Source organism: Trichomycterus rosablanca, chromosome 1, assembly GCF_030014385.1.
Source record: "Trichomycterus rosablanca isolate fTriRos1 chromosome 1, fTriRos1.hap1, whole genome shotgun sequence".
Taxonomy (NCBI): Eukaryota; Metazoa; Chordata; class Actinopteri; order Siluriformes; family Trichomycteridae; genus Trichomycterus; species Trichomycterus rosablanca.
The window spans coordinates 77,701,714-77,773,802 of record NC_085988.1 but is presented as its reverse complement, the minus strand read 5'-3'; the positions used below and the strand labels follow the sequence as shown (position 1 = coordinate 77,773,802).

At 40.7% G+C, this 72,089-nt stretch overlaps 2 protein-coding genes across 6 annotated transcripts in view; one reads left to right on the top strand and one right to left on the bottom strand.

The window, feature by feature from the left end:
• Positions 1 to 20,662: 20,662 nt before the first annotated feature.
• Positions 20,663 to 62,974, bottom strand: brd1a (bromodomain containing 1a). Of its 5 annotated transcripts, none has more exons than XM_062996455.1 (13): positions 62,714 to 62,974; positions 56,099 to 57,461; positions 53,968 to 54,124; positions 53,736 to 53,867; positions 50,318 to 50,446; positions 46,870 to 47,182; positions 40,721 to 40,972; positions 37,671 to 38,117; positions 35,626 to 35,749; positions 32,992 to 33,116; positions 28,105 to 28,214; positions 23,424 to 23,578; positions 20,663 to 22,094 (listed from the first exon to the last, which is right to left on the bottom strand). In XM_062996455.1, exons 2-13 carry the CDS (start codon positions 57,442 to 57,444, stop codon positions 21,911 to 21,913), a joined length of 3,474 nt encoding a protein of 1,157 aa, XP_062852525.1. In that variant the 5' UTR covers positions 57,445 to 57,461; positions 62,714 to 62,974; the 3' UTR covers positions 20,663 to 21,910. The 5 variants fall into 5 exon arrangements, with proteins under 5 accessions (XP_062852525.1, XP_062852526.1, XP_062852527.1 ...); XM_062996456.1 differs by having other exon boundaries at positions 32,992 to 33,113; XM_062996457.1 differs by having other exon boundaries at positions 53,736 to 53,864.
• Positions 62,975 to 66,880: 3,906 nt separating this feature from the next.
• zbed4 (zinc finger, BED-type containing 4) overlaps positions 66,881 to 72,089 on the top strand; it is a 7,882-nt gene continuing 2,673 nt past the window's right edge. The window contains exons 1-2 of the mRNA XM_062996452.1: positions 66,881 to 66,926; positions 70,167 to 72,089. The exon at positions 70,167 to 72,089 is cut by the window's right edge and continues 2,673 nt beyond it. Of these exons, the coding sequence (XP_062852522.1) occupies positions 70,329 to 72,089 (1,761 nt within the window). The 5' untranslated portion in view covers positions 66,881 to 66,926; positions 70,167 to 70,328. The remainder of the gene's footprint in view (positions 66,927 to 70,166) is intronic.

The window sequence follows — 72,089 nt, the reverse complement described above, 5'->3', positions numbered from 1 at the left end:
AGAGCTCGATCTTGGTCTCATCAGACCAGAGAACCTTAAACCAGTCTGCCTCAGAGTCCTCCAAGTGATCATGAGCAAACTTTAGACGGGCCTTGACATTGAAAGATTGACGCTTTGAAAGTAAAGGTACCTTACGGGTTCGCCTGGAACGGAGACCATTGCGGTGTAGTACATTACTTATGGTATTTATTGAAACCAATGTCCCCACCATCATGAGATCTTCCCGGAGCTCCCTCCTTGTTGTCCTTGGGTCAGCCTTGACCTTTCGGACAAGCCTGGCTTCGGCACGGGAGGAAACTTTGAAAGGCTGTCCAGGTCGTGGAAGGTTAACAGTAGTTCCATGAGCCTTCCACTTCCGGATGATGCTCCCAACGGTGGAGACAGGTAGGCCCAACTCCTTGGAAAGGGTTTTGTATCCCTTGCCAGCCTTGTGACCCTCCACGATTTTGTCTCTGATGGCCTTGGAATGCTCCTTAGTCATTCCCATGTTGACCATGTATGAGTGCTGTTCACCTGTTTGGGGAGGGGCTTTTATAGTCAGAAGAGGCGGGGAAAAAAACATAATTAATCCAAGCATGTGAAGCTCATTGTTCTTAATATCTCAATTACTTCTTAATACTTGAGGGAACCAAACAGAATTCTGGTGGTTTGAGGGGTTGAATAATAATTGACCCTCTGGTAAACTTTGAAGATTTTTAAAAAATTAATAAACAGAGAAATAACATTATTTTTGGCTGCAGTGCATTTCACATGTCCAGGCCCATCTACAGTCCAAATTTCAAAATGCTAAGTTAACTCTAAATGTGTAAACCTGCTAAATCTGCAGGGGGTTGAATACTACTTGGAGGCACTGTATATACATACAGTAGACCCTTGACTTGCGAATGTAATTGGTTCCGAAGGGCTGTTCTTAAGTCAAAATGTTCGTTAGTTAACCCTATTTTTCCCATAAGAAATAATGTAAATGAAATTAATCCGTGCCAGACCTCTCAAACCACCCCCCCCCCTTTACCTAACCTTTCTAATGTCTTAAAAGGTCTTTTTTGTTATAAATACAAGTATATTTTTCCTTAAATCTTAAATTATAGAATAGACATTCCTGTAATAAACAATAATAAACAATAATACACAGTAGTACTGTACATAAAAAACACACATCACATTTCAGTACAGTACGTGTGCTGTACTATACACCATAATACATTTCCTTCTTTTTTTATAAAATGTATCTACCAGAAACAACAATAACTCTCATAGTTCTCTATTATTTCCTTCGTTATTTTAATAGTGTTGTATTTGTAGGTAATTTTGTAGGTAATTCCACGAAAGAATAACTTCCTTCTTCTCTCTCACTCACTGTCCCCTCTGTCTGATACACAGCTGCTAGCAGGAGTAATTATACAACACAACAAATAGTAATAGATTTGTTCATTTTCTCACCACTACGCTTCCTCTGCACATTCTTTGGGGCCATTTTAATATAGAATTTTACAAAATATAAAGTAAACACTGAAAAGACACCGTCTGCTGTCCGAATGTTCGCTCACAGTATATATATATACTGTATATATATATATATATATATATATATATATATATATATATATATATATATACTGTATATATATATATATATATATACATATATATATATATATAGAGAGAGAGAGAGAGAGAGACGCTCAGAGTCAACTTGTTCATGACGTCACGTGTTTCACGAATTTCGGTTTGTAATCCGAAATTTGTTCGCACGTTAAGTTGAAAAAGATCGTTCATAACACAAAATGTTCGTATGGTAAATGGTTCGTAACTCAAAGGTCTACTGTATATATTTATATACAGGGGTTGGACAAAATAACTGAAACACCTGTCATTTTAGTGTGGGAGGTTTCATGGCTAAATTGGACCAGTCTGGTGGCCAAGCTTCATTAATTGCGCATTGCACCAGTAAGAGCAGAGTGTGAAGGTTCAATTAGCAGGGTAAGAGCACAGTTTTGCTCAAAATATTGCAATGCACACAACATTATGGGTGACATACCAGAGTTCAAAAGAGGACAAATTGTTGGTGCACGTCTTGCTGGCGCATCTGTGACCAAGACAGCAAGTCTTTGTGATGTATCAAGAGCCAAGAGGTATCCAGGGTAATGTCAGCATACCACCAAGAAGGACAAACCACATCCAACAGGATTAACTGTGGTCGCAATAGGAAGCTGTCTGAAAGGGATGTTCGGGTGCTAACCTGGATTGTATCCAAAAAACATAAAACCACGGCTGCCCAAATCACGGCAGAATTAAATGTGCACCTCAACTCTCCTGTTTCCACCAGAACTGTCCGTCGGGAGCTCCACAGGGTCAATATACACGGCCGGGCTGCTATAGCCAAACCTTTGGTCACTCGTGCCAATGCCAAACGTCGGTTTCAATGGTGCAAGGAGCGCAAATCTTGGGCTGTGGACAATGTGAAACATGTATTGTTCTCTGATGAGTCCACCTTTACTGTTTTCCCCACATCCGGGAGAGTTACGGTGTGGAGAAGCCCCAAAGAAGCGTACCACCCAGACTGTTGCATGCCCAGAGTGAAGCATGGGGGTGGATCAGTGATGGTTTGGGCTGCCATATCATGGCATTCCCTTGGCCCAATACTTGTGCTAGATGGGCGCGTCACTGCCAAGGACTACCGAACCATTCTGGAGGACCATGTGCATCCAATGGCGGTGCCGTGTATCAGGATGACAATGCACCAATACACACAGCAAGACTGGTGAAAGATTGGTTTGATGAACATGAAAGTGAAGTTGAACATCTCCCATGGCCTGCACAGTCACCAGATCTAAATATTATTGAGCCACTTTGGGGTGTTTTGGAGAAGCGAGTCAGGAAACGTTTTCCTCCACCAGCATCACGTAGTGACCTGGCCACTATCCTGCAAGAAGAATGGCTTAAAATCCCTCTGACCACTGTGCAGGACTTGTATATGTCATTTCCAAGACGAATTGACGCTGTATTGGCCGCAAAAGGAGGCCCTACACCATACTAATAAATTATTGTGGTCTAAAATATTTTATCATATTTTATTGTATTTTTATCGTATTTTCTTTTCATTTTTATCTTTGTACATACTCATGTTATTGCTACCGCTCCTGTTGCTTTATTTCTTTTTCATCGGATAATCTCAGCGCCTGTTGGATACTAAAAGACTGTGGTGTGTGTGTGTTGGATCATTTTAAAAGACGCGGACGCTGGTACGTCTTCTTCACATCCTGAAACGGTCTGGATTACAATTTACAGTTACGTGGTGAACGGTGGGTGAGTTTTCCTGCGATCGGCACAATGTTGAACTATTCTGCTGACCAGCTGATGAAGTTCAACAATTACACTACTCCATCGTGTATTCTAGTCATCAAACAGCTTGGACTCCTTCACCGGCCTCGTTATATTCACAGGGGCTCCCGGAGAAAGCTCGTCCCAGTGAGAGTAAGGAACTGCTCGGATGGTAAAGTGGGGTTTTCTAGGCATGCGCCGTATACTCCCAATGGAGTATCTCCGTGTAGTCTCGAACCGCGTTACACCTGGCTGGTACCTGTGGTTCCTGATCAGCCCGCTACACACCTCCAGCCACGGCAGAGACTCCGAGCCAGAAACAGAGGAGTTAATACTGTCAATCTCAGAGCACTGGAACACACACCGTTACTGCAGTCTCACTCTGTGTCAGTCCATATGGCACTGATAAATGCGCGCTCTGTCCATAATAAGACGTTTATTTTAAATGACTTTTTCACTTCTCATGGTTTGGACCTGTTGTTTTTAACTGAGACATGGGCTACAGGTGGTGAATCGGCTAGCGACTCCGCTCCCTTCTTGGAACTTTGCCCAGTAGACTGCGGTTTCTTCAGTTTACCTCGGAATACGGGTAGAGGCGGAGGAGTTGCGGTGGTTTTTAAACAGCGTCTGAGATGCCAAATGCTGAATATTGGGACTTTTAAAAGTTTTGAAGCACTGGTTTTTAAATCTCACTCTGTTCTTCCATTACTCTGTGCAGTAGTATACAGACCTCCAAAACCAAACAGCGACTTTATCACTGAGTTTGCTGAATTCCTTGCTATGATTGTACCTATGTCTGACAGCATTCTGCTTCTTGGTGATTTTAATATTCATGTCTGCTGCCCTGATAAATATCAGGTGAATGATTTTAATCAGCTACTGGACTCTTTTGGTTTTATTCAACATATTCATAAGCCCACCCATATGCAAGGTCACACACTTGATTTAGTGTTTTCATCTGGTTTTGATATTGACAATCTAGATATTGAGGAGGCTAGTTTCTCTGATCATATGCCAGTAGTCTTTAGCTCAACTTTAACTGCGCATTTCCCTGCTCCTGTTTTAGGGCACTGGTCAAGGATTATCACTTCGTCCACATCTAACGATTTTTCCAGAGCCTTTTCTGACATGTTAAAATTGCCCAACTATGGTCAGACTCATGCTAATGTGGATGAGTTAGTTACTTCTTTTAATTATAACTGTTCAACTGTTCTGGATTCTCTTGCCCCTATGAAATTTAAACGCTTAAAACCAAAAGTTCAGCCCTGGTTAAATGCATCCACACAGGAAATTAGACAGGCTTGTAGAAGAGCGGAACGGAAATGGAGAAAGGACAGATTGCAAGTAAGTTTGGATATTTTTAAAGGTTGCCTGGAAGACTATCAGCTAGCTGTTAAGTCTGCTAGAGAGGCATACTTTTCAAGCATAATTGCCAAAAATTATAACAGACCTAAAGTACTGTTCAGTACAATAAATTCTTTACTTAAATCATCACCCGAAGTTGGAAATGTTCCTTCTTCTAGAGTATGTGAAGAGTTTTTAAACTTTTTTGTGGAAAAAACTGAAACAATTAGGTCTGGCATTACTTACTTGGGTATAGATTCTCCACTTCCACCGCCGTGCCCAGGTATGTTTGAAAAGTTTGAGGCTGTTTCAATCTCCGAATTAACAGATTTGGTGCTGAAAACAAAGCCAACAACCTCCCCACTTGATGTGATGCCCCCACAGATAGTTAGGGAGACATTTGATATATTAGGACCTTTTGTCCTGGATATCATTAATACTTCCCTTGCCACTGGTACTGTTCCAGCATGCTTTAAACATGCTGTAGTTACACCTCTGCTCAAAAAACATAATCTTGATGCTACAGTGGTTAGTAACTATAGGCCGATTTCTAAATTACCATTCTTGGCTAAATTGCTGGAAAAGGTTGTATATTCTCAGCTTTTACCATTTTTGAGTAGAGATGGTATTTTTGAGATTTTTCAATCTGGCTTTAAGTCTATGCACAGCACTGAATCTGCTCTTCTGAAGGTGACAAATGACTTGCTACTTACTGTTGATGAGGGAAATTGTGCCATCCTCATTTTATTGGACCTTAGTTCTGCTTTTGATACTGTTGACCATGACATACTTGTTGGTCGCCTGGAAAAGTGGGTGGGGTTACAGGGAGAGGCCCTGAATTGGTTCATATCTTATTTTAAGAATAGAGCCTTTTCAGTGAATATTAGCAGCTATTTCTCTTCTTCTGCTGATGTCTCTTGTGGTGTTCCACAAGGGTCCATACTAGGGCCCCTCCTTTTTTCTCTCTATATGCTGCCATTGGGTCAAATAATTAGGAAGCACAATGTCAGCTTTCACCTGTATGCTGATGACATACAGCTTTATCTTCCCATTAGACCGAATGACAATGGCTCGTTAACATCTCTTAGCAGTTGTCTTGAGGACATAAAGAGGTGGATGGCTGACAATTTTCTTCAGCTGAATGAAAGCAAGTCAGAGGTTATCGTTTTTGGGGGTCCTCATCACATCAATAGTGTCTCCAATAACCTTGGTCACTTGTCTACATGTGTCAAAACATCTGTGAGAAATCTTGGTGTTATCTTTGACTCTGACCTCCGATTTGATAAACAAATCAACTCTGTGGTAAGGAATAGCTTCTTCCAGCTCAGAAATATTGCGAAGATTAAGCCTTTTCTCTGCTATTCTGACCTGGAAAAAGTTATTCATGCATTCATTCCTGCAAGAATTGACTACTGTAATTCTCTGTATATTGGGATTAGTCAGTCTCTGTTGCGGCGCTTGCAGGTAGTCCAGAATGCAGCAGCAAGGTTACTGACTAATACCAAGAAAAGAAACCATATTACACCAGTCCTTGCCTCACTACATTGGCTGCCTGTTCAGCACAGGATTCATTTTAAAGTGCTTTTATTTGTTTTTAAAGCGCTTAATGGTCAAGCCCCGGCTTATCTCAGTGGTATGCTTTCTCCCGCAACCGCACAGCGATCTTTAAGATCAGCCACTCAGAATTTGTTGACTGTTCCTAGGGCTCGTTTGAAGCTAAAAGGTGATCGTGCATTTGCAGTTTATGCTCCGAGGCTATGGAACACTCTACCTCCTAATATTCGACAAGCACCTTCGGCCGCTGTTTTTAAATCACTCCTAAAAACATACCTTTATAAGCTGGCATTTGAACAGTGAGGAGCTGTGTTAATTTTAATTGTTTAGTCTATTTGTATTTGTTTTATTTTGTCTCTTACTCTGTATTTTTATTTGGTTCTTACTTTTTTAATATAATGTTGTGTTATGTATGCTTATTCGATGTACAGCACTTTGGTCAACGTAAGTTGTTTTAAGAGTGCTTTATAAATAAAATTTACTTACTTACTTACTTACTTACTAAAACCAGGTGTTTCAGTTATTTTGTCCAACCCCTGTATATATATATATATATATATATACTGGTGCTGGTCATAAAATTAGAATATCATGAAAAAGTTTATTTATTTCAGTAATTCCATGATTATAACTGACAACTAATGATATAAATATATATACCTGTATATATATATACAGTAAATATATATATTTACTGTATACACACCATTTTTGACCCATATATATGTGTGTGTGTGTGTGTGTGTGTGTGTTAAAATTTGTTTTTCTCCCAATTTTACATAGTGAATTTGTCTTCTGTTGCTGAGGATCCCTGATATTCTGCAGGTGAGGAGGGTATATTGCTGCTCACGCCTCCTCCAACCTATGCACAGCCCTTAATGGAACCCTTTTCCACCCATGCACTCTGCACAGGCACCTCTATACGGTCATCCCTCCCTGCAGGCACTGCCAATTATGCCCGTTAGATGGTGCCCAGCCGATCGGTGGCAACGCCGAGTTTAAAACCGAGGAGTTCAAAAACTCGGCATTGATATGCTAGCAGAATATCCTGATGTGTTTTTTTATTTCACACAAGCTTGCAACAGAACACAATTATTTACTAGGGATGCTAACAATCAACTCATAACCAATGACAGACAAATAAATAATTCTTCAATGTGAATTCTTCAGCTGAATTTAGTTCTAACTGCTAATGATTGATTACATACTTAATTATGTGTAGCTGCACATACACATCAGCCATGTAAAGAAAGTCACTCTTAATAACACGACTCAGTAGCATTCAAACCCCTCAATGTGCAAACACAATAGTCAAGTAAAGTCAAGTCAGATTTATTTGTATAGCGCTTTTTACAATGGACGTTGTCTCAAAGCAACTACAAAATCTAGGACTGACAGACCAAAACCTCTGTCCTTTTGTCCCATTTCTAGCTGTATGTTACACAGTATAACCCTCAATGACAAAGTAAAAATAATATTTCTACAAATCTAATCAATTATTAAAATCCAATTAGTAAAATACACTATATGGACAAAGATATTGGAACTACTACAGCTACTGCTAACAAGTTTAATGAATGAATTATATAAAGGACATTTTATGCCTCTGACTTTGATGCATTAGTTTTTCTGTTCCAGCATGATTGTGCCCCTGTGCACATGACACTTCAGTGTCCTGCACAGAGCCCTGATCCCACTTTGAAAGGAACTGGAACATCAACTGAGGCTTTTTTGACCAATGTTAAGTCAAGTCAAATTTATTTATATAGCGCTTTTTACAATGGACATTGTCTCAAAGCAACTTTACAGAATCCAGGACTAACAAACCAAAAACCACTATTGAGCAAGCCAAGGGCGACAGTGGCAAGGAAAAACTCCCTTAAAATTACAGGAAGAAACCTTGAGAGGAACCAGACTCAGCAGGGACCCATCCTCTTTGGGTGGCCTGGAAGATACTTTTAATAAAATAAATAGGATTTAAACAAATCATACAAACACAAAATTAAATTGAACTGAAAGTTATAACTAGCAAAAAATAATTGGAGTTCTTCATTGTTCAGTCCAGTCTGTGATGAAGTCCGTTGTAAGTTCTGGACATTTCTGGTGCAAACATGCTAGGTCCCCATTCCATCTAGTAGGAGCAGCATTGTTGGCACTGCAGTCTCGACTTGAAGTCTTTAACCTCGAGAGTGTAAACAGGTTTCCGTCAGAACCACCTCGGGGTAAAACAACAGAAGATGTAGTAACAATGTGAAATCGTTAAGAGTAAAATGTCAGTTTTATAGAGAGTAGTTTTAGACTCAGATTACAGCATAACTAAGTTTGCTTGTTTAGTTTGAAAAGACTAGTCAAAAGCCTGAGTAAACAAATATGTTTTCATTCTAGATTTGAACGTTGAGACTGTGTCCGAGTCCCGGCGCACCTAGCAATATTAGCACCTAGCTGACTGAATGGGGACAAATTAATACAGATAAACTTTTAAGTCTCAGAAGAGTGGCTGTTGTTCCAGTCCAGCTGAAAAGATCAGATAGATGTTGCTCTATTTTAATACCATTTGTTTTTGAAATGGGAATTTCGACATGCTCATTGTTAGGTGTCCAAATACTTGTGGTCATATATCACACCTGGTTTGTATAAGTGATAAGTCTCAACTTGTTCAGGTACAATCAATAAAGAGTGTATGGCAGCACCAACACCTTGCACAGAGCTGACCATGTCTACAAACTAGACGACCGAGTCAGGAATTCCATTTCAGGCTGTGAGACAAAGAAATGACAATAACAATACATCAAGATGTGATTTGTGTGTTATTTTCTCAAGTAAATTTTTGGGATATGTTACCCAGACATCCCAAGTCGCAAAAACTCATTTCAGGGAGGTACCCCCAAACCTCGACCCCGACCCCCCAAGCCCAAAAAATTAAATAAAAAAGCTAAAAAAAACTAGATAGTGTACTAGATAATAGACTTATGTTTCTTACATAATGCTTTAGGTAACATATTAGTTAACGGATTTAGGTTCCCTACATAGTGCACTAAATTGTATATCAGATAAGGGATTTATGTTCCCTACATAGCGCACTAGATAGTATTTTAGATATGAATTTATGTTCCCTACGTAGTGAATTAGATAACGCATTCATGTTCACTACATAGTGCACTAGAAAGTATAACTAGATGATGATTTGTGTTCCCTACATAGTGCACTAGATTGTATATCAGATAATGGATTTATGTTCCCTACATAGAGCACTAGACAGTATATTAGACAATTGATTTATGTTCCCTACACAGTGCGCTAGATTGTATATCAGAAAATGGATTTAATACGCGAATAAAGTCTGTGTCGCGTGTGTGTGCGCTCTTGGCCGCTCGTTCTAGATTCCGGGAGATTTTATCTGACTTGCGGGCATCAGGGAGCAGCTATGTATATGCAGGAGACTCCCAGAACTTCCAAGAGACTTGGGATGTCTGTGTTACCTCATGCCCCAGTATATAAGGCAGCACTCTTTTTACAATGATATTTCAAATATTGTTGTTAGGAAAAGCTTTGAGATAAGCCCTGTATTTCTATTACCTAATCAGCTTATTTTGTTTACAGTGGAAACTTGTAACTCGACGTCCCCTAAACTCGAAATATTTGAAACTCGACTCGACGTTTCTCTTGAACTTGACATGTTCTGCTTTTTTTTATTTTATTATTATTTTATTTCAAATTAACAATGAACAGCCGCTTTGTTCAGCGCTCTGCTTGAGCGGTGCGTTAAAACGTCAGCAAAGTGCAAATATGAGACAAAACTGCATTTGTGTGGAATAACCACACAAGATTCAGATTTATTCTGAAAGCTCCACATGTATCTGTGTTTATCTGGATTTTTCTCACTGTTTCACTTTTAAACTTGTGTCGAGGTCCTGAGAAATGGTAAGAATCAGCTTATCAGAGAGAGTCTAAAATGCTTATCACAAAAAAAGCTTAATGTGACTTAATGTATTAAAAGAATGACACAGGAACACTAAACCTCTCTTAATTATTACTGCTTCTAAGTTCTCTCCACTAATGAAATTTCTTGCTAGTTGTTTCAGTAAAATAAGTCACGTTAAGCTTTGTGCACCACCGCACTACATAGGAAATAACGGCACAGTCAGCGCAAAAGCTATTGTACCACTTGTAATGTGAATGCTCCCTTACTGAACAGAATACGGTATTCCAAGATCTCCACGATTAAGAAGCATAAGGAAACAATAAAGAAGTAAAGGTAAAGTGCAGGTTTTTATTGTTTTTTTTATTGATTTCAAACTGTTTTTCAATTGTATTTCAGTGTGTTTATATTATATTTGTGTTATTATCAGTGTACTGGTGTCAAAAACAACCTCATTATTTTACATTAGACTAAAATATAAGAAAGAAAGAAAGAAAGAAAGATATCCTTTATTTGTCATATATACATATACAGATGTACAGTACAATGAAATTCTTTCTTCGCATATCCCAGCTGGTAAGCAGTCCCACTAGACCATTACATGCATTAACAGGTTTCCTATACATCCTTATGAGTCAAAACTCAACCGCCTTAAAACTCGACGCCACTCCCAGAACCAATTTACGTTGAGTTTCAAGGTACCACTGTAGTCCTATACTGAAATATAGGGGTTAAGTTTACCCCATTATAATAGGTGGTCCGTCAATGACATCTATGTGCAGGGGTGGGCTCGGAGGTGACTATGGAGTCCAAGACAGGACTGGCAAAGACGTCCACATTGGGGGTAGGGAAACTGGCCTGGGGGTTTTAGTGCTGCTACTGCTGCTTTCTTTTTTGCACGTGCCTCAGAGATGCTGGCACGTCGTTTGTCCTCAAATATCTCTGTTGCTTTATGCGTCAGGGTGTGCCATCCAGTTCGGTCCTGTGTGCACTCCTCAAGCTGCTTGGAAGCTATTCCAGTGTGGGCGATGCTGGCCTTTATGCAGTCCTCAAAACCTTTCAACGGTCTGCCTCGCTTTCTCTTTCCTTTACAGAGCTCGCCAAAGAGGAGTTGCTTTGGGATTCTGTCACTGTCCATCCGGATGACATGCCCCATCCATCTGAGCTGGGCCTTCAGGATCATAGCTTCAATGCTGGTGGTCTCTGCTTGGTCTAGGACCTCAAGATTTGTGTTACCGCATTAGGGGTTAAGTTTACATACCACCATGCACCTTCTGTATTTATAAGCCCAGCCTGGAAATCAAACCCCTGAACTCCGGCACTGCTGGTACCAGCATCATGGCTCTTACCAGGACATCACAGCAGCTCACCATTATTAAAACAGAGTACTAGCTAAACTTTACAGTCTGGATGTTAAACTAGCTCTGCTCATGGGATTTAGGTTCATGTAACTATTCTACATTACTGCCATTTTAGCATTTATGAAAAGGTTTTTTTCTCCTGAGAATTATTCTAATAAAATAGAATAAAAACACATACCATTTTGTACCTCAAATGAGGTCCTAATGTTTTGACTTAACAGTGTATCAGCATTTTTAGCAATTTTGCTAAGCTAACTACATTTATTTATTTTCAAAAGGTGATTCATTAAGGGTCTGGTACAACCAAGAAACACTATCGGCTAGTTCACGCTAAACAGAGCGCCAAAACAGTAATGTCAGTCTTTTAAATCAATGACACAATTACAATAATTAACTCTTTTTTGCCGCTCAGGTGGTGCAGCGGTAAAATATGCTAGCACACCAGAGCTGGGATTTTAAATACATCATAATGAATCTCAGCTCTGTCATCCGGCTGGGCTGCGTGGCCACATGAACAACGATTGGCTGTCGTTCATCCAGGAAAGGATAGGGATAGGGACTGCCTAACTGAAGCAATTACAACCTCTGCTGGCTGACTGATGGTGTCTGCACAGAGTGAGGAATAATGCTGATCAGGGTGTGGCTCTCCGTGCACAAGGCTGACCGACATATGAACTTATTTTGTGCGGGTGAAAAGATGCAGTCAGTTCGCTCTCCTCAATCAGGGGCAGGGGGTCAGCATCAGTAGAGAGGAAGCACAATGCAATTAGGTAAAAATTGGACGTGCTAAAAATCGGGAGAAAAAGGGAGAAATAAATTAACTCTTTTTAAGAAACAACCCTAAAATGATCCATGTGAAAAAAATAATTATGTGATTTAAAATATTTAACGTCTTCACTGGTTTTCAAACTGAGACGTCACAGTGACATAGTCGCTCACAGTAAGAAGGGCCTGGGTTTGATTCTCCAGCTGACCGGCCAGGGTCCTTTATGTGTGGAGTTTTCATGTTCTCACTGTGTTAACTCCAGGTGCTCTGTTTTCCCTTCTCAAGTCCAAAGACCTGCAGTCAGGCCAATTTGAGCTACTAAAGTGTATGTGTGTGTGCACTGTGATGGACTGGCAATCTGCCCAGTGTGTTTCCTACCTTTCATTCAATGAATCGGTCACTGCAACACTGACCAGTATAACGTGGTGGTAAAGCAGACAATGAATAAATCTAAAATGAACAGTGAACTCTACACGTTTTTAATGAATCTGTTCTAAAGATTATGCAATTACAAAACAGAATGAACAAGCAAAATAAAAGAGCAAAATGCAAAAGGTTGGACATTATAACATTATACATTTGTTATATAAATACAAGATGAACACTGACAGAAGCAGATGTGCACTAGAGGTTGTGCTTATAAAGTGCAGTAAGTGTGAATGTGAAGGGGGGTTAACAGCTGTGGTAGCGACTATCATACACACAGTGCACAAAGCTTAGATGTTTAAATAGGAGCAGAAAATAATCTACATTATAGTCTATGTTTTTTTTTTTCTTGTATCATTTAATTTATTTTAGTCTACCACTTAATCTGGATCAGAGTTACGGCCGGTCTGGCTCCTTCGGGAAACATTGGGCACAAGACAGGAATACCCTGGACAGGGAGCCAATCTGGGCAGGGCTTCGGCCAACCACTCCTTCCTCAGATATAGCCAATCATGTTTGTGTGGACATTTGGCTGACCAGTAGCATGTATTAGCATGTAGAATGCTGAACTGGAGCACCTGGTTGTGTTCTAATATTGTATAATTTACTAAAAAAAATCACGACAAACGTGATTACACAGTACATTGAGTTTACTGTTTAAATATTTAGTTTTAAAGGATTGTATTAAATTGTACTAAATAAAATAATTGTTGCTACTGTTATTACTATTATTTCATTCTGTTTCATTCTATTTTCATTAATCGCTTCATCTTGGTCAGGGTTGTGGTGGGCTCGATTCCACTAGTACACACCAGGTGCCAGACTGGACTACACTGGACAGGGCACCAATCCATTGCAAGCCTTCAGCCCCTCACCCCTTTTCTCCTCCTTCCCCCAAGGACATGGCCAATCATGTCTGTGTAGACCCCGGCCTACACTTTATTAACTTTATTTAAATGATCTCTTTGTTAATAAAATGTAATTAAATATATTTTTGGTTATACATATATAATAAAATATAGCAAAATATAATTTATAGTATATATCATAGTATAGTATACTGTATATTGTATATATCATATACACCGATCAGCCATAACATTAAAACCACCTCCTTGTTTCAACAATCACTGTCTATTTTATCAGCTCCACTTACCATATAGAAGCACTTTGTAGTTCTACAATTACTGACTGTAGTCCATCTGTTTCTTTAAATGCTTTGTTAGCCCCATTTCATGCTGTTCTTCAAGAGTCAGGACTCTCACAGGACCACCAAAGCAGGTATTATTTAGGTGGTGGATCATTCTCAGCACTGCAGTGACACTGACATGGTGGTGGTGTGTTAATGTGTGTTGTGCTGGTATGAGTGGATCGGACACAGCAGCGCTGATGGAGTTTTTAAACACCTCACTGTCACTGCTGGACTAAGAATAGTCCACCAACCAAAAATATACCCAGCCAACAGTGCCCCATGGGCAGCGTCCTGTGACCACTGATGAAGGTCTAGAAGATGACCAACTCAAACAGCAGCAATAGATGAGCGATCGTCTCTGACTTTACATCTACAAGGTGGACCAACTAGGTAGGAGTGTCTAATAGAGTGGACAGTGAGTGGACACGGTATTTAAAAACTCCAGAAGCGCTGCTGTGTCTGATCCACTAATACCAGCACAACACACACTAACACACCACCACCATGTCAGTGTCACTGCAGTGCTGAGAATGATCCACCACCCAAATAATACCTGCTCTCTGGTGGTCCTGGGAGAGCAAAAATGGTGCTTTAAATTCATTTCTTTAAAATAATCTCCATGTAAATAAAGACTTTTTTCGGCTGCTCTTGTATTTTTAGGGGTCGCCACAGGGGATTGTTTGTTCCCATATTTGATTGAAACCTTGAAAAGGTTTACGAATCATCATACGCTTTCTGTATTTGTGTTCCCAGCATGGGATTCGAACCCCTGGATTATGCACAAGATCACCAAATAATCTCTCTTAAAATAAATAAATAAAATATATAAAATATAATAATCTGCACAATTTCTGTTAATTAATGTCCAAATGAAAGCAATTATAGAAAATAAATACAATTTCAACAGCTGAATTGTATATGGATTCAGAAAAACTCACACAGGCACAGAAAGAACATGCAAAACCCTTGAAAGACAGACCCATGTTAATGTGAAGCACTCGCTCCACCAGCTACACCACTATGCTCCCAACATTTAAAGAATTTATACTAAAATATGTCAGCAGGGGGGCATCAATATCAGGCGCTTCACAAAAGGTTCTTGCCTTTACTACGTTGTTGGTTAGACGCACTGTTCTGCTCACATGGAAACATAGTCTCCCACCTACGAATGATGGATGGGTCAGAGAAGTTTTGACTTGTTTTAAACTGGAAAAGATACGAATTTCCTTGAAGGGATCTCTTGACGTTTTTCATAAAATATCGGGGGCCATGCTTGACTATATTAAGAATAAGATAGACACACTAGATCCAGAGGATTAAAAATACACTGATCAGCCATAACATTAAAACCACCTACTTGTTTCTACATTCACTGTCCATTTTATCAGCTCCACTTACCATATAGAAGCACTTTGTAGTTCTACAATTACTGACTGTAGTCCATCTGTTTCTCTGCATACCTTTAAGTCTGCTTTCACCCTGTTCTTCAATGGTCAGAAACTTCAAAACTCTGGTCTTCAAAACTCAAAACCTCAAAATGGTCTTCAAAACTCCATCAGCACCACTGTGTCTGATCAACTCATACCAGCACAACACACACTAACACACCAGCACCATGTCATTGTCACTGCAGTGCTGAGAATGATCCACAAACCAAATAATCCATAATAATAGTCCTGGGAGAGTCCTGACTCTTGAAGAACAGCATGAAATGGGGCTAACAAAGCATGCAGAGAAACAGATAGACTACAGTCAGTAATTGTAGAATTACAAAGTGCTTCTATATGGTAAGTGGAGCTAATAAAATGGACAGTGAGTGTAGAAACCAGGAGGTGGTCATAATGTTATGGCTGATCGGTGTATACTATGGATATTTAATAAGTTGCTGTAATGGAGAGTATTCTCAGAATTTCTCAGAACCTCGAGCTGTAACACAAGTTTAAAAGTGAAACAGGAGGAAAATCCAGCTAAACACAGATACATGTGGAGCTTTCAGAGTGGATTTGACGGTTATTCCACACAAATGCAGATTCGTCTCATATTCGCACTTTGATGACATTTTACCACACCGCTCAAGTCGAGCGCTGAACAAAGCAGCAGTCTCACACACGTTGAGTTTAAGGGAAATGTTGAGTTTAAGGGTACACATTTCTCGACGAAGGGTGTTGTGTTTCAAATATTTTGAGTTTAGGGGACGTTGAGTTACAAGGTACCACTGTATGTTTTTTTTCCTGTATTGTTGCATCTCCTTGTTGCAAAACTAAAATATGTCAGCAGGTTTAGTTCTTCCTGGCCACTTTTCCAAAATGTTTTATACAAAAGCCTGTGACACATGGGTACAATTCATAAGGGATCATCCAGCATCACCCGCTGACTTAGATCAGCGAAGCTCCCAGGCCTCTCGGCACTACGCCGGGCCTCCTGAGCGGGCCAGGATAATTAGGGCACTTAGGCGTCGCCAAAGTCATTTCGCCGACACTGATGTGGGAGATTGATATTCATGCTCCACTTGCCACCTTCTCCACCTGAGCGTGCCGTTTACTTCCCCGTGCAATTAGTACCTGATGCTGAAGAGAGACAACCAAAGTGGAGCCGGGCCGCTATTAGCATTCTGCAGGGCGCGTTTTATAAGATCCAAGTGCTACAATCAACACCTATTTTGGCTTTCTGACACGGTCAATTTCATGCTTTCAATTTTCATTTACGTTCTCTTTTTTTCAGCAATATTACTATCGGTACAGATTTCAGATTCATCAAAAGTCAAACAGCCCAGTTGGATTTATGTGCGTTGTTTATTCAACCCATGGAAAACAAAACATGCCGCTGATACTAATCACAGTGCTCATACTTAAAATATGTAAAAATATTGGTCATATATTTTAAAGCAATAGTTTGGCACACACAGAGGTATTTAAATTTCCTTCGTTAAAGTATGCAAATGAAATGCAGGGAAGATATTTGCCTCTGCATTATGAAAGCCAAACGAGGACTAGAAGATATTTGAAGGAACCCACTTAAAAGCCTCCTGTTGAGAGGGACAGTTTAGAATTATAGTGTCACAGTGCCATCCAGTGGCCAATATGATTAAATCTGCTCAGTATTCTATGAATCAAAGTGAATAAAATCTTTCACGCATGTATCTTGAATAACACTTCATCATAACAGAAAGTCTTTTGTACCCCAGGCAGTCAGACTGTTTAACACCACACGATGATGGGGACGTTAAACCGAATCAACAAACTCAAACACACATTGTACCGCCATTTCCAAGACTATATTCCTCCCTGATATTTAAATTCTTGTATTCATACCTGTATGTATATATCGGTTATAATCTATATTATTTTATCTACACATATTGCTTTTATTATTATCAGTATATTACCACTATTAGGGTCATTCCTACAATTCGGTGCCTTTCATGTCCCCAGTACTGATCATTGTATTTATTAAGTAAATTTTAAACAATACAATTTCTAAACAGCTTATGCCAAGTTCACACTACACGACTTTCCAAGTCGTCAGGTCGCTGTACAGTTCACACTACACACCTGGATCTCTTGTAATCGGGAGTCTTTCAAGTCGGTGTGTATTTCACACTACACGACTGATTGGCGACGGGGTTTCACACTACAGATCGTTCACCAACTGGAATCGCAGACGAGCTTCTCTGGTCTCCCAAACTACGTTTTGTCACGAAAACACACGCGAGAAGTGAAGAAAGGTTTAATGATACCACGTCCAAAAAATGTCAACAATTAGCGAGCGATCAAAGTTCGTGCGCTGATGTGCAGCATAAAATCAAGGAGAAAATAAATGAATCTGAGTGGATTTGGCAACGCGAGCAGCAGGGATTGCTCTATAGTGAGTTGGAGGTTAATAAATATATTTTGCAATACAACGTTGGTGTTATGTTTTGTAGAGAACGGTAAGGTCAGAAATACTGTAAAACTTGTGTGTGTGTCGATGTATTCTGATTGAAACTATATTATGCCCCTGTTCCACCTTCTTACAGCTCTTCCCCTGCGTTTCCACTCATATCGTATCTTGCGTTCTCATAGGCTGTTCGACATAGCACTCATTGCCAGTCGGGCAACTCAGATTCAGATATCTGACATGCTAGAAATCTCGCTTCGGTCGGCGAGTGCTCGGATCGAGTTGTTGAGTAGTTCACACATAGCGATTGAGAGCCGAGTTTCGATCGCCAAGCGAACGCCGAGCTGCTCCCAAGCCGGCAAATCTAGCGCCGACCAGTCACCGAGCGAAAATCAGGGCAAAAGTTGTGTAGTGTGAACTAGGCATAACTGAAATAATTAACACTTTCAAATAATAAACACAATGCTTTCTATCCCCCCCCCCCCCCCCCCCCCAAAAGATACCAGAGGTTTTCCCATGTCCCCAGTGCTGTACATTCTGATTTAGTGATGGATATATGAGGTTTATTCATGAAAATATATCAGTCTTTCAATACTGTTTAAAAGCTTTGCTTAAGTCCCTCTAAACCTTGTTTTTTTCTTTTCTTTATGAGTTTCATTTTATTGCTGATGAAAAAGCAATACGATTTGATCATTTTAAAAATAATCATACTAAAAAGCAGAGAATTATTTGTCTGAATTCACTTTTATGCTAGCATGGTTTTGCTCACTCGCTATCTAATGGCAAATTTTATGTCAGAATGTCCACCCTGCTACAACCTAATACAATACTAAAAATTTTTTTACATACCATATATTGTACATATACACATTGTACATTCGCTACACCCTACTTACTACACTACTACTTTATTTGTATTTGTATTAGTTTCTCTTCTTGCTTGTTAAACTACTGAAGACCAATAATTTCCCTCGGGATAAATAAAGTATCTATCTATCTCTATCTATATATTGCCTGTATATAGTCTTATAGTTTGTATATTTTTGTGTTTAATGTTTAATTAAAAACATTAAATTAAAATGAAACACAACATGCTTGTGCATTGTCTGCAACTTATACTGTACATTGCTTGTATACTGGATTTATACTAGAGAGATACCATAAGCCGGAACCAAATTCCTTGTGTGTATCCACATACTTGGCCACAAATCTGATTCTGATTCTGATTAATGCTGAAAGCAAGATATTCAAGATATCCCTGCTTGTTTAAACACGGGGCAGTTTTTAATAGCATGGCTGTATAAGAAGAGATTAAACATGCTACATCGACCTGCCTGCAGTCGAAAAAGTGTGGCACATTATAAAGAGCAAAATATGACAGTAAAGCACCAGAGTTTGTGCAACTAAAAACTTGTGTAAAAAAGAGCAGAAAACCTGCATCCAAAATTGGATAAATTGTTACTTTTCATGTATTCTTCTATTATTAATTCAATTTTAACTGATTTTTGGTATTTATAAAGATAATAAATATTTTATACTGTCTTGAGCTGAATTTTATTTTTATGTTTTAGGATTTTAACGTCATGTTTAACACTTTGGTTACATTCATGACAGGACAGGTAGTTACTCGTTACACAGGATTTATTAGTTTCAGTCTTTAACACCAAACACAGTCCTGGACAATTTTGTATCTCCAATTCACCTCACTCGCATGTCTTTGGACTGTGGGAGAAAACCGGAGCTCCCGGAGGAAACCCACACAGACACGGGGAGAACATGCAAACTCCACACAGAAAGGACCCTGACCACCCCAACTGGCTAGTACATTTTCTATATAATTGTAACTATTATTTTAATTATAAAATAAGTGATTTCAGTTTTATTTCTTCTAAGATCAGTACTTTTCCTGTTGGTTTGTTGGTAAAAATTTCCCTAATGGTTGTTGTTGTGTAGTCTTGTATTGTTGTATATGGTGTACTCCAGTCATACATCGATCATCCATGACATTAAAACCACCTCCTTGTTTCTACACTTACTGTCCATTTTATCAGCTCCACTTACCATATAGAAGCGCTTTGTAGTTTACCATTACTGACTGTAGTCCATCTGTTTCTCTGCATGCTTTGTTAGCTCCCTTTCACCCTGTTCTTCAATGGTCAGGACTCTCCCAGGACCACCACAGAGCAGGTATTATTTGGGTGGTGGATGATTCTCAGCACTGCACTGACACTGACATGGTGGTGGTGTGTTAGTGTGTGTTGTGCTGGTATGAGTGGATCAGACCCAGCAGCGCTGATGGAGTTTTTAAACACCTCACTGTCACTGCTGGACTGAGAATAGTCCACCAACCAAAAATATCCAGCCAACAGCGCCCCGTGGGCATTGTCCCGTGACCACTGATGAAGGTCTAGAAGATGACCAACTCAAACAGCAGCAATAGATGAGCGATCGTCTCTGACTTTAGATCTACAAGGTGGACCAACTAAGTAGGAGTGTCTAATAGAGTGGACAGTGAGTGGACACGGTATTTAAAAACTCCAGCAGTGCTGCTGTCTGACCCACTCATACCAGCACAACACACACTAACACACCACCACCATGTCAGTGTCACTGCAGTGCTGAGTATGGTCCACCATCTAAATAATACCTGCTCCGTGGTGGTCCTGACCATTGAAGAACAGGGTGAAAGCAGGCTACAAAGGTATGTAGAGAAACAGATGGACTACAGTCAGTAATTGTAGAACTACAAAGTGCTTCTGTATGGTAAGTGGAGCTGATAAAATGGACAGTGAGTGTAGAAACAAGGAGGTGGTTTTAATGTTATGGCTGATTTATGGTTAGTGTGGGTGTTGCAAGTTTGTGCTGGGTAAAATAATTTAAAAAAAATAGATATAAAACATGCCTGTGGTGCACATCTTTGTCTGGTTTATTATCAGCATTTCTATTAAAAAAAAATAAAATAAAAAATAATAATAATAATAATAACCAGCAACCGTTTTATTATCAAAAAAATCTATATTGTATAAAAGTATCCAAAGATCTACCCTTCGCTACCCAGAGTACAACTAAACTGACAGAATGTATTTTCACTAAACAGTCTTAGCAGTAATTTCATATTAAACAAAAAACAAACAAAAAGGCAATCGATCAACGTAGAGTCACCGGAATGTGCCATACTGACTCGTTTTTTCACATAGTACAAAGTAATGCAGATACTTTATATCCAACAAATAAATAACACATTCACATCATTCAGTAATGATCATGAAGGTCCCAAATGCAAAACCAAACCGTCCATCGTAATCCATTTAAACAATACAGTGTCGCTGATACACAAATAAAGATAAAAACAAACACAAACAAACAAATAAAATGTAAAAAAAAAATATTAATAATATTAATAATAATAATAAGGAAATGTCTGGGCAGCATTTTTACTTTTGGTTTCATGAAAACAACTTTGAGCACTTTGAGTATCCAGAACAACACAACAGTGTGTGTGAGCATCTAAAGAATACAGATATATATTTATTTATATAAATATATCACAACAAAATAGGCTAAAACTGGTATAAAAAACATTATTGGTTACAAAAGACATTTAATACCAAAAAGAAAAAGTTTATGCTTATAAACTTCAATAATTTAAACCATAATAATGAAAACAGAAAATACTCTCACATTTTTTCAAGCCCTGATCGAGCGTCCGTTCCTTTTTTTTTCTGCATCAGTAAGGAAGACGCTGTGATGCTTCCGGAAATTCACCAACCAAAATATAAATACTAAAAAAAAAAAAATATTCAGTACCCAGTGCGGCAACTCGAATAAGTTAGCATGGGAACATTTACACTTATTTACATAGAGAGTCTGTTAAATACATGAACACTTGTAACTGGGTGGAGACGAGACGTTCGGGTGGAACGAAGGCCGTGCAGGGAGAAGGCGAGTGGTAAGCGAGTGGTAGGTGAGTTGGCAGCAGGATCTCGGCACAGTGAAGCTGCAGAACAGACGACTAAATGCGCTCCTATACACAGTCATCGAGGCTCCAGCCGGCAAGACGTAGCAGCAGGTTGATGACATCTGAGCGAGGCGTGATGATTACTAAGGCTTAACGATCCACTCTGGTCCGCAGAGACGGACGCGGAAGGGTTTCAGTCGACGTCGCTGAGGTCGCTGCTCGGCTCGTCCTGTACCCGGCTCAGGTGGTTCATGGCACGCGTGAATGCCGTCTGAACGGCTTTGCGGATAGATGAGGTGCGGCCCTCCATCAGTTTGATCTTGTCGATAGTCTTGTCGATGCCAAGAGGGACCATTTTGGATTTAGGAAGCCATTGCCTACACAGAGAGCGTGAGAACGTTAGTGTAAGAACATAAAAAAAAAGCCACATGGCATCAACTACATTTTATATTCATCTGGTTATTAAACAAATGCATATTATAAATAAAAAAAAACAGTCGCCCCCTTTAGTATAGTTTCATTCATATATTGGGCACAATAAGAGATTAATAACAGCAAGTAAACATTTTTTTATTTAATTTATTTAAATAAATTATTTAATTTATTTTTTATTTAATTTTATTTAATAAAAATAAAAAAGTAATAATTGAACAGAACTAAAATAACATTATGATGTTGCAACATATTAGCACCTACAGCATGTTATTTTTTTAGTACCACTATAAGAATTTTTTTAATAATTCTAAAAAAGTAAATCCATGATCTTTCCATCCGCAATATCCTGGGTTTTTTTTTCTTTTTTTTTTATGAAAGATCTTCAAAAAGTTTCCACACTTTTTTACTGTATTTATTAAGAATTTTAAAAACAAATTACATGCATTTTCCCCAGCATCAAACCAACTTAGCCACTGATGCACCGCTTCTTTCACATCATCACCACATGAAAATTCTCTTTGAGCGGTGCAAAAAGGTGGAAATCAGATGGGGCTAAATCAGGACTATAAGCTCTCTCAGTCACAACCAATTACTACTCCCTCCCACCCTCACCCCACCGTTTCCAACCCAAATATAAAAGTGTGGAAACTTTTTGAAGATCCCTTGTGTATTAGGCACAATAAGAGATTAATTAAGTGCTGAGATTAAAACACCACACAGTACTGACTGACAGTGCTGACAGTCTATGCACACATAGTTTTATATTTTTTTTAACAGTTCAGGGTTTTATAACACAGTGAGAATCAGTTTCTCTTTGCCATGTCAGTGCTTCGCTTCAGTGATACATATAAACAATTCGTTTCATTGGCGGCGCTCTGAAAAGGTCAGGGGCAAACTGGGTCAGAATTAAATCAGATTCAAGTCTGAGTGCAGCGACAAGTGGTACCAACTGTACATTTGTGTGGTGAGCGGTATGCGGCCTAGCCGTGTCCATCAAAAGCAATTGCACATCCGGTGTATCGTGTGATTGCAGCCTGACATGAGGACTTTCCATAACATTCAGGAGTATGTCTGTGGGGATCTGTACCCACCCAATAAAAAGTGGTGTCATTCAGCTTTTAGAAATGAGTGTGGCTAAAACAAGTAATTCAAAGGGTTGTCCACATACTTATGGCCAGATCATGTAAGAACTATCCTGCCACTTTGAATGATCACATCCACTATTATTTAAAATGCTTAGTCCTAGAAGAAACCCATTTTTAAACTCTCACCAGCTGCGTTTGTTGTCGAAGAACAGGACGAGGAAGAGCTTCTCCTCCGACTTGTACTGCATTTGCTCCCCAATCCGCAGCACGTCCAGAGGGGGGATTGGAATGGACACCCCGTTGTGATGGCAGCCCACCCGAGGCATGTGTGGGTCGATTATCTATGAGAAACAAAGATGCAGAGGTTACAAATCTAATGCTTCTGATCCAAACGGAAGACATTGAACATTTATCCACGCATGTCTAGTCTATTAAAGAACGAGGAATTGGTTCAGACTAAAGTGATCAGTGATTTAACACAACATATTTTAGTTTTAAAAGGGGAAACGTGGCCACAGCAGTGAAATTTCACTTTACACTCTACAAAGTACAATAATAATAAGAATAGCTGCACAAGTTGTGACAAACTTTACTCATACAAACAAAGCCATATCTTATTTGGGCACCTGACCTTGAGCTTGTTGGACATCCCATTTCAAAAACACATTATATTGAAACAGAGTGACCTGTATATGATTGTTTCAGCTATAAAAACAGCCACTTTTCTAAAAAGGCTTTTCACAAACTTAAGTTTGTTTGTGGGAATTTGTGCCCATTCAGTAAAATATACTTTTGTCTATATAGTGTATCAATGCACCAATTCCAATCAGTGAATCTTTGAACTACTACTGAGTTTGATTAAAAAATATTAAAAGACGTGAAATGCTGCCATCTAGTGGATACAAATATGCTTACTGTCCTTATAATAGGACTCGAGTTTACATTTTTACATTTACATTTTCAGCATTTAGCAGACGCCTGTATCCAAAGCGACTTACATTACAGTATACAATACAGTTTGAGCAATTGAGGGTTAAGGGCCTTGCTCAAGGGCCCAACAGCAGCAACCTGGCGTTGGTGGGCTTGAACCAGTGACCTTCTGATTACTAGTCCAGTTCCTTAACCACTATGCTACGGCTTGCTGAGTTTAAACTGTCCTGGTCAAATTTGCCGTTCCGTGAAAGCAATTAACAGGGCGTTCTGTTGGGCAGTGATCTACAGTGCTAGTCCACAACCTCTGAGATGCGGGTTCGAATCTGGGCAGTGTTATTAGCCAACCAGACATCTATGTCTATGTCTAATGGGAAGTTGAAGCCCTGCAATAGATTACTGTCCAGAATATTCCTGCTTTGTGCCCAGTGTTTACCTGTGGACCATCCTGGTCACGACCCTGACCAGGATGAAACGGTCGATGAGGACAATCGCATAATTGAGCATATTTCACAAAAGAAACTATTAAAAATAAATGCCACACTTTTCTAACAATCCCACAACATGTGAAATTTTGCAAACAATTACATTAATTAATTTAATTTAATTAAATTAATTATGCATTAAAATGTTCCGAAGTTTGATTTTGGAAAGGATGTTAACTTCTATTTACGTAGATTTATTTATTTATTAGGATTTTAACATCATGTTTTACACACTTTGTTTACATTCATGACAGAAACAGTAGTTACTGGTTATACAAGATTCATCAGTTTAAGTTAAATATCAAACACAGTCATGGACAATTTTGTATCTCCAATTCACCTCACTTCTATGTCTTTGTACTCCTGGAGGAAACCCACACAGACACAGGGAGAACATGCAAACTCCACACAGAAAGGACTCGGACTGCTCCACCTAAGAAGGACCTTCTTGCTGCTACCCCCGAGCCACCGTGCTGCCCTGAATTTATGTTAAAGACCAACAAAACATGAATGTATAGAAACCCTTGCATGAGAATATACTAAGCCAATAAAATGTTTACAAATATTAGCGTCAAATTTGCACCTGAACGGCCGCTCAGGTGGTGCGGCGGTAAAATACACTAGCACACCAAAGCTGGGATTTCCAATACATCGTATCGAATCTCAGCTCTGCCATCCGGCTGGGCTGGACGGCCACATGAACAACGTTCGGCTGTTGTTCATCCAGGGAAGGGAGCCGGATAGGGACCTCATAACTGATGCAATTACGACCTCTGCTGGCTGATTGATGGCGTCTGCACAGAGTAGAGGAATAATGCTGATCAGGGTGTGGCTCTCTGTGCACAAGGCTGATCGCATATGAATTCGCCTCGTGCAGGTGAAAAGATGCAGTTGGCTACTGCACGTGTCAGAGGGGGCGTGTGTCAGTTCGCTCTCCTCAATCAGGGTGGGGATCAGCACCAGTAGAGAGGAAGCATAATGCAAATGGGTAAAAATTTGACACGCTTAAAAAAAACGGGAGAAAAGGGGAGAAAATGCATTTATTAAAAAATATATAACTAAATCGGTGGGATGAAGAGATTCCTCATCACGTTTAATTAAGTATTAAAGGAAAAGACTCTAAGACTCTAGACTAGACTATGTTATTAGAAAATAACACTGCACAATGAAAAATGGGAAATTTGAATAAATAAAATAGAATAAAAAAAACTGTTGCTATAGGATCCACTGTGCCAGTTATCTTTATAGAATTAACATGTCTGAAAGAACCATATGGTAATTATCTTCAAAACACGCCGACCACTTCATTAGCTTTAATTACTTAGTACACACACTTAATGACTCATGAGCTTCACCTATCATAGATATGCAGTTTGTGAAAATACAATAATTGACTATAGCTCTGTACACCCTTCCACCTTCTGTCAACAGAAAGACACCATCGTAGGAACCCTCACTGACCAGATACAGTGAATCGAACACGGTTTGTTTGTTTATTAGGATTTTAACGTCATGTTTTACACTTTGGTTACATTCATGACAGGAACGGTAGTTACTCATTACACAAGATTCATCAGTTCACAAGGATATATCAAACACAGTCATGGACAGTTTAGTGAATCCAGTTCACCTCACTTGCACGTCTTTGGACTGTGGGAGGAAACCGGAGCCCCAGAGGAAACCCACGTGGACATGGGGAGAACATGCAAACTCCACACAGAAAGGACCTGGACCGCCCCACCTGGGGATCGAACCCAGGACCTTCTTGCTGTGAGGTGAAATTGCTACCCACTTAGCCACCGTGCCGCTCGAAACTAACATGATCGTGTGTTGTTTGGATGTTGCTTTATCAGATCCACCAAAAGTGCTTAAACCTACTTGTCGCTTTATTAGGAACACAAGGTGACTCTGCTAACCATGCAGTGGTTGATATATAACTCTATACATAAAGGAATCTATTATCTATTAGAATCTACAATCTATTATTTGGTGTACAACCATGTTTACTAATAACTAACACAATACCATCAGGGTGCAAGTACTGTCTGTGGAAAGTTTAACATGGACCAGCACGTCCAAGGTGTGATTCTACCAGTGCACTGGACCCATTGTGGCCCTGACTAAGGTGAAGCGATGCTTATATGTAAGGCCATACCTCATTCACGGCCATGAAAGTCACGGCATGGACCATGAAATGAGCCGTGTCCCGTGCAATATGCAATTTGCTGTGAAATTCAAAACGTAAGGTTTGTGTTTAGCGATGTAACATTTTTAATTAGCGTAGTGTTTGAAATATGAGGCACAATATGCAATATGAGGCGGTCCTAGCAATCATATGGCAATTAAGTTAGTGTAGGAGACTTTTCTGTGGAGTAGTGTACTGATAATGTTTGATGTATGTGTTTACGTATTGAGTGCATTTTGTCCAAGTGTGCTTTTCTACACACGTGATCATCTTTGTGATGCACCTCAAAAGAACCAACCAGTAAAGTATTATGCTTCTGACAGTTTGTCTATGTACAGTGTATGTCTTTCTTTATAAACTCAGCAAACTCTTTTTTATATATATATATTTATATTTTCTTTATGCATTTTCTCCCCTTTTTCTCCTTTTTAGCGCGTCCAATTGCCCGAATGCATCATGCTTCCTCTCCACCAATGCCGATCCCTGCTCTGATATAGGAAAACGAAGCTAACCCACGCCCCCGCCGACACGTGGGCAGCATGCCGTATGCATTTTATCACCTGCACTTTGACGAGTTCAGTGCAGCTCAGCACTGTATACGGAGAGACACACCCTGAGAGCACAATTTTCTCATCTCGGTGCAGGCGCCATCAATCAGCCAGCAGAGTAATTGCACCAGTCATGGGAGAGAGACCCCATCCAGCTTAGTCCCGCCCATATCTGAACAACAGGCCAATCGTTGTTCATGTGGCCGCTCAGCCTTAGCCGGTAGGCAGAGCTGAGGTTCGATACGATGTATTCGAGATCCCAGCTCTGGTTCCAGCATGTGTTTTTACCGCTGCGCTACCTGAGCGACCAACTTAGCGAACTCTAAACATGCTCAGTTACACTAACAATTGGTTTGACAAAATGTCCAAGAAGTCAAAGTCTAAAGCAGCTAAAACACTAGTTGGGTAACTGAGTTTGGAAAACTCCCAACAAATGATGTGCACGGGGGTGGTGGGACACGGACATCATCTAATTTATGAGTGTAATTAATGACTGCTATGAAATTAATCACATTTTTCTGTGAATTTAGTACAGCCCCACTTATTTGTTTTAATAAAGTCATTAATTTATTAACAGATGTTTTGTATCCCACATGTGCACTTGGACAGAAGCAAAATCGCTTTAATTTCATTAAAAAACATTGGCAGGAACCACTAGTGCGTTATTTTTCCAAGGGTGTTAATAAGGAACACACACACAAACACACATTCACACTCACCAAGGCGGGGTAGGAGGGGTATCCGCTACATTTTGCCCAAACTAGCTTTAAAGGTTCCAACACAACTTTTGCAGCCTTAGCTGGCATCCAAAAATTGCTGCTGCCAACATCTATGAAAACAGAAAATATTGACAATGTGGTTATGAGGGTTGCAAGTGGAGCACAACACTACTAAAGTGGTGGTTATACAGAGTGTCACGGGCACACTGGGCATTTAGGTATCGGTAGCTTTACGCTGGTATTCAGAACAACTTACAAGTGACCAAATACAACACAAGCAATTGAACTGAAAATTAAGGACATTGCTCCAGGTCCCAAAAGTGGCAATGTGGTAGTAATGGGGCTTGAACCAGCAATCTGATCACTAATCTGATCTCCTAACCACCAAGCTACTACTGACAAAAAGTTCACAGATTGAATAGACATATTAAGACCAGCGCTCTGAAGTTTACACCATACAGCTGGTAATACCAGCATACATAATACAGAGGGTGGCTCTTTACTTTTTTGCTGCGCCCTCTTTTTTGCTGTGGTGTGCTGGGGTGGTGGCATCAAGGCTGGAGATGCCAACAAACTAAATAAGCTGGTCAGGAAAGCCAGTTCTGTTGTGGGTCTACAGCTGGACAGTCTGGAGGTAGTATGTGAGATGAGAACTAAGGACAAAATCAGGGCCATCCTGGATAATCCTTCTCACCCTCTCAATGGGGAACTATGGCGGCTGGGCAGTTCTTTCAGTCATAGACTAATTCCACCGAAGAGCAAGACGGAGCGCTTCAGACGTTCTTTTGTGCCAACTGCCATCAGACTGCATAACAACAGCAGAATACACAGGCTGTCCTCACACTGATGAGCCAGCTCCCCCCCTACAATAACTCAAGATCCCCCCACCCTTCTTCCCAGCACTGGACTCTACATTTCATTATACACACATATGGATATATTTACATATAGAATATATAGTGTTTTATTATATTGTTGTAATTACCACACTGTATAATAGTAATTGCATGGCATAGCTATTTTTTTCTATAATGTCCTTATTTTTGTATTTTATTCTACTCTTATTTTACTTATTCTATGTACTGTATTTACACTGTACTGGAGCTGCTGTTACACTCGAATTTCCCCCATGGGGATCAATAAAGGAATCTTATCTTATGTTATCTTTTGAAATCAGTGCAAATATTTAAAAAAGACATACACTGATCAGCCATAATATTAAAACCACCTGCCTAATTGGTAGATGTATAGGCCCCCCTTAGCCACCAAAACAGACCTGACCAATCGATATGTGGACACAACAAAATTCTCTGTGGTAATTCTCTATCTGGCACCAGTACGTTAGCAGCAGATCCTTCAATTCCGGTGATTTGAGAGGTGGAGCATTACGGGTCTGACTTGTGCATGTTCCGAATATCCAACAGATGCTTGACTGGATTGAGATCTGAGGAATCTGGAGGCCAAGTTCAACACCTTAAACTCTTTATCATTTCTCAAACCATTCCTGAACCATTTTTGAAGAGTAGCAGGGAGTATTATCAGCTGCCATTATGGAATACCTCTGCCATGAATAGGTACTTGGTTTGCAACGATGTTTAGGTAGATGGTACGTGGCAACTTAATATCCACTATTATTAATAATACAGTGGGGTCAAAAAGTATTTAGTCAGCCACTGATTGTGCAAGTTCTCCTACTTAGAAAGATGAGAGAGGTCTGTAATTTTCATCATAGCTACACTTCAACTATGAGAGACAAAATGAGAAAAAAAAAATCCAGGAAATCACATTGTAGGATTTTTAAAGAATTTATTTGTAAATTATGGTGGAAAATAAGTATTTGGTCAATAACAAAAGTTCAGCTCAATACTTTGTAACATAACCTTTGTTGGCAATGACAGAGGTCAAATGTTTCCTGTAAGTCTTCACCAGGTTTGCACACACTGTAGCTGGTATTTTGGCCCATTCCTCCATGCAGATCTCCTCTAGAGCAGTGATGTTTTGGGGCTGTCGCTGGGCAACACGGACTTTCAACTCCCTCCACAAATTTTCTCTGGGGTTGAGGTCTGGAGACTGGCTAGGCCACTCCAGGACCTTGAAATGCTTTTTACGGAGCCACTCCTTCGTTGCCCGAGCGGTGTGTTTGGGATCATTGTCATGCTGGAAGACCCAGCCACGTTCAATCTTCAATGCTCTCACTGATGGAAGGAGGTTTTGGCTTAAAATCTCACGATACATGGCCACGTTCATTCTTCCCTTAACACGGATCAGTCGTCCTGTCCCCTTCGCAGAAAAACAGCCCCAAAGCATGATGTTTCCACCCCCATGCTTCACAGTAGGTATGGTGTTCTTTGGTTTTTCTTCTTCCTCCAAACACGACGAGTTGAGTTTTTACCAAAAAGTTCCATTTTGGTTTCATCTGACCACATGATATTCTCCCAATCCTCTTCTGGATCATCCATATGCTCTCTGACAAACTTCAGATGGGCCTGGACATGTACTGGCTTAAGCAGGGGGACACGCCTGGCACTGCAGGATTTGAGTCCCTCTCGGCGTAGTGTGTTACTGATGGTAGCCTTTGTTACTTTGGTCCCAGCTCTCTGCAGGTCATTCATCAGGTCCCTCCGTGTAGTTCTGGGATTTTTGCTCACCGTTCTCATGATCATTTTGACCCCACGGGATGAGATCTTGACCCCAAGGAAGATTATCAATGGTCTTGTATGTCTTCCATTTTCTTACAATTGCTCCCACAGTTGATTTATTCACACCAACCCGCTTGCCTATTGTAGATTCACTCTTCCCAGCCTGGTGCAGGTCTACAATTTTCTTCCTGGTGTCCTTCGACAGCTCTTTGGTCTTGGCCATGGTTGACTGTTTGAGGCTGTGGACAGGTGTCTTTTATACAGATAACGAGGTCAAACAGGTGCCATTAATACAGGTAACGAGTGGAGGACAGAAGAGCTTCTTAAAGAAGAAGTTACAGGTCTATGAGAGCCAGAAATCTTGCTTGTTTGTTATTGACCAAATACTTATTTTCCACCATAATTTACAGATAAATTCTTTAAAAATCCTACAATGTGATTTCCTGGATTTTTTTTTTTCACATTTTGTCTCTCATAGACAAATTTTGTCTCTCATGTTTATGAAAATTACAGACCTCTCTCATCTTTCTAAGTAGGAGAACTTGCACAATCAGTGGCTGACTAAATACTTTTTGGCCCCACTGTATAATGTTCTTTAATATATAAAGTTCTTTATATATGCAGATCCCTGCTCTGACTGAGGAGAACGAAGCTTACCCACGCCCCCTCCGACACGTGAGCAGCATGCATCTTATCACCTACACTTTCGACGAGTGCAGTGCAGCTCAGCACTGTGTATGGAGAGACACACCCTGACAGCACTCTTTTCTCATCTCTGTGCAGGAACCATCAATCAGCCAGCAGAGGTCGTAATTGCACCAGTCATGAGAGAGAGACCTCATCCGGCTTAGTCCCGCCCATATCTGAACAACAGGCCAATCGTTGTTCATGTGGCCGCTCAGCCTAGCCAGTAGAGCTCAGATTCGATACGACGTATTCGAGATCCCAGCTCTGGTTCCAGAGTGTGTTTTACCGCTTCGCCACCTGAGCGGCCTGCTCCATGGTCCAGTTCTGATGCTCAGTGTATAGGGGACACCATGGTCAATCTGACCAGTCTGTTTGTGTTCATTCACCTTTATATCAAAGCAAGCGTGAAGGTTTAAAGAAATTTGTGCTACAAGCTGTTGAGTGGGACTGGACCAGACAGGATAGCCTTGGGTGCTCATAACCCTGCCACTGTCCTTCATTGGGCCACATTTGGTAGGTACTAACACTGCATACCATGAACGCCACACACGGGCTACCGATTTGGAAATGCTCGGCCCCAGTAATCTAGCCATTCTGTCATTACCCTTGTCTAATCAGTCATTATCCCTGCTTCCAAGACATCATCTTATTGCTTTTAGTGCGCTGGTCACACGTTCCCAACGATATTTAAAAGTTTAGTGGTGGCGCAGTGGTCTAACGTGCTAGCTCACCATTGCGGAGTGTTCAAACTAGACAATTTGAATCTTACCACCATTCGCAGCAACAGGAAGAGACCTCGTTCGACCTTCTCTGCCGTTTGAGGCAGAGAAGGTCGGACGAGGTCTCTTCCTGTTGCTCCCGCTATACGAGATCTCCTGGGATGTATTGGGGGGAGCATAGCTCTCTGTACGCGATACAGCTCTGTGTGGGGACCCAACACTGGCAGGTGATAAAAAAAGTCACAAATTGGGCATGTGCAGTTTCACAATTGGCAATCGGAAATAACTAGATTGGGAGACCTAGTGGCATTGATATTACTATCAAATAAAGTCAAACACCCTATAAAGTCAATACTAATCCATTTGGATTTCATAAACACCCTAATCTACACTCCTAAATCCTATCCATACAGTATTTAAAGATTGTATAATAAATAATGTATAAATATAAACCATAGGCTGGTTTATCAAGTAATACTAATGTAATATTAGTATTACAATAGACAACCAAATGAAACAGCACTGATGCTACTTGCATTATTCTCAGAGAGTTTATCACAATACTGATACACTTTCTATGACCCAATCCTACTAACAAGGAATGATTACAATTTTGTGGCTGTTTTCCCAGTCTGAAACAACTAAAGGTTATTAAATATACCAGCAAACCAGCCACCAGCACTGACGAAAACGTTTGTGTAGGTGTACGGCACGCACTAAGACCTTAAACTGTGCAGAGTATAAGAAAAATCCACTATGTGAATGATTGAGCCTAATATTTAATAATATAAACACATTCAGAACTGCGGTTGCTGGACCGAGGCTGATAGCTTCCTACTCACCAGCAGCGAGTCTAGCAGCTTTGGCGAAGTTCCCATTCTCAATGCAAGTGATTAGCTCGCTTTTGTCGTCCACAGTGTTCCTCCTCACCAGAGCCGGCTTTCCTTTCCCACACGTTACAAAACTGCTAATAGAAAAAAAGAGAAATATTAATATTAATATTGTGGGGCTCTTTGATCTGTCATGTGTAATGCAGACATACACAAAATGCCAGACTATAAATCACTGATTCATTGATGGACCAGCTGACCAACAATCCCATTTAAAAAACAAATGTGATCCTTATAGTTATATCAGCAGTAGGGCTGCCACTAACGACTATTTTTCTTTCGATTAATCTATAGACTATTTTGTCGATTAATCTAAACGATTAATTTCCTCCAAATAATTTCATTCAGAATCTCATTTAAGCATCTTTTATTTTAACAATAAACTGTATGGCATAATAATATGGTACAAAACTAAATGTACACAGGGTTTATGTCCACATTATCAAATTCTCAAGTGCTCCATATTAAACAAAGTGCAGCACGTGTTTATGGCATTCTGTACACAAAGCAATGTGCTTAAACTTATAACAGAAATAAAATAGTTAGAGGTGGGCACGTCTCATTAAGTACAATGTACAGTAACAACAGAATGAGCCCCAATTCTAACTTACACATTCACTCAAAACTTACTTCAAATTATAAGCGATGTAAACAAAGTGGTAAGTGTTTCACATGAGAAGCTTTTTGCGCTCTAAGTGACGCGGCAACCGCAAAAAACGTAAGCCCAATGGAGCAAAAGTGTGCAGTGCGTGTTTCTTGTCACGTGAATGCGCCCTAAGAAATACGATATTCCAAGACCTCAAAATGAAGAAGCTTAATGAAACAATATAAACGTGTAAAATTGTGCTAGTGCTGCTGTGTAGTACGCAACAAGTAGTGCTGAGAGAAATCAATCGTTATATGAACAGGGGAGTTGTAGAAATTAAAAGGGATAATTTATAAACAGTTTTAAAAACGATGCATCAATGTAAAATATTAATGTCGATGCATTTTTAGCGTTGACATCATTGATTAGGTCGACCAATTGTGGCAGCCCTAAACAGCAGCCACTCTTCTAGGAAGACATCTCACATGGCTTAGAAGTAAAATTCCTCAAATAAAAAAAAGCAAATTCCTCGTATGTGTAACATACCTGGCGAAATAAAGTGATTCTGATTCTGAAGTATGTCTGTGGGAATTTGTGCCCACTTGGTCAAAAGAGCATTTGTATGGCTGGGCACTGATGTTTCTCAAGAAAATCTCAATTGATGTTCCAGTTCTTTCTGGGGTAAGGTCAGGGCTCTGGAGTTTCTTTAAACCTTTAAGCTTTCTTCATGTCTTTTTAGAGCTTGCTTTGCGCACAAGGGCACGGGCATGCTGGAACAGGACAGGGTCTTCCCTAAACTGCTGACTTATTGACCAACAATTAGTACTGAAGTCAAAGTCATTTGTCCCCAAGTTCAACCTGTAAACAAGTCAGCTCAGACTAACATCTACGCTGAATCGCTATGCTACTTCAAATACCTCTTTTTACCACATGGTACTGTACACTACGGTTTGTTTTTAAATCATGATGCCCCCTACTGTGACCCCTACTGTATTTAAATACACATGCTAAATTTGGCTACCTTTCTAGACCAGGTACCAAATTTACTGAACGGGCTGAATGGGTGAAAAGTAGCAATACACATTTTGATTGGTCAAATGTAAAAGTCACAGAACCATCACAAAAGTGAGACCATACAGGCACGGTATTTAAAACCCATTCATTTTCTTTCTAGTGCAGCAAACTTTAACAAATTTAGTGTTCTACATCAAAAATGGAAAACCTTAAGAACGGCTTTTGGTCGGCTGACAAGGTGCCAATTGTTATCACAGTGTGGTCTGAATATGAAGTGACAAAAAGAACCTTTAGTCTAACACTGGAAATTAATTGGGGTACCAGAGCTCAGCAAAACGGTGCTGTGGGAGGGAAAAACTCAAACAGGACAAAAGAACTAGAGGACTAAAGTACTTTTTAGTCTCCGAGCCTCTTGCTGTCTTGTCTTGAGTCTTCAAAAACCAGCTGTAACATTAGCCACTCTTTTGAAAACTCTTCTTCCAAGACTTTGAAATATTTAAGTGGGAATTTGTGCTTATTTAGTCAAAAAAGCATCTGTATGGCCGGGCACTGATGTTGGTCAGGAAAGCCTCGATTGATGTTCCAGTTCCAAAGCTGTTCAGTGGGGCTGAGGTCAGAGCTCTGTATAGGACATGGGACTATAGCTATAACATTATTAATAAGACAGTGCCCAGCCATACAAATGCTCTTTTGACAGCATGAGCACCAATTCCCACAGACATACTTCTGTGGCTGTTGTTATAGCTCACAAGAAAGATCACACAAAGGTCACGCTTTGTTAATACCATTTGTTTTTGAAATGGGATGTCCAACAAGCTTGTGGTCTGGTGTCCTAATACTTATGGTCATATAGTGTAGTTGTCTGAGATGTTTATGTTGCTTTGTAATAATCCACCGGATCAAAAGCTCTTTTAAAGGCCTCATTAAGTGAAATAGTGTCAGTTTGCATACTGTTGTGTACAGAATATTGATTTATGTGTTTGTACCTGGTGGTACCCAGCAGACTGCCGCTGGACGAGATGCTGGATTCAGAGACGCACCTACGGCGAGGCTCCTGCTGCCTACTGGGACTCAAATCCGGCTCCTGATCCAAAAAACCATTCGACAAGTCTGACAGGCAATGAGAAAGACAACGAGAGAAGAAAAAGAGGGTCAACTTGCATAATAAAATGTGCAGTAAGCATGGTGGGCCCTCTCTTTAACGTTTCCTCTTACTCTTATAGCTATGGCTTATACAGAAGGTAAAACATTTTTGCAAAGCAGAAATAGAGCAAAATAGAGCAAAAATAGAGCAAAAATAGAGCAAAAACCTCAGAAAAGCAAAATTAATAATGAAAATAAGAATTTGGTACCCATAGTACCCTAAAAACTCATCTTGTTATGCTTTTGAAAAGTGGCAATATACGATACAATAAAGTGTAAACTTAACAAAGTACAATGGCAGGCCACTGCTCGTATTTGGCAGAATCTCACAGTCACATACCCAGATCAACCACACAGCAGCATAAAATCATAACTGCTGCTTACCTGAGCTTTTCTTCTTCAAATTGTTTGTTTGTTTATTAGGATTTTAACGTCATGTTTTACACTTTGGTTACGTTCATGACAGGAACGGTAGTTACTCATCAGTTCACAAGGTTATATCAAACACAGTCATGTACAATTTGGTATCTCCAATTCACCTCACTTGCACATCTTTGGACTGTGGGAGGAAACCGGAGCACCTGGAGGAAACCCACTCGGACACAGGTTGAACATGCAAAATCCACACAGAAAGGACCCGGACCGCTCCACCTGGGGATCGAACACTCCTGATCGAACCTTCATGCTGTGAGGCGACAGTGCTACCCACTTAGCCACCGTGCAGCCAATATTTGCGATATACTGCCCAGCCCTAACCCATAGTACAATGAAGTAAGTCAATCAATCCATTTCTAAAAGCTCTAGGACTCCACCAACCTACAGTGAGAGTGAAAAATATATACAAGTGCTTAAAGACAACTCATTTAAGAAGACCCCAGAGAAAAAAATCTAAAGATCTGGAGACTTTTCAAGTATCAGCTACAGTAACTGTTCATGACAGTACAATTATTAAAAGACAGCATGAAGGAAACCACTGCTAAATAAGCCAAATATCAATGCTTGTCTTGTGTAGAATTAGCAAAAAACATCAAATAAAAAGCACCTGAATGATCCCCAAACATTTTAGAATAAGGGTCTAAGGATCGATGCCACAAAACTAGAATTTTTAAACTCCAAGGGTCTTACTGTATCCAGCAAAAGCAAGCAATGCATATTGATGCTCAAACATAATGATGGTGGTTTAATAGTGTACTTGGTTAAGATTCCGTCCATGAGCTGAAGCTGAGGTCTGACTGGCTTATAGTACAGGACAACAATCCAGAACACAAAAGCAGGTTTAACGCTCAGTGGAAAATAAAAGTTTTAGGGTTGCCTAGTCAGAAAAAGTGCAATCAATAGGGATGCGACGATGCACCACAAGACAGTTAAAAATCGATTCACATGTGTAACAATTCAAATCGGTTTACATGTATAATGAATCAATATTTACTTTAAACAGCAGAGGGCACTGGCGCTATTCACCTTGCCTGGTTGACGTCACTACAGGGTTGCCAGGTTCGGAATTTTTCAGCCAAATTTATTTATTTATTTGTATTATTAATTTATTTATTTAATGTGGGATTTATTTAATGTATTTCATGTTTTTTTTACACAAAAAGGGAAATATGCAGCATTGTTTTGCATAGTTTGTACCTACCTCAGAAATAAAAGGGCATTCATTATTTAGATAAATAAAGGATAAGCACAAATACAGCATTTTATTTTCTTTTTTAAAGAGAAATAATAAAAGGAAACTTCATACTGTCATAATTTGTCTTCAATTTCATTTTATTTATTGAAAAAAATCATATCGTGAACCCAGTATCGTGAATCGCATCGCATCGCGGGTAGAGTGTATCGTTACATCCCTAGCAATCAATGTAAAAGATGTGCTGCTATTTTTAAGTACCTGGCCGTTTGGTGGGCAGCTCCTCTTCCATGTCTATGTCCCGGCTGCCGCTGTGTGATCTCTTCCTGGTGTGGAGCAGCGTCTCTAGTCGAGGGATCACCACGGACAAGATGGTCTTCGCTCCCAACTGTGCTTCCTCGACCCCGGTGCCTTTCTGTGGGCTCGTGCTTTTGGACTTGCCAAACAGCACAGATGTGCGTCTGTTTACAGGGGTGGAGGGTTCGGCCAAGGTGGACGTGGCAACCACGCTCACATCCGCTTCGTCCAGCAGCAGCCGGTCTCGCGAGTGTCCGTTCAGTATCTCAGTGTGGTCGAGTTTTTCAGGCCACTGTTGATCAGAATTAAGTTCAACTGGCTTCAGCGTCGGTGGCTCTGATGGACCATCTGACTGAATGACAGGAGGGTGGGAATCTGAGGGCTCCAGCCTTGGAGGAACCGACTGGTCAACTGTGGAAAAAAAAGAGAATAAAGAATGGTTGTTTACACTGGCATATTTTGGGGCATTTAGTGGATGTTTTTTTACCAATATTGCTTTGTATGTTTAATATACACTGATCAGCCATTACATTAAAACCACCTCCTTGTTTCTACACTCACTGTCCATTTTATCAGCTCCACTTACCATATAGAAGCACTTTGTAGTTCTACAATTACTGACTGTAGTCCATCTGTTTCTCTGCATGCTTTGTTAGCCCCCTTTCATGCTGTTCTTCAATGGTCAGGACCCCCAAAGGACCAGCACAGAGCAGGTATTATTTGGGTGGTGGATAATTCTCAGCACTGCATTGACACTGACATGGTGGTGGTGTGTTAGTGTGTGCTGTGCTGGTATGAGTGGATCAGACACTGGAGTGTGCTGGTATGAGTGGATCAGACACAGCAGCGCTGCTGGAGTTTTTAAACACCTCACTGTAACTGCTGGACTGAGAATAGTCCACCAACCAAAAATATCCAAAAACAGCGCCCCATGGGCAGCGTCCTATGACCACTGATGAAGGTCTAGAAGATGACCAACTCAAACAGCAGCAATAGATGAGCGATCGTCTCTGACTTTACATCTACAAGGTGGACCAACTAGGTAGGAGTGTCTAATAGAGTGGACAGTAAGTGGACATGGTATTTAAAAACTCCAGCAGTGCTGCTGTGTCTGATCCACTCATACCAGCACAACACACACTAACACACCACCACCATGTCAGTGTCACTGCAGTGCTAAGAATGATCCAACACCCAAATAATACCTGCTCTGTGGTGGTCATGTAGGGGTCCTGACCATTGAAGAACAGGGTGAAAGCAGGCTTAAAAAAAAGTATGTAGAGAAACAGATGGACTACAGTCAGTAATTGTAGAACTACAAAGTGCTTCTATATGGTAAGTGGAGCTGATAAAATGGACAGTGAGTGTAGAAACCATGAGATGGTTTTAATGTTATGGCTGATCAGTGGATATATAATTGTAATATACATACTTTAATATAAAAGTATTATAATAATTCATTCATTTATAGTCTGTTTTGTAAAATTCACAGGACGAAAGTTGGAAACACTATGGGCTGTTCAACAGTCCATCACAGGGCAAACACACACACAGACACACACCCACGCACTCTTAGGCCGCATTCAATTAGAAGCAGCAAAACTGCTTTTTTTGCACCGGCTGTGCCATTGTTTTCTATGGAGTGTGGCGGTGCTGCTTAGCTTGCCACAGACTTCACCTGATTGAACTTTGACCCAGTTTGCTGCTGAACTTTTCAGAGCACCTCCAATGAGACGAACTGTTTGATATGACAAAGTAAAAGCGACTCAGGCAGTAAGAACAACACTTAACGTGAATAAACTGTCACTTATTGTATTACAACGATGACCAAGGAATTTAATCAGAGGAGAAAACATATGACCAGTAATAATCAGGATAAGTTTAGTGTCCTATTAAACCACATTAAGCTTTAACGATAAGCTTTTTAAACTGATTCAGAAAAGCTGATTCTCATAATTTCTCAGCACCTTGAGCTATAACATGTCTAAAAGTGAAACAGGAGGAAAATACAGCCAAACATGGATGTATGTGGACGCTTTCAGGATGGATTTGACGATTATTTTACACAAATGCAAATTTGTGTCGTGGTGCACTTTGATGACGTTTTACCACACCGCTCAAGCCAAGCACTGAACAAAGCGGCGATTGGCGCTGAGGTTCACAATTTTGCCGCTGTGGGCAAAAAACTCGACCCCAGGATCTTCTTGCTGTGAGGCAACAGTGCTACCCACCGAGCCATGATGACGCTCTTTATAACTATGTACGGACACACATTTTGTTTGTTGTGGATTGGATTAGACAGTCAGCCTCACTATGGACATTTAATAAACCCCCCAAAATTCCAAATCTTAAGTAGGTTGAGGTGGCAACTGGAGGTACAGAGTTCCTCTACTCCAAACACATGAATCCACATCATAATGGAACCTGCTTTGTCACGCTGGCACAAACTACTGTCAAAGCGCCAAGCATATAATTCATTTTTTTAAACTGATTTTAGAAATGAACGAGGCTGAAACCCCTGGACTCAATCATAAGGAATGGTGCTGACATACTTTTGATCATTGGAATAGATTAAATAACCAGAAAAATAGGTGCTGTGGGGTGGTGATCCAGGGTTCGTATCTAAGCACTGCTAACAGCCATGATTGCTACATAGACATGACTGGCTTTGTCTGCGCCAGACCAGAATGATCCACTGTGGCGACCCCCAAACATGGGAGCAGCCAAAAGAAAAGGGGGAAAAACAAAGAGAAAATAAAACGCAAATCTTTTAACAGTAACAGTACAGTGTACTTTTCATCATCAGCCTCTACATTTGCCAAATGATTCAGCACTTTTAGCAGGCACTGTAATGTCAGGCTCAAGAACCACTGGTAAATCAGACCACACAATAGAGCTGCTTTTAAAAGTCTCACTCGTAAACGTCTTGTGAGGCATTTTTCAACACAAAATGTAATGAACTGCATGACCAAGCATAAAGACTATGTAGAGTAAAGTGTTTAACCCAAACAAACCATCCTCAGCTGAAAAGGCTTCTGCTGTCCGCTCCTCTGCTAATCTTACAGACTCAAACGGTGTAGACTGGACGTTCTTCAAACTCATTTCCATCCTTACATCGTTGATGGTTTTCTTTAGCAGTTTTAAGCGTTTGCTACGTGACGGACTGGATTTCATGGCCGTGGTGAGATCCAGCTTCTCCAGAAGCTCTTTTAGGCTGCCTTCGAGCGGCATGTGCTGCCGGTTAGCTGGGTTCAATAAATGGTCCACTAGAAAAAAAAGAAAGAATTTGTTTGTAGTAACGCAAGTATGTTTGCAGGTACACTCACACACAAGTCTGATCATTGCTAATCCAATAGGTTTTTTGACCATTTAGGCTGAATTCTTTAGGTCCAATAATTAATGGGATATTACTGCACTAAACAGTATGTTCACATCCATAGTGTCATTACATATTTAACATTCTGTGTAGAAGAGCTACAACAAATAGATTTTGTAACACGAGGGATCTTCAAAAAGTTTCTACACTTTTATATTTTGGTTGGAAACGGTGAGGGTGGGAAGAGTAGTAATTAGTCATGTCTGAGAGACTGAGAGTTCACGGTTTGTTTCACGGTTTGTTTTACGGTTTGTTTGTTTGGGTTTATTGCCATATCAGCAACGTATTGGCTATTTTATTGCAAGGACAGGTATTTGAACTGTAAAATATTACATGTTCATATCATTTGTTTTAAATGTCCTAAAAAATTAACAATTTTAACTGGAAGAATCCTCTCAAACAGTACTTTTATATTCTCGACACTGTAAAAAATGTCTCTGATAGTAGAAACCGTAGCGCATTCTAATAAAATATGTTTAATTGTTAGGGGGTTAGCACAGAATTGACAAACTGGTGCCTGCTCGCCAACCATGAGGTGTAGGTGGGTGAGGGCAGTACGACCTATTCGGCAACGAGTTATAATCGTCTGGTCTTGTCTATTTAAAAAGTCTCGATTGTGTGAAATACCGATGTTGGGAGTTATTTCATGTAGTTTATTTTGCGCATTGCTGGACCACTCTCCTTGCCATTTCTCTCTGCAGTAAACTTTGATTTGTGGGTAGGCATCAGTTTTGGGAACGTATTTCCAAGCAATGTCTTGATTTTTTGCTTCCTTTGCCAGGCTGTCTGCTTTTTTTTTGTTTCCTTCTATGCCACTGTGACCTGGAATCCAGAAGTAGAAGATGGAAAAACCTTGGCTGTAAAGTTCTTTGTCCATATTGAGCAGTTCTCTGGTTATTGGGTGGTCTGTCTTCATGGATTTAAGAGCTTGTATGCAGGATTTTGAGTCTGAACAGATAACATATAGTTTATGGGGACTAATAGATATACAGGGGTTGGACAATGAAACTGAAACACCTGTCATTTTAGTGTGAGAGGTTTCATGGCTAAATTGAGCAAGAGGAAGCTGTCTGAAAGGGATGTTCGGGTGCTAACCCGGATTGTATCCAAAAAACATAAAACCACGGCTGCCCAAATCACGGCAGAATTAAATGTGCACCTCAACTCTCCTGTTTCCACCAGAACTGTCCGTCGGGAGCTCCACAGGGTCAATATACACGGCCGGGCTGCTATAGCCACACCTTTGGTCACTCGTGCCAATGCCAAACGTCGGTTTCAATGGTGCAAGGAGCGCAAATCTTGGGCTGTGGACAATGTGAAACATGTATTGTTCTCTGATGAGTCCACCTTTACTGTTTTCCCCACATCCGGGAGAGCTCCGGTGTGGAGAAGCCCCAAAGAAGCGTACCACCCAGACTGTTGCATGCCCAGAGTGAAGCATGGGGGTGGATCAGTGATGGTTTGGGCTGCCATATCATGGCATTCCCTTGGCCCAATACTTGTGCTAGATGGGCGCGTCACTGCCAAGGACTACCGAACCATTCTGGAGGACCATGTGCATCCAATGGTTCAAACATTGTATCCTGAAGGCGGTGCCGTGTATCAGGATGACAATGCACCAATACACACAGCAAGACTGGTGAAAGATTGGTTTGATGAACATGAAAGTGAAGTTGAACATCTCCCATGGCCTGCACAGTCACCAGATCTAAATATTATTGAGCCACTTTGGGGTGTTTTGGAAAAGCGAGTCAGGAAACGTTTTCCTCCACCAGCATCACGTAGTGACCTGGCCACTATCCTGCAAGAAGAATGGCTTAAAATCCCTCTGACCACTGTGCAGGACTTGTATATGTCATTTCCAAGACGAATTGATGCTGTATTGGCCGCAAAAGGAGGCCCTACACCATACTAATAAATTATTGTGGTCTAAAACCAGGTGTTTCAGTTTCATTGTCCAACCCCTGTATGTCTGACAGTCAAAAGGAGTGCATGAGCCTCTGCCGTAAATATTGAAGCATGACGTAAAGATAAATCTGTGTTTTGGGAAACTTAGTACGATTTTTTAAACTGAAATTGAAGACAAATTATGACAAAGTTTCCTTTTATTATTTCTCTTAAAAAAATCAAATAAAATACTGTATTTGTGATTATCCTTTATTTATCTAAATAATGAATGCCCTTTTATTTCTGAGGTAGGTACAAATTATGCAAAACAATTTTGAATTAAGCCCAACTTGGCTGAAAAACCCCAAATTTGGCAACCAGGCGTAAAGGCGCCAGTGACATCAACCAGGCAAGGTGTATAGCACCAGTGCCCTCTGCTGTGAATATCGAATATGTGAAGTGAATATCGATTCATTTTACATGTCAAATCGATTTGAATCATGGAATTTTTGAATATTCAGCATGCTAGATATCTCCCGCTCTGATCAAGTTTTTTTTTTTTTTTTTATATATACAGTGTATCACAAAAGTGAGTACACCCCTCACATTTCTGCAGATATTTAAGTATATCTTTTCATGGGACAACACTGACAAAATGACACTTTGACACAATGAAAAGTAGTCTGTGTGCAGCTTATATAACAGTGTAAATTTATTCTTCCCTCAAAATAACTCAATATACAGCCATTAATGTCTAAACCACCGGCAACAAAAGTGAGTACACCCCTAAGAGACTACACCCCTAAATGTCCAAATTGAGCACTGCTTGTCATTTTCCCTCCAAAATGTCATGTGACTCGTTAGTGTTACTAGGTCTCAGGTGTGCATAGGGAGCAGGTGTGTTCAATTTAGTAGTACAGCTCTCACACTCTCTCATACTGGTCACTGAAAGTTCCAACATGGCACCTCATGGCAAAGAACTCTCTGAGGATCTTAAAAGACGAATTGTTGCGCTACATGAAGATGGCCAAGGCTACAAGAAGATTGCCAACACCCTGAAACTGAGCTGCAGCACAGTGGCCAAGATCATCCAGCGTTTTAAAAGAGCAGGGTCCACTCAGAACAGATCTCGCGTTGGTCGTCCAAAGAAGCTGAGTGCACGTGCTCAGCGTCACATCCAACTGCTGTCTTTGAAAGATAGGCGCAGGAGTGCTGTCAGCATTGCTGCAGAGATTGAAAAGGAGGGGGGTCAGCCTGTCAGTGCTCAGACCATACGCCGCACACTACATCAAATTGGTCTGCATGGCTGTCACCCCAGAAGGAAGCCTCTTCTGAAGTCTCTACACAAGAAAGCCCGCAAACAGTTTGCTGAAGACATGTCAACAAAGGACATGGATTACTGGAACCATGTCCTATGGTCTGATGAGACCAAGATTAATTTGTTTGGTTCAGATGGTCTCAAGCATGTGTGGCGGCAATCAGGTGAGGAGTACAAAGATAAGTGTGTCATGCCTACAGTCAAGCATGGTGGTGGGAATGCCATGGTCTGGGGCTGCATGGGTGCAGCAGGTGTTGGGGAGTTACATTTCATTGAGGGACACATGAACTCCAATATGTACTGTGAAATACTGAAGCAGAGCATGATCCCCTCCCTCCGGAAACTGGGTCGCAGGGCAGTGTTCCAGCCTGATAATGACCCCAAACACACCTCTAAGACGACCACTGCTTTATTGAAGAGGCTGAGGGTAAAGGTGATGGACTGGCCAAGCATGTCTCCAGACCTAAACCCAATAGAACATCTTTGGGGCATCCTCAAGCGGAAGGTGGAGGAGCGCAAAGTCTCGAATATCCACCAGCTCCGTGATGTCGTCATGGAGGAGTGGAAAAGCATTCCAGTGGCAACCTGTGAAGCTCTGGTAAACTCCATGCCCAGGAGAGTTAAGGCAGTTCTGGGAAATAATGGTGGCCACACAAAATATTGACACTTCAGGAACTTTCACTAAGGGGTGTACTCACTTTTGTTGCCGGTGGTTTAGACATTAATGGCTGTATATTGAGTTATTTTGAGGGAAGAAAAAATTTACACTGTTATATAAGCTGCACACAGACTACTTTTCATTGTGTCAAAGTGTCATTTTGTCAGTGTTGTCCCATGAAAAGATATACTTAAATATCTGCAGAAATGTGAGGGGTGTACTCACTTTTGTGATACACTGTATATATATTTTTTTTTTTCCCCCAATTTTTTTTATCCCCCAGTCTAGTTGTGTCCAATTACCCTGAATGCGTCCTCTATACTGATTCGACCCTTCACCGCTGACTGATGCGCCTCTCAACTGACATATGCCCCCTCAGGCACGTACAGTCAGTACAGACTGCATTTTTCACCTGCACGAGTCGAGTTCATACACCGATGGGCACTGTGTATGGAGGGCCACACCCCCATCAGCATTATTCCTCAGCCCTGTGCAGGCGCCATCAGTCAGCCAGCAGGGGCCGCAGTCGGACCAGTTATGAGGACCTATGATCCGACTAACAACCCTGAACAACGTTGTTCATAGCCAGTGATAGCTCAGTGGTTAAGGTACTGGACTAGTAAACAGAAGGTTGCCGGTTCAAGCCCCGCCACCACCAAGTTGCCACTGTTGGGTCCCTGAGTCCCCTTAACCCTCAATTGCTCATCGTGTTCAGCTCATTGTGTAAGTCGCTTTGCATAAAAGCGTCTGCTAAATGCTGAAAATGTAAAAAATGTAAATACTGCCGCCCAGCCCAGTCGGAAAGGTAAAGCTGAGATTCGATACGATGTATTCGAAACCCCAACTCTGGTGAGCTAGCGTACTTTACCGCTGTGCCACCTGAGCGGCCGGATCCAGTTGTTGAGCAGTTCACACATAGTAATTGAGAGCCGAGTTTAGATCGGCGAGCAAACGCCGAGCTGCTCTTGAGCTGCCACATCTAGCAACGACTAAACGCCGAGCGAAAATCAGGGCAAAAATCGTGTAGTGTGAACTAGGCATTAGTGGTGAAGGCAATCCCAGAATTCAGTGCGGCACAGCTTTTCTCACAAAAAAATTATGAATGAATAAAATATGGCTGTAAGTTATTTTTCGAATGTAAATAATTTATCATTGGTTTTTAATTTGTATAAACTTGCACAAGTGTCATTTATTTGCAAACTTGGGCTTGTCAGCAAATGTAACCGTGTTTGGTACCCAAAGGGAGATGTCAGATGACATGCTAGAGCGTTGTGCCATCTCATCCCATAGGTTTGAATGGCATGAGGCTAACTGTGTTAGCTTAGTAAGCGAAATCTGACGGAATCACTGTAATCGCAGTCTAAGTAGCGTGTTGTAAGTCGATGACTTATTAGAATCCTCTCTACTTATGCAGCTGCCTGTGTTGGCAGTAAGACAGCAAGGCAGCTCACTAGGTTTTCAAACAGACCCTCAGTCTGTCTCTAGGTTCAGCCACACTCCTACGTTACTGTCCATGTTGTTGTGATGAGTGGCGGCTAGCAGCTTTTTATTCTGTTTCACTTCCAACCAAGTATAGAACCCTTATGATACCAGATGGTTCAGGCAATCAGATGTGATTAATTTCATAGCCACATATGTTAAGGTTGTTGGTGCATACTATAAAAATCATTCAAAAAATAATGAATACATAAATAAATACATAACCATGGTTGAATATGTGACAGCTGCTACAAAAACTAAAGCAACTGTGGCAAAAAATAACCAAATTACTGGGCTAAAATCTGTGTTTGCATTTCTGGGTATAATTTCCTTAAAATCTGATAAGAACAGTAATCTGATTAAAAAAATCATTTTAGCAGTTTAGGTAACTGCACGACTAGGAATCAGGTAACAGCTGAAAACATGACGACATGGTTGTGATTACCATTTGCCCAGGAGAACGGATGAGGCTCTTCGATCTTGGGTGGTTCAGACGTGTGCGTGCCACTGTTGGGGTCGAAGCCGATACTGTCGACATGGCGCCGTGCCTTCCTAAGCACAACCCCTCCCAGATCCCTCATTCTCACGGCTGCACGGTGGAAATAAGTATCCTTGGAATTGTACTTCAAACAGTTCGAAATGAGGAGGTTGAAATCAGCCTCAAACTGGTCCAGACTGCAGTACTCGTGCACCTGTATACGCTTCCTCATGGTGGAGAAGTCCATGGGGTGCTTAATGTGGTCCAGGTAATCAGGTACCTGAAAGAAACATGCATTCATCAGTTGGGTGCGTTCGGTTCCGGGGATATTTATGGAGGCATAAGGCGTCATCCTAAAAAAATCTGGATCTTTCTTTATCTCCTAATCTAATCATTTCCAACTGCTAGTCTGATCAAGGCGAGTCGGATCACCACATATCCTCTCCGGTGTGTTCAGCTCATTGTAGTGTTTCTTGGCCATATAGCAGAGATGGGGACTCGAGTCGACTTCAGACTTGACTCGTTTCAAATGACTCTGACTCGACTCATGACTCGCAATTGCCATGTGTGACAATTTTATATACATACATGAAGCATCGCTTCCTACTTCCTACACAGTTTGAAGTTCACTTCATTTGAACATTTTCGTTAACTTTGGATCGGAATCTCACTTAAAATGGTGGAATACCCTACGTAGTGCACTTCACAGGAACAACTGGGGTGAATGGAACGCTCCTACAGAATTGGCACTAATGGTTGAAAGCTGAACCAATCAGACCTTCTGATTTTAATTGTTAGTAAGAAATGCTGTTATTTGCATGTATTCAGTTTGCGTTACACAGATGACGTGTCAATGAAACGCTTGATTGGCTTTCTAATGAGTTTTTTACTTTACAACCGAGAAAAGTTTGGAGGTTTTTAATTATAAGCACATTTACAAACTAATGGATTATATTCCTAATGGGACACACGGTTATAAATTTAATAACATCTGGAAGAACAGAAGCTAAGGTAAGCAGTGGTTGTTTTTATTGCTGTGTTTTGGATTTTGGCCGCTGTGCCGTGATTTATCGAGCGCTTTTGTTTTGGAATGAAAACAAAACGTATTAGTTTAAGCTTTTAACTGGAACCTTCTTGTTACGGAAATTACATTCATTTGCACAATGACTAGGAAAGTAAATGAACTAAGTAACACAGCAAATTACAGTCACTAATCTGTTGTTGTTTTTTATCTGAACTTACATATTATTTCTTTATTTCTACGCTACATTTCCAATATATGTTTTGTGTATATTATATTGACTCGTGACTTGACTCAGACTCTAGTCTAAAGACTCGTGACTTCACTTGGACTCTAGTTCTTAAGACTTGTGACTTGACTCGGAATCTAGCCTAAAGACTTGACTTGGACTCTAGCCTAAAGACTCGTGACCTGACTTTGACTCTAGCCTAATGACTCGTGACCTGACTTGGAATCTAGCCTAAAGACTTCTGACTTGACTCGGAATCTAGCCTAAAGACTTGACTTGGACTCTAGCCTAAAGACTCGTGACTTGACTTGGACTCTAGCCTAACGACTCGTGACTTGACTTGGAATCTAGCCTAAAGACTTGACTTGGAATCTAGCCTAAAGACTTGACTTGGACTCTAGCCTAAAGACTCATGACTTGACTCGGACTCTAGCCTAAAGACGTGTGACTTGACTCGTACTCTAGCCTAAAGACTTGTGACTTGACTCGTACTCTAGCCTAAAGACTTGTGACTTGACTCAGACTCTAGCCTAAATACTTGTGACTTGACTCGGACTCTAGCCTAAAGACTCGTGACCTGACTTGGAATCTAGCCTAAAGACTTCTGACTTGACTCGGAATCTAGCCTAAAGACTTCTGACTTGACTCGGAATCTAGCCTAAAGACTTGACTTGGACTCTAGCCTAAAGACTCATGACTTGACTTGGACTCTAGCCTAAAGACGTGTGACTTGACTCGGAATCTAGCCTAAAGACTTGACTTGGACTCTAGCCTAAAGACTCATGACTTGACTTGGACTCTAGCCTAAAGACGTGTGACTTGACTCGTACTCTAGCCTAAAGACTCGTGACATGACTTGGACTCTAGCCTAAAGACGTGTGACTTGACTCGTACTCTAGCCTAAAGACTCGTGACATGACTTGGACTCTAGCCTAAAGACTTGTGACTTGACTCGGACTCTAGCCTAAAGACGTGTGACTTGACTCGGACTCTAGCCTAAAGACGTGTGACTTGACTCGTACTCTAGCCTAAAGACTTGTGACTTGACTCGGACTCTAGCCTAAAGAAGTGTGACTTGACTCGGACTCTAGCCTAAAGACTTGTGACTTGACTCGGACTCTAGCCTAAAGACGTGTGACTTGACTCGGACTCTAGCCTAAAGACGTGTGACTTGACTCGTACTCTAGCCTAAAGACTTGTGACTTGACTCAGACTCTAGCCTAAAGACGTGTGACTTGACTCGGACTCATGCCTAAAGACTTGTGACTTGACTCAGACTCTAGCCTAAAGACGTGTGACTTGACTCGGACTCATGCCTAAAGACTTGTGACTTGACTCGGACTCTAGCCTAAAGACGTGTGACTTGACTCGTACTCTAGCCTAAAGACTTGTGACTTGACTCAGACTCTAGCCTAAAGACGTGTGACTTGACTCGCACTCTAGCCTAAAGACGTGTGACTTGACTCGTACTCTAGCCTAAAGACGTGTGACTTGACTCGGACTCTAGCCTAAAGACTTGTGACTTGACTCAGACTCTAGCCTAAAGACGTGTGACTTGACTCGTACTCTAGCCTAAAGACTTGTGACTTGACTCGGACTCTAGCCTAAAGATGTGTGACTTGACTCGGACTCTAGCCTAAAGACTTGTGACTTGACTCGGACTCTAGCCTAAAGATGTGTGACTTGACTCGGACTCTAGCCTAAAGACTTGTGACTTGACTCAGACTCTAGCCTAAAGACGTGTGACTTGACTCGTACTCTAGCCTAAAGACTTGTGACTTGACTCGGACTCTAGCCTAAAGATGTGTGACTTGACTCGGACTCTAGCCTAAAGACATGTGACGTGACTCGTACTCTAGCCTAAAGACATGTGACGTGACTCGTACTCTAGCCTAAAGACTTGTGACTTGACTCGTACTCTAGCCTAAAGACTTGTGACTTGACTCGTACTCATGACTTGTGAACATCTTTGCCCCATAGTATAATTAACATTTCCGTTTTCTGTCTCTAAAAACCCTCATAACTTGATTTTTAAAGCTCCTTTAAGCTTTTTTTTTCCAGAGACCTTAGGAACAAAACACAAACCAGCCTTAAAACAGTGATGTGTGTTTTATATTCTGACACAACGTATTAGCATTACTGTCATATAGTATCTTCACACTTACCTCTTGAAGGTTAACAGGCTGTGCAAATATCTTGGCCTGGTCTTTCTCCTGTAGCTGGTCCAACACAGCCTCCAGCAAAATGCTTAATGGAGTAAGATGCAGCTCCACTATCGACTGCTGCAGTTTCATCTGCAAGAACAAACAGAAGAATTCATGATTTCTATGCAGACACTGTAAAAATGAATACAGTAGTGAACCTGTTCAAATACAATCTGCAAATCCACTCATGGGTCACTTTATTAGAAATATCTGTACACCTGCTCAGGCATGTAATCATACAATCGGCCAGCCAGGTGGAAGGAGCACAGTGCATAAAATCCCAGAGATATGGTTCAAGACCTCTTGAGCTCTCAGATTCGGGATCTCTTCCAGGCAGTGCTATCTACCTGGCCAAGCATCTAAAAGAGCCACTTGTCTGTGGAAGGGAGGTTAATGGGGTTACATAGCTGCTATACAATTGCAATCTCTATTGTGTGGTTAAAGTGCATAATTTGCCTCTGCATATAAAAAGATGCGGTCAGTGACTGCATGCTTATCAGAGAGAGTATGCTCAGGCTCAGGTCGACCTCAGCCTGAGCAGGGAGGTTCATGCAGCAAGAGAAATGCAGTAGGGCAATTTTCAGTGATTATTACATATAAAAAAATGGAAATATAAAAACATCTATGGAAAAACAATGTTGTCTACGAGGCTTTCGGTATGATTTAGTTTGAGTATGTCAGAACTCATTGATTTCTCTGGATTTTATGCACAGATGTCTTCAGAACATCCAGTGAGTGGAAGTTGAAGAAGTGGAAATATCTTGTTTGATAAATTAGAGGAGAATGAGCTGACTGGTTCAAGACAAAGTGGACAAGACAAAACAAAATACGGCTACAGTGGGCACTTCTGATGCTGGTCAGGTGTAATGAATCTGAAGTTCTGTGGCCACATGTACAGTGTATCACAAAAGTGAGTACACCCCTCACATTTCTGCAAATATTTCATTATATCTTTTCATGGGACAACACTATAGACATGAAACTTGGATATAACTTAGAGTAGTCAGTGTACAACTTGTATAGCAGTGTAGATTTACTGTCTTCTGAAAATAACTCAACACACAGCCATTAATGTCTAAATGGCTACATAAGTGAGTACACCCCACAGTGAACATGTCCAAATTGTGCCCAAAGTGTCAATATTTTGTGTGACCACCATTATTATCCAGCACTGCCTTAACCCTCCTGGGCATGGAATTCACCAGAGCTGCACAGGTTGCTACTGGAATCCTCTTCCACTCCTCCATGATGACATCACGGAGCTGGTGGATGTTAGACACCTTGAACTCCTCCACCTTCCACTTGAGGATGCGCCACAGGTGCTCAATTGGGTTTAGTCCATCACCTTTACCTTCAGCTTCCTCAGCAAGGCAGTTGTCATCTTGGAGGTTGTGTTTGGGGTCGTTATCCTGTTTGAAAACAGTTTTCGAAGGGAGGGGATCATGCTCTGTTTCAGAATGTCACAGTACATGGTGGAATTCATGTTCCCCTCAACGAACTGCAGCTCCCCAGTGCCGGCAACACTCATGCAGCCCAAGACCATGATGCTACCACCACCATGCTTGACTGTAGGCAAGATACAGTTGTCTTGGTACTTCTCACCAGGGCGCCGCCACACATGCTGGACACCATCTGAGCCAAACAAGTTTATCTTGGTCTCGTCAGACCACAGGGCATTCCAGTAATCCATGTTCTTGGACTGCTTGTCTTCAGCAAACTGTTTGCTGGCTTTCTTGTGCGTCAGCTTCCTTCTGGGATGAGGACCATGCAGACCGAGTTGATGCAGTGTGCGGCGTATGGTCTGAGCACTGACAGGCTGACCTCCCACGTCTTCAACCTCTGCAGCAATGCTGGCAGCACTCATGTGTCTATTTTTTAAAGCCAACCTCTGGATATGACGCCGAACACGTGGACTCAACTTCTTCGGTCGACCCTGGCGAAGCCTGTTCCGAGTGGAACCTGTCCTGGAAAACCGCTGTATGACCTTGGCCACCATGCTGTAGCTCAGTTTCAGGGTGTTAGCAATCTTCTTATAGCCCAGGCCATCTTTGTGGAGAGCAACAATTCTATTTCTCACATCCTCGGAGAGTTCTTTGCCATGAGGTGCCATGTTGAATATCCAGTGGCCAGTATGAGAGAATTGTACCCAAAACACCAAATTTAACAGCCCTGCTCCCCATTTACACCTGGGACCTTGACACATGACACCAGGGAGGGACAACGACACATTGAAGAGGATTCCAGTAGCAACCTGTGCAGCTCTAGTGAATTCCATGCCCAGGAGGGTTAAGGCAGTGCTGGATAATAATGGTGGTCACACAAAATATTGACACTTTGGGCACAATTTGGACATGTTCACTGTGGGGTGTACTCACTTATGTTGCCAGCCATTTAGACATTAATGGCTGTGTGTTGAGTTATTTTCAGAAGAGAGTAAATCTACACTGCTATACAAGTTGTACATTGACTACTCTAAGTTATATCCAAGTTTTATTTCTATAGTGTTGTCCCATGAAAAGATATAATGAAATATTTGCAGAAATGTGAGGGGTGTACTCACTTTTGTGATACACTGTAAGTACAAGTGGAACATGTTGAGGTCTTTTGTAGTCTATCCGCCTTAAGGTTCTATAATGTTTTTCTGCTCAATATGGTACTGAAAGTGGTTATTTACATGACAGTTGCCCTCCTGTTGGCTAGAACCAGTTGCGCCATTCTCCTCTAACCTCTATTAAATAAGTGTTTTACCTGCAGAACTGCTGCACACTTTATGTTTTTCACTGTTTATATATTTTTGTGTGATCATTGATGTAAACATTACCTTACATTTACATTTACATGTTTGGCATTTAGCAGACACTTTTATAAGTGACTTACAGTACCATGACAGTATATTAACTAAGCAATTGAGGGTTAAGGGCCTTGCTCAAGGGCCCAACAGTGGCAACCTAACAGTGGTGGGGCTTGAATCACTGACCTTTTGATTACTGGTCCAATACAGGCTACCCTTGCCCCTAAAACTCCCTTTTTGCACTGCTGTAACATGACTGTCTGACTGGACAATTACATTTAGAAGCAGGCTTACTGGTGTTCCTAATAAAATGACAAGCATATATTAGTGACCAGAGGAAAAAAAAAAAAACAAGCTCGCATCCTCGAGATTCATATCGCCCTGAAGCACCTGCACTACCAAATTTATGTAATTACAACCATGGAAGTATAGCTCACGTGTGCATTTTCTGAACATCCCTATGAGGTAGAAAATTAAAAGGTTCTTGTAATGGTGTCCCTCCAGCCAGGTAGGAGAGAACGGTGGCCTCATTCCAAGCTCCCCAGTTTCCCAAAAGCAGCTAAGTGAAGAACAGAACCAGGTCAGTACCTCCTCTCTCTTGAGCTTCTCTCTCTTCCTGATGAGCTCTAGCAGTAGGCGGGCTCTCTCTAGGTCGTGCCTCAAACGCTGCCACTCCTTCAGCTGCTCCTTCAGCGCCCGGGCCTCCTCCTCATCCGTCTTCTGCACAAGTCAATCCCAGTACCTTAGCTGACGTTTCAATCCACCTTAACCTTACTAAAGCACACACACAGAGCTGTTCCACACAGCATAACAAACTCACCGGCTGGACAGTTTTCTGAGTCTGTAGACTGGAATGAAGTCGTCTGATCAGTGGCTGTCCGTGTCGCGATTGTCTCTTCAGAGTCCAGTAGTTCAAGACCAGCTCGACGAATGCTTTCTTCCTCTGGAGAGACACTTGACTGAGGATGGAGTTTAACCTGTAAGAGATACAAATACTTTAAATACCAATATAAAAAAATTAAAAAAACATTCAGCATGGAGTGTCGATATTTTTTCCAACTTCATTGATTTTATAAGCTGTTCACTGTTTACACAATAAATGTGGGTTCCGAAGTGGGATGAATGCCCTCCTTTGTATTTTAGGTCCATGTTGACACGATGGCATTACGTAACTGATCCAGATTCTGCTTAACTGAAAGGTTAAGAGTTCGAATCCCAGCTCTGCCATGCAGCCACTGTTGGGCCCTTGAGCAAGGCCCTTAACCCTCCCTGCTCCAGAGGCGCCAAACGATGGGTGACCCTGCGCTCTGACCACAGCTCCCAAACAAGCTGGGATATGCAAAGGAAGTATTTCATTGTACTGTACGTCTGTATACGTATATATAACAAATAAAGGTGTTCTATTTCCAAGATGCCCTACTGGATTCAGATCTGGTGACTAGGGAGGCCACTAATCTATAATAACCATCATGTTACTTGACGTTTGACCTGTTTAGAATAAAAAACTTTTGAAGTTTGCTTTCGTTAACTTACAAATTAAATACAAATACTAATTTAACTGATTCCATAAGTTCTATTTTCTGTCGAGGAGTCATGGATGGTATTAGGTCTTCTGCGTGTGTAGCCTCTTCATCTGGGTTCTACAGTGTTTTTCTTCTCACTACGATACTAAAGTGGCTATGTAAAAGACTGTAGCTTTTCTGTCAAATAGAACCAGTTGTGCCATTCTCCTCTAACCCAGTGGTCCCCAACCACCGGGCCGCAGACCGGTCCGTGGGTCATTTATTACTGGGCCGCAGATAAAGAGTAAATAATTAGAGATTGCTACATCAGCAATGAAAACACTACTGTTTTACAGGTGGTATTGTCCCCAATCACCAATCACTACAGGTGGGAGTAGCATCTCCTTGCAGCATCCCCCCCCCCCCCCCCGCGCTCCTGCCGGTCCATGAAATTATATCTTATATGAAACTGGTCCATGGTGCAAAAAAAGGTTGGGGACCGCTGCTCTAACCTCTTTCATTTACAAGGTGTTATGCATGCAGAACTGCCACACAGTGGATGTTTTTGGTTGTAAACATTACCTAAAGCTTCGATTATATGTTTTGCACTGCTGTCACATGACTGGCTAGTATTCTTAATAAAATGATAAATAATAATAATTAATCTTAATGATGCTGAGAAAATCCACCTAAGGCTTGCGACCCAACTCTGGCCTAATCTCTGCTCACTGTTTTGAATAGAAGCAAAAGGTTGTTTGAGAACCATCTGGTTTAGTTCTTTTGCTTTCTGGTGCTCACTTATTTAGGGGCCACCACAGCGGCTCATTGGCACATTCATGCAAGATGCCCTTCCTAAAGCAACTTTTCTTATTTTTTATCTGGGTTAAAGACCAGAACAATGGCAAGTGCACCATCCTATGGCTAGACTAACTGTTTGTTTGTTCATTTATTAGGATTTTAACGGCATGATTTACACTTTGGTTACAATTATGACAGGAACGGTAGTTACTCATCACACAAGGTTCATCAGTTCACAAGGTTATGGATAATTTTGTATCTCCAATTCACATCACTTGCATGTCTTTGGACTGTGGGAGGAAACCGGAGCACCCGGAGGAAACCCTCGCGGACTAAGGGAGAACATGCAAACTCCACACAGAAGGGACCCGGACCGCCCCACCTGGGGATCAAACCCAGGACCTTCTTGCTGTGAGGTGACAGTGCTACCCACTGAGCCACCGTGCTGCTGGCTAGACTAACTAATGGTTCAGAGCAAACAGGTTTTATTTTCTTGGTACATGGAAATGTGTTGAAATGACTTTCCATGGTAACGGTATCCATTCCACAAGTGCAATGAGCTGTGACTCCTTGAACAAATGGCTCAATATCATAATATCAAAATTGTCTGTACATCCATGACTACATACAGTATGTCTCTCTAAAACCTACCTGTCAGATGAAATACTAGGAACAGACATGGCTGGAAGCACTGCGACCGACTCCGCTGTCTTTTTCTTTTTGCTCTTCTGCTTTTTCGTCTGACTTTTCTTTTTCGGAGTTTGACAGAGTCCGTTTTTGGTTTCGGTCTTGGGCTCGTCGTACACAGTGAGGGGTCTCCTGACACATCCGTTGGGAGTGTGCGCACCGCAGTAGGCTGTCTTCTTCACCGAAAAGTTCGTCTCCCCTGACTCTGTCACCTCCCTGACGGGCTCCATCTTCATGAACAGTCCTGCCTTTTGGGCGCAGCTGACGTGGAAGGCTGTGTAGCAGTTGGCTTTGTGGCACTGGATGCAGGCGCCGACGCCTTTCTCCTTGCAGAGGTAGCAGGTGAGCTTCCAGCGGGCAGCCGGAATGTTGTTAACCCCGTCGATGGGCTCGATGAAGACCGTATTGGAAAAGCCGACTTCAGGAATCCACATCGCGCAGGCCACGTGGCCCCAGCGCTCGTCCTCGGTCTTCTTTACAGCGCCCCCTTTATTGGGGCACAGGATGCAGTCAGGGGGCTGTGCGGGAGATTGTAAGCAATGCCGGCACAACCACTGACCCTCCGGAATGTAAGGGACTCCGTAACACTCCTGATGCACTGCGAGGTTGCACATGTCACAGAAAAGGATGGCATTGCTGTCCAACCACTCTCCGTCCATACAGATGCAGCACACAGCATCCTCGTCCACCAGAGACTGAGGATCCTGCTGACCCTGACTCTCCAAGAACGACTCCTTCTCGAACCGATCTACGAGGAACTCAAAGACGTTGGGCGAGACCTGGCTGAAACCCTCATTAAGTCGCTTCTTGTTAACCAGCTCCAGCCAGGCGAAGTCCTCCTCGTCCATGTCGTATTCGACCTCCTCGTCGAGCTCCTCCAGGGTCTTCTCCACGTACCTGTAATACTCCTGAGGTCTTCGTGGCACGCATGGCAGGTTATAATCCACAATGCGAAATTTGGGTTCAGGAAGGGTGCAAGATGACACCTGAGCTGCCTGTGCTTTCTGAGCCGCTTTCTTTTTCAGCTGGTTGATTTTGAGCCGGGCTGACCTCAGCGGCTCCGGCTGAGGTTTCTCTGTGTTCTCCTTGTTGCTGGTGCACTCCGTCATCTCTTGCGCCACAGGGTCGTCATCGGTGACGACCTCCAGCTTGTCGAAGATGCTCATCCGGTGTACACGGCCATCGACCTCCAGCTCTACTATGCGTTGTGCCTCTGCGTAGGTGAGGGTCTCTCTGTTTGCCGATGGTTTGATGGGAGACGGGGCCCGGTGTAGGGCAGGGACCCTGGGACTCCGTGCTTTCTTCCCCATCGTGGACCCTCACAAAGCTGCAGAGAGAAACAGATTGAGATCTATTAGGTATTTGGACAGATCAGTATGACAGTTCCATAAGCATTGAAGGAGTATTTAAGTGGCACATTTGATATTCATTCTGGAGAAGGAAAAAAACACTTCTACCTCCTAATGGACTGACTGGTGAAATCACCCCCAAAATATTATTGAGTTCAGGTGTTTCAGTCACAACCATGTATATCAGGTGTTGCTGCTTTTACTTACAAGCCACTTCTACCACATACATCTTATTTGTTCAGATGTTTATTGGCTTGTAGGTGTACAGTTACAAACCAAAGTGTAAGGTCGACGACCCTTGCTCATTATTTGTGCCAATTTCTGACCAAAGAATGTTGTTAGCTGGAGATTTTAAGTTGGTGGACTAGTCTTAATCCAACAATAGACACCTATATGATATGGCAACCTGTTAAACTAGACAGTCGGTGGAGATACAAGCTTGTTGCGATAATAAATTAATGACTGAATTAAACTCATTAAGTAAAAATCACAGCACAAGATGTCACGTGATTATTATTAACACTTTCCAGTAAAAAAAAAATGTCTAGCTGCTCTGATATTAATGGGTCACCACAGCGGCTCAATCTGGTCTGCATTATGTTGGATAGAATCTCAGGTGTGCTATTGACCAACATGGCGTCCACACAGACACGACTGGCTATAGGGGATGGTCGAGCCGGTTCCTCATTGAAAGTGCAATTGCAGCCTATGCTGGCTAGTTGAGGCGGCTGCACAAGGGATGGTCGATTCACGGATAGTATCGTATGTGATACTGCTATCTGTTGGAAACTGTCATTGACATTTAAAAAGAAGCAGACCACGGCTGCACTTGTGTCAGAACGGGGGTATGTGGTGGTGGAGGATGTTACATTTGGGAAACTGGATGAGGTTAGATCAAGGAGGAGATGCAACCATAAAAAAAATTAATCGGCATGACCTCAGATGCAACATATTGTTTGTGAACATGAGCAATGTTTAGAGTTGCTGGCACACAGAGCTTTAATATAATTGCCTGGTATTCAAAAATAAAAAGGTGATAATCCATCAAGAAATGAATGGATGCCAAATGAGCTACAATATAAGGCTGATCTGATTCAGTGCTGATCCAGCATTTTAGGCCAGTGATATGAGTCTCAGATTGTCTTAAATCATACTAACAAGTAATACTGAGGCTGAGACTGACCTGAAAACCCAATGTTACATTTTATACAGTAAACATCACTAATTAAATATGACTCAGATGAATGTAAACAGTAAACATGGCACAATTTGTCATCAGCTCACTTGTCATGTAAGGATATTGGTATCAGAATCAGGCAATTTTCAAAGCTTAGCTCATGGTATTTAATAAAAAAGGAAACTGTGATTGGCGGCGTACTTCCAAATGAACAGATGCTGAAAGACAGTCAGAAGCTAAATGATGCACTTCAGGACTGGCAACAAAGCTGATGAAAGGAAGCCAGTCAACTCTCTACAGGCAGATTCCTCTTAGCATTCAGGACATGATGGTTATGTCTTGATGGTATACGTACAGATATGATTACACTGAGTAGTTACCTGGAACTGCCAAGCTGTATTATACACTGATCAGCCATAACATTAAAACCACCTCCTTGTTTCTACACTCACTGTCCATTTTATCAGCTCCACTTACCATATAGAAGCACTTCCATCTGTGAAGTAGTCCATCTGTGTCTCTACATATCTTTTTAGCCTGCTTTCACCCTGTTCTTCAATGGTCAGAACCCCCACAGAGCAGGTATTATTTAGGTGGTGGATGATTCTCAGCACTGCAGTGACACTGACATGGTGGTGGTGTGTTAGTGTGTGTTGTGCTGGTATGAGTGGATCAGACACAGCAGCGCTGCTGGACACTCTATTAGACACTCCTACCTAGTTGGTCCACCTTGTAGATGTAAAGTCAGAGACGATCGCTCATCTATTGCTGCTGTTTGAGTTGGTCATCATCTTGACCTTCATCAGTGGTCACAGGACGCTGCCCACGGGGCGCTGTTGGCTGGATATATTTTTGGTTGGTGGACTATTAGTGAGGTGTTTAAAAACTTCATCAGCGCTGCTGTGTCTGATCCACTCATACCAGCACAACACACACTGACACACCACCATCATGTCAGTGTCACTGCAGTGCTGAGAATGATCCACCACCCAAATAATACCTGCTCTGTAGAGGTCCTGATCATTGAAGAATATCATGAAAGGGTGCTAACAAAGTATGCAGAGAAACAGACGGACTACAGTCAGTAATTGTAGAACTACAAAGTGCTTCTATAAGGTAAGTGGAGCTGATGAAATGGACTGTGAGTGTAGAAACAAGGGGGTGGTTTTAATGTTATGGCAGAGTGGTGTATCTACTGCTGTCCATCATACTATAACATGACGTGAACATACATAAAATAAATGATGCAGGCCGAATCTTGGACTATCTTGCTTACGATGTATCTGTGGTATCAAGTATCAGATCAGTCATGCTGATCCGGTGTCTTGCGATCAAATCCAATGGCATGATTCAGACCGTAAAACGTGAAATGCATGCAAACAGTAAACACAGGACAATCGGTCGACATCATGCCAGTGATGATATCAGCATCGGATGACAGTGCTGGAGAGCTGGATGAGACAAGAAATTATGCCAGCCAAGAGTCAGAGTTCATATAACAAATATGAGCTACTCAGAGATTTGTCATAATGTACTCTGTAACAGAGCTTTAATAGTGTGTTGTATCAAAGCCAGTAAATCGCAATGTTAATACATGGATGTTGAATGACTGTCAGATGACATCCTGACAGAAAATTAATAGATTCTCGGAAAGCAAAACATCAGGTGTGAAAGTCGCGACTCTTAGGTGTGTCTGATACCAATCTAGCATTTAAACCGGTGTTGACCAAGAAGCTAGTACTGTCCGATATAGATATAAGACTGTACTCCCTTGATGACCTGACATGCTCAGACCATACAGAGTAGTAGTGATACTGAGGCTAACATCGACTCTAGGTGCTAGACTAGTATCAGTTCTGATCTGGCATATTCTCAGACATCCAGAATTGTATTTCACATCGTAAACATAATGCCTAATGTTTATTGACATGAAACTGACCGTGCATGCAAACCACAAGGGTTCTCAGTCTACAGCCCGTGGGCCATTTGTGGCCTGCGACTCATGGAGGTGCTGCACACGTTTATATGCTATAGGTCTATTATTACTGTACATTAACATCCATGTGCTGGGAGTGTCTGTGTGATTGAGACTGGCTTTTAGCCTCTGTTCCAAAATGCACCAGCTCAGCCAATAAAAATGTAAACAGCAGACACAGGACACAATTTGTCTCCATTTATCTTGGGATGATAGATTACTGGTCGAAGATGTCAGTGTCAGACAGGTATGGATATTGGGTAATGCTCTGAGCTTTGAACAGGGGGTCAAATGAGATTGGTGCAGACCCAGAATGAATGGGAGTCACTGGCAGTTAGATGGCTCGTAGATGCACAAGCAGCTGAAACAGAATGCAAAACAGAAGTGATTATAAAAGTGTCATAAGCAACCTGTGTGAGGTAGAGGACAGGCCATGGGTGGGTAATTAATAATGACAGCTTTTGTTGCATATCAGTGCGGGTGTTGTTATTTACTAAATGCTAGACTAATATCAGTTCTAATCTGGCGTATTTTTATACATTCAGAACTGTATTTCACATCATAAACATAATGCGCAATGTTTATTGACATAAAACGGACCATGTATGCAAACCACAAGGGTTCTCAGTCTACAGCCTGTGGGCCATTTGTGGCCAGCGACACATGAAGGTGCGGCACACGTTTATATGCTATGGATCTATTACTACTGTCTGTTTACACGTGTGTACTGGCCTTGAGACTGGCTTTTAGCCACTGTTCCAAAACGGAACCACTGATGTAAACAGTAGACACAGGACACTTTTTTGTGCACACATTTGTCTCCATTTATCTTGGGATGATAGATTACCGGTCGAAGATGTCAGTGTCAGACAGGTATGGATATTGGGTAATGCCCTGAGCTTTGAATAGGGGTTCAAATGAGATTGGTGCAGACTTGGAATGAATGGGAGTCACTGGCAGTTAGATGGCTCATAGATGCACAAGCAGCTGAAACGGAACGCAAAACAGAAGTGTTTATAAAAGTGTCATAAGCAACCTGTGTGAGGTAGAGGACAGGCCATGGGTGGGTAATTAATAATGACAGCTTTTGTTGCATATCAGTGCGGGTGTTGTTATTTACTAAATGCTAGACTAATATCAGTTCTAATCTGGCGTATTTTTATACATTCAGAACTGTATTTCACATCATAAACATAATGCGCAATGTTTATTGACATAAAACGGACCATGTATGCAAACCACAAGGGTTCTCAGTCTACAGCCTGTGGGCCATTTGTGGCCAGCGACACATGAAGGTGCGGCACGCGTTTATATGCTATGGATCTATTACTACTGTCTGTTTACACGTGTGTACTGGCCTTGAGACTGGCTTTTAGCCACTGTTCCAAAACGGAACCACTGATGTAAACAGTAGACACAGGACACTTTTTTGTGCACACATTTGTCTCCATTTATCTTGGGATGATAGATTACTGGTCGAAGATGTCAGTATCAGACAGGTATGGATATTGGGTAATGCCCTGAGCTTTGAATAGGGGTTCAAATTAGATGGGTGCAGACCCAGAATGAATGGGAGTCACTGGCAGTTAGATGGCTCGTAGATGCACAAGCAGCTGAAACAGAATGCAAAACAGAAGTGATTATAAACAGTCATAAGCAACCTGTGTGAGGTAGAGGACAGGCCATGGGTGGCTAATTAATAATGACAGCTTTTGTTGCATATCAGTGTGGGTGTTGTAGTGGGGGCGGGGAAACACGACCCCAAACCTGGAATCTCATTCAATCATGTTTAGATAGCTGGACCTGAGTATTTTATAGAGAGAATTACAATAAAGAAAGCAGCAGAACCACCCAGACTGCGGGACTCGTTTAAATAATACAGTTATACAGCAAATGGCGCCTGGTAAGCAAACATGGAATTAGTGGCATTAGATTGTAACCCAGAGTCCCTTTAAATCCCCAACACCACCCGACCTCACGGTTTAACGTCTCCAGGCACATCACAACACCCAGAACTGATCCGATCGCAGGCGTTATGTACAGAACTGTTAGTAAGGAATGAAACACAGCCCGGTTACCTGGGAGGCGCTTTGCTCGTAGCTGGATGGAGACACAGAAACAGCCTCTGCTCACAGCAATGGCGATCCGGCCCGCACACAATGTTCTCATTCAAAAACACCCAACTCAGCTTCCTCTTCACCGCATTCACTCATATGAAACACGTATCCACATTAGCTATCGCTGCTGCGCCTTCAAAACCGCGTTAAATACTAATAAACGGGGTATAAATCCATACACAACCCCACCAAGATTCTCTCCCCGACCAGCTCGCCTTCCCCCCACAACAATGCGGACGGGTCGCTACATCGAAAACCCGCCCACCACGCACGACGTCATGACGTTTAACAAACCCCAAGACAGACGCAATTGCGTTTCAAATAACTCGTACCTCCCTACATAAACACACTACAGGTCTTGACACAACACGCGTCTAGCAACCCACCTAGTGCCCTTTAAAAAAAGAGAAAAGGTGTTTTGGATTGAACCTATGATACGGTTAAAGTTTCGCAACCGTTTTTTCTGCGCCCTTTGTGGAACTACATTTAGCCTCACAAACGGATACAGAAATTTTTATTTATAGGAAACGGGTGGCGCACTTACAACCGCTGGGTGAAAACCTATTTTTATTACAAAAATATACACAAACAATGAGGACTATATGGGGTGAATAAAAACTACTACTGCTATTACTGCTATTATTATTATTATTATTATTATTAATATTACTATTAATCACAACAAAAATTAATTAATAAATGTAATTTAAAAAATATTAAAATAATTACAATACTTTATTAGGTGTACTACTTTTTTTCATTTTTTAATAAATAAAAAAAAATATGTCAAGGATATGTCAGGAAGGGCATCCATTACATATATATATATACTGTATATATATAATGAATAATAATGGAGTATATATAAATAATGGATGCCCTTCCTGACATATTTTATATAATATAAATATATTTATATTTATAAATATATCTCTATATTTATATAAGATTATATGGGGTGAATAAAGACTACTACTATTATTATTATTATTATTATTATTATTATTATTATTATTATTAATCAAAAAAAATAACAAAATAATTACAATACTTTATGAGGTGTACTACTTTTTTATATGTCAGGAAGTGCATCCATTATTTATATATATATATATATATATATATATATATATATATATATATATATATATATATATATTATTTATATATCCTTGACATATTTTATATAATATATATATTTCTTTTCATTATTACTTTTTTTTTTCTTTAAATGGATGGCCTTCCTGACACAGCCTTCCTTATTTGAATCTGGGCTTTGGACCAGCTCTGAGAGCGCACTGATAACTGCAGCTGCCAATGGCTAGGTTTTTTGGCCCCTGAGGCATAGCCAATCATTTTTGTGTAAATAACCAGTCGACTGATATAGCACCAGTGAGATTCAGTGGACTAGTGTAATAGACCACTGTGCCACATGAACACCATTATTATTATTATTATTATTATTATTATTATTATTATTATCATTATTATTATTATTATATATTATTATTATTATTATTATTATTAATTAATTAATTAATAATAATAATAATAATAATAATGTTATATTTTTATAATTGTTTTTATAATAAAATATTTATTGGTATTTCTTTTTATGTTATTTATAAATTTATACATTTATTGATTAATTGTTACGTAATAACTAACATATTTTCTGTATGTTACTTTGGAATTGTTAACCTTACTAATTATCCTGGGTTCCATTCCCAGGTGGAGCACTCCGGGTTGTTTCTGTGTGGAGTTTGCATGTTCTCCGCAAGTCTGTGTGGGTTTCCTCTGGGTGCTCCGGTTTCCTTCCCCAGTACAGACATGCAGTCAGGTTAGCTGGAGATAGTGAAGTCCCCCTAAGTACGAGTGAGTGTGAATGTACGTATGTGTGTTTGCCCTGTGATGGACTGGCGACCTGTCCGGGGTGTTTCCTGCCTTTCGGCCAGTGAACCGGACCCACCGCTACCCTGAATAGAATAAAGTGATGATAAAACATACATTGAATGATTGAATTAAAATACATTACATTTACATTTTTGGCATTTAGCAGACACCTTTATCCAAAGCGACGTACATTACAGTATACAGTTTGAGCAATTGAGGGTTAAGGGCCTTGCTCAGGGGCCCAATAGCAGCAACCTGGCAGTGGTGGGGCTTGAACCAGCGACCCTCTGATCACTGGTCCAGTACCTTAACCACTAGGCTACAGCTGGTCCAGCATTGCTATATAATATGTATACATTTTGGGTTCATAATTATTATAACATTTTAACAATACGAACCTTATGTATATTTACTTATGTAATATAATATATGGTAAAATGTTTATTATCATATATAAGACATTATTTTAAATTATTATTACATTTAATAACCAATTATTATTAGTAGTAGTAGTAGTAGTAGTATAATTATTATTATTATTATTATCATTATGTTGTTGTTGTTGATGTTTTAATGCATGACATAACGTTTACCCAAATGAATAATGGGATAAAAGACTGAATTTAAATTTGGCAGAAGCAGATTTGTTGTTGCCACACCCCTACTGGCGCCTCTGTGCCCCTGAGTGAGACCCCAGGGTAAAGAGACCCCGTGTGTTTGCGTTTACTATAATAACATGATAAGGCTAGGATCTGGCTTATTTCGTCCATAATCATTGTACACATTATATGTTGTATAAACTGTATATTATTATTGTTATTATTAGTAGTAGTAATAGTAGTATACATTACTTAAGGTGTACGTCCTATCTATTCTGCCCCAGTGTGTCTATACGAACGAGTCGGTCTTACTGTTTAGACCTGCTGACAAGTTGTCTCAAACCATACCCTGTTCACTATTTAGTGCACTAGTTAGTGAGCTCTGATACCCTGTATACTAAATAGTGCACTGTTTACTATTAGTTGCAGTAGTAAATAGGCTGTACACTGTGTATTGAACTAGTCACTGACACTTTTTAAACTATGCCGTGTACTGTTTAGTGAGTTTTGACACCCTGTTCACTACGCAGTGCACTATTTAGTGGTTTGACACTGTGTAAATGATCTAGTGCACTGGTTAAGACGCTTTGACAACCTTGTTCACTAGTTTAGTCTGATTAACCAGTAGTACAACTCAACGCTGTACTACAGTGAACTGCGTCCGTGTAGCTTGGGGCATTCTGAGCACACATTACTCCTCTGCATTGGTTTGGGGGTAGGGGGCAGGGTGCCATTTCAAACACGGGGCATGTTGTCTTGTTTTATTGCCCTCTCATGGAGGCCATGTTGAAAGCCCTGATACCCCCCCTGTGACGTCCGGAGAGCACGTTTCTTCCGCCCGACGCTGAACGGTGCCAGTGAATGTAGCATTCGCGTGCTACCAAATTTGTTGTAGAATGAGTTTCGCACACCTTTGCATAATCTCAATTGAGGACAGTTTTTTGAAAAAAAAGTTTGATTTCCCATTTGTCATCATAGAGAAACAGAATTTTTTTAGGTAATTGGTAAGTAATTGTAATTTGTATTAATTGTTAGTGTTGTTATTTTTATCATTATTTTATTTATGTTAATTGTAACATAAATTTAGACGATTGTTTTGAAAAATTCCTAAATCACTTAATTATAAACGTGGCCCTTAACATAAACAAAAGATACAATCAGCTGAGAATAACCTGCTTTTTGTATTTTTAAATGCTATTCGCTTTTTTTTATACATATAAAAATAAAACTACCCCATCATACCTAAAACTAAACTACAACTGAAAACTCTGAATAGAAAATAGATAAAAACAAAAACCTAAATAAGAGTGTTTTAGTTTTATTTTGTAATAATGAATGAATAAACTAAATATTAAACGAACTAAATCTCTTCGTATAAATCATGCACAAATTAAAACTTAACTGAAACCAAAAGAAACAAACAAAAAAAAAAATTAAAGCTATTTACAGAAAAAATATACAGATATAATTAAACTTTAATTTAAATAACTTTAGTTAGTGGTGCACTTTATAGATAAACAAAAACTGCAAAGGAACGAAATAGGAGGAGCAAGTGAAGGTAGCATGAACGCACACTGGAGACAAAGCCACGGAAATAATCAGCCGCTGTCGGATCAATCAGACGCGTTTATTTACCTGTTTACATTATCCACATTGATTCTATTACACGCCTCACACTGCAGGTATGTGCTCTGATTTATTTCTTATAACATGGGCTTTATAGCGGCGCAGTAAAAGGCGCAGGTTTGGGGTTTCGGTTGGATCCAGTTCTCCGGCTGGTTCTACCACCACCAGGATCTGGTTCTGCTCCATAGGCAGGTTAATGCCCCCAGGCTACAGGCCTACACCACCAACCGCTTTCTGTCGTGTAAAACTCTTCTAAGTGTAATTATTTATTTAATAATAACACACTTTACTGTATTCTAACACTTCACATATTAGCAGAGTGCATAAAGTGCTGATTTATTTAGTTCCCTGTCAGTGGGCTCGATCCATGTGACAGTGGAGAGCACATTAACACCAAGCTCCATTACAAGTGCCCAAACCACCCAATGTTAAATGTAATCCTTATTATTCTATTTATTTACTTCGTTTTTAAACTAGATATTTATTTAAGACATTTATATAAGACATTTATAATTTAACTAGCTAGCTTGCTAATATAAACATTACTATTATTATTTCGACTTTTTGTTGTTGTTTGTTGTTGTTTGTTGTTGTTGTTTGTTGTTGTTTGTTGTTGTTTGTTGTTGTTGTTGTTGTAACAATATATAACAACAAGCTTACAGGTAGTGAAAACATCAGTCTTTAGTCAAGACTGCTAAGTTTGATCTGTCAAATGTATAAATCGTTCAACCGAAATCATTTTTTTAATTTGATAAATATATATTTTGTCTACACAAAGAACTAGCTAGCTTGTTAATAAAACATTAAATATAAAAGCATAAATATACCACTTATAATAATGTTTACTGGTGGTGGTGGTGTTGTTGTTAGCTTGCAAGTCGTGGAAATAACATTAAATAAGGCTTTAGTTTTGTACTTTTAAGTAACTAAAAAAAGTAGCTAAAAAATAATAATACTGTTTGTAATACTACATAATAATAATAATAATAATGTATATATTAACCAGCTATAATTTCAACATTGTTTATGTTTAAACACATTTAACTGGCTAGCTTGCTAATATAAACATTACTACTACGACTTATTGTTGTTATTATTATTATTATTATAACAATATATAACAACAAGCTTACAGGTAGTGAAAACATCAGTCTTTAGTCAAGACTGCTTAGTTTGATCTGTCTAATTTATAAATCTTTAGTAACTAATTTGCTATTTTGCTAAAAATAATACTGTTTGTAATAGCTACATAATAATAATAATAATAATGTATATATTAACCAGCTATAATTTCAACATTGTTTATGTTTATACACATTTAACTGGCTAGCTTGCTAATATAAACATTACTACTACGACTTATTGTTGTTATTATTATTATAACAATATATAACAACAAGCTTACAGGTAGTGAAAATATTAGTTTTTAGTCAAGACTGCTAAGTTTGATCTGTCTAATGTATAAATCGTTTAACGGAAATCGTTTTTTTTATTTTATAAATATTTTTTGTCTACACAAAGAACTAGCTAGCTTGTTAATAAAACATTAAATATAAAAGCATAAATATACCACTTATAATAATGTTTACTGGTGGTGTTGTTGTTAGCTTGCAAGTCGTGCAAGTTGTTAGCTTGCAAGTTATTAAATAAGGCTTCAGTTTTGTGCTCTTATGTAACTAATTTGCTAAAAATAATAATACTGTTTGTAATACTACATAGTAATAATAATAATGTATATTAACAAGCTATAATTTCGACATTGTTTATTTTATACACAATTAACTGGCTAGCTTGCTAATATTAACATTACTGCTATTACTACAGCACTTACTACAAAATAACAATAATTAAATCACTTAATGAAATAGCATTTGCTATTCAAATGAAATAATACTACTATTATACATACAAAATATATTATTTTATTACTGTAACAGCTCTACTGCTATGAGTTTTAGTTTGATTACTTTTTCTACTACATATAGCAAGTAGTCTGGACCACTTTAATAACTTGTTTTCAAAAAATCAGGGAATTTCTGATTTTTAATTGTATTGATCATAAAGATAGAAAGAAAATATGAGAACAATTAAGATCTAGAAAGCGTGTTTAAAACATTTAAAAAGCCAGTGTTTTCCTATTGTTTCGTTCAAAACTAGTATTCTAGTCAACTAACATTTGGTCAAAACAGTGTATTCATTTCTATGCTTATTTTTGTACACATTGGGTGTGTACTAAATAGTGCGCTCTCTACATAGACGCATTTTACGTCATCCTACACGCACCCCGTGAAAGACGCTGTTCGAAATCCTAGATGCCTTAATATGCTCACTAGTAAGGTATCTTAAAATTTGTACGCTATTTTGACTCGAGAATGAGTGAGCATCCGATGCTGCCTTAGCGGTGGAGGCAATCCCAGCATTCAGTGCGGCACAACTTTTCTCACAGAAAAATAAAAAACATGGCGTATGGTGCGGAGTTATTTTCAAACGTAAATAAATTATTATTGATTTTTAATTTGTAGAAACGCGCACAAGTGTCATTTACTTGCAAATTCGGGCTTGTCATCGAGTTTAATCGTTTTCGGTACACGGAGGGAGATGTTAGTTGACATGCTAGCGAGTTGTTATTATTTGAGTTGTTATATAATGAGTTGTGACACCCCATCCCATTGGTTTGAATGGCATGAGGCTAACTGTGTTAGCTAAGTAGTGTGTTCGAATAACATGCCTTATAAGTCAATGACTTATTAGAGTCCTCTTTACTTAGGCAGCTGCCTGTGTAGGCAGTAATAGAGCAAGGCAGCTCACTAGGTTTTCAAACACACCCATTTTATTGGTAACTTTTTAAAATCACTACTACTATTACTAATATTACATACCCCATTTATTTATCGTATTTTGTAAGGTATGGCAGTGGCACAATGGCAGTCTTGGGATTGGCACGTTTTGGCACCCATTCAGTCTATAGCACTAGCACACATGTATTGTTTTATACAGCTTGTGCATTATGTAACTCTAGTCTCAAACTTTTTTGTATTAAACTAGTTGTGCACTTATAACCAGTGATAGCTCAGTGGTTAAGGTCCTGGACTAGTAAACAGAAGGTTGCCGGTTCAAGCCCCGCCACCACCAAGTTGCCACTGTTGGGTCCCTGAGCAAGGCCCTTAACCCTCAATTGCTCATCGTGTTCCGCTCATTGTGTAAGTCGCTTTGGATAAAAGCGTCTGCTAAAATGCTGAAAATGTAAACTGTAACTTGTCCAATTTATATTTATATTTTTTCCCTTTCATTCACAGATTCTGCAGAGTGAACTGGTTTCATTAACTTTGCTAAATGGATATATTTGATGTGTCTTCCATGCGTGGATATGATAATACAATCCTCATGTAAACATCTGACTGGCTGACTGAAGAAGAAAAGCTGATGACACTGGAACACTCAACAAGCTGCTTTCATTAATGTTTGGTTTCCTAGCAGAAATACAGCCTGCTGAAATGGATGGAGAGGAAGGCCTTTCTCAAAACACTGATAATGTCCACCTGGAACAGAACGGTTCCATGTCGGACAAAAAGCGAAAAGAGGCCAAAAGAGCTTGTTTGAAGATTGAAGGCCAAGATGGATATGTTTTCAAGTCTTACAGCATGACCTCTCACGAGACCCTACTGACAAAAAACTCTTCCCTTACATCCTTGCCTCTGAAGGAGGCAGCTAATAACGTAACTCAGGTTGATGAACATTCAGTAGATGGTATAGAACAAGAAAGCTGCGACGAGGCCTCTGTAACATCTCCAGCCATTTCAAATAATAAGAGTCCGAGCGCTGAAGTAGACCAGGACAGTTCTGCAAACGACAGCTTACATATCAAGGAGGAATTAAATGAAATGGATGAAAGTGCTCAGGAACATGACAAGTTGTTCTTCGATGGGGCTGTAGGTCCCTTTGTTACTAAAGGTAATGATGACGAGTACGATAACTTTCTGAGTGGCTACTCGAGTACTCTCTACGATGTTACAATGGACGCTGTCACTCAAAGCCTCCTGACGTCTATCAGAAATCCTCTTAACCCTCGAAAAAAATCCCCTGCTTGGAACCATTTTTGCATATCACCTCGTGATAGTACCAAAGCTATCTGTATGTACTGTATGAAAGAGTTCAGTCGGGGCAAAAATGAGAAAGACCTCAGCACTAGTTGTTTGATGAGGCACATCCGAAGGGCTCATCCTACTGTGCTTTTAGACAGCGACTCTGCTGCCTCTTTATTACCTCCTATTAACTCACCAAATAATGGAGATCTGGCAGCTAGCATTAAAGTCCCCTTGAACAATCACACCTCACCGTCCACCTCATCAACAGAAGCCATAGATGTAGCGCCCAAAGAGGTACTTCCAAAAGTCAAACCAAAAGCGGAAAAGAGTGCCAAGACAGACCCCGGCGCAGTCACGTCGCCTAATTCCATCAACAACCATGCTGATGATGCCATTGATGTAGCCCCCGATTGCTCAGGATCCACTCCTAAAAGTGGAAATTCTCGAAGGAGATCAGCTGTATGGAAACACTTTTATCTGTCTCCTGCTGATAGCTCAAAAGCAGTGTGTATTCACTGCATGAACGAGTTCAGTCGGGGTAAAAATGGGAAAGACTTAGGAACAAGTTGTCTCATTCGGCACATGTGGAGGGCCCACCGCGACATCGTCATCGAAGAAAACGGCCAGGGCCCCACCATCCCACCACCATATACAACACCACCAACCCTTCTATCACAGGTGCAGATTCAGGATTCTGTAGATTGCAAAAAAGAACCCCTATGTACCTCATCCTCCCCTGATACAATATCGGATGAAGTGCCCAACGATGACAGTGAAAATATGGAGATAAAAGAGGAGGAGATTGACCCTTCATATAACTCTGGACAAGAGTCTTTTGACCTAAAAAGTGAGGCTATGCTTTTATCGTCCTCCCCAGAAGAGTCTGCAGAGGGCTCAATCAAATGCCAAGATCCAAGCTCAGTTTTCCAGCAAAACAAAAAAATCATGAAAAGATTAAAATCAGAAGTGTGGCACCACTTCATGGTCTCGCCAGGTGACCAGTTCAAGGCTTTGTGTCGATACTGTCCTTGCGTCATTAGTCGCGGCAAACGCGGAGACTTCGGCACAAGCTGTTTAATGCGTCACCTGATGAGACGCCATCCCGATGTCCTAAAGAACCAAAAAAGCACAGGC

Bases quoted from the DNA above. Each gene is read 5' to 3' on its own strand.
- brd1a (XM_062996455.1), bottom strand. From the start codon at position 57,444: ATGGGGAAGAAAGCACGGAGTCCCAGGGTCCCTGCCCTACACCGGGCC. The intron at 40,973-46,869 runs GTAATCACAACC...TTTTTTTTCTAG, and splicing joins TCCGTTCTCCTGGGCAAATG to TGGACCATTTATTGAACCCA. The intron at 23,579-28,104 runs GTGAGTGTGAAT...TGTTTCTCATAG, and splicing joins ACCCCTCCTACCCCGCCTTG to ATAATCGACCCACACATGCC.